A 72089-nucleotide genomic window follows, 5' to 3' on the forward strand; every position below is an offset into this window, starting at 1 on the left:
GAGGAGGGAAAAAAAAAAATCTCTTGCCAGCACATATGTCCTAAAAAGATGATGCTAAGTGCAGGACTTCTGAAGGTCCTCGTAATCTCCGATTACAGCTTAACAGGAAGATTTCTTTCAAAAGATAAGAGTTTTTTCATTTTTAATGTTTCTTCAAATTGAAATATTTTTGTCCATAAAACTCCTGGTTCTTTGTGGAACTAGAATGCCACCTGATGGATGATTATCAGTAAATATTTATTTGGATGCGATTAACACAAGATCCAGAGGCAACATCCATATATAATTACCTGTCTCTTGGTAACTTCACTTCCCAGTGTTTGGGAACTAAACAAACTGGCTGTCATCCAGGGCAGATTCAGGATGCATGGAAACTGCCTGAATCCCTGATTGTCAAGTTAGATGAAAGAGTGGACAAAATTTGCTATGGATCAGATAACACTTTTAAAGAGCCAAAGCCAACATTTTTAGAACAGCCAAATATTTTACACTGGTATCCTTACAGGGATGGAAAATAAATACATTAATTTACACACATTAAAATCACTGTTTTGTAGTTTACTGAATGTAATTACAAAATACCTGGATTACATTGATTTGCGAGGCAAATTCTGTATTGGTTTACACTCCTCCTTGCTTATGTTGGTCTTGGTTCCAAATGAAACACACAAACCAAACACAGTAGGAGTTTGGTTGCACCTTACTAAGTGCAATTGCAGCACATTGGCTGGAGAAGCCTATTGCTTCTGCATATGTCAGGGAGAGCTGGAAGGGATAGGGGATGATAGAAATTGGCCTGAGGTTGCATGAAATGAAATTGGCATGTAGTCTAAGCAGCTGCCTAGTTTTCCCAGGATCTGGATGGTGGGAAAGAATAGTGATTCATCATTTTCTCAGCACAGTAAGACCATGTATCTTAAATTTGTGTGTCTCAGGAAAAAGATGTGCATAACTAGGCAGAACTAGAGAATGTCTTCTTTTTGCTGAAGAAAAAGTAGCTCTGCATTAGCATTTAACAGGTTTGGGACGATTTTTGTCCATTGACCTGAATGGAGTTATTACTGATTCATTAGCAGTGTACCTTAGAAAGGAACAAAGTCTGTAAGCATCTGCATACAGCAATTGACTTTTCCTTTGCACCTGTGTCTGGTAGAGTCCAGCAAATGCCACTTCAGTGTCATGCCACCAAATGTACAATTAGCTGAAAAATCTGTTCTTGTCAGTTGGCGTTCCGGAAGTACCCCATGAGAATGCAAATGTGCAGAGGTTAAGGGGAAGAGGTTTTTTGGTTGGGAACATCATGGAAAGGCAAATACAAAATTGTCACAAAAAGATCAAACAGCTGTGAAAACAGGTTGCCTGTTGAACTCATTTGAATGTAGGGGGCAATGGTGCATTTCCCTCCTTAGGTCTGTAACAATAACTCATTAATTCCCTTCCCTTTTACCCCATGAAGTACCCTTGCATTATGTATTTTAGATACTATATGAAGAACTGGGTGGAAGAGTATTCTGCATTTTGTAAATAACTGAATACATGTTCAAATATTTCGTGTCTAAAGCACTCCAGAACTTACTCTGAAAAAGTGACCAGCATTTCTGTAGTCTGTGTTTGAGTCAGAATCCAAATAAATCACTCTGATACTTCCTGACAAATTTTGTTTGCTTCTATCATTATTCTCCCTACTATATATCATTGTTAAAAAATGAAGAATATCAGTCACTAAAAAAGTATGCATCTGCTTTCTGTAATCATAACAAAGCATGTAGGGTGTGATCTAGAGATTTGTAATTGTCTCACCCAGGCAGGGTGACTCACTGAGGTGGAGTTAGCTTTCATTTTGTTCAATGGACTGACAAAAGGTTCTTCAAAACTCCCATGTTGACTGGGGACCTTCCCAGAATTTAGGGTGCCCAGATGGAGGAGCATATGCAAGACAAGGATACACATAAATGTTCTGATACCTGTGTAGTGAACATGTCTTTCTATGTAATGGCTTGCTGGTGTAAAATTCATGGATCTTCTGAAAAGTAAGGGTCAGGAATACCGGTGTACCTCCATTTTGCCCCTTCTGGCCATGAAGCCATCACAGGTGGGGAAGTACTGCCAGTGGTAATTATGAAGTCGATATCAGAGGAACAGATCCTAACTCCTGTAAGTTGGAGTTACCTGGGTTAGAGAAAATTTAACCCAGGTCTGTCACTTATTAGTAAGCATCCTAGTTGACAGGCTATTCTGTTTGGTGGGACTAGTGCTGGTCTTTTGAAGGGTAGTGATGGGAGTACACTGGACTTAATGCTTCAACTACATGTTATTCAGGGTTAGCACAGGGCTTCCTCCAGCTACACTGAAGTTATCTCCTGGGTACCCGAGAGCATGTTAAGGACCTTTCGAGTTCTAAATGTGCTTGCGAGAACACCTCACTGCTTCTTGAACTAGGCGGTCATGTGTGGGTGACTTTTTTTCCACACTTAACTCACTTTTGGGGGGCTTGAGCAATATTTAGCATTTAAGCAGTATTTAGGCACAGCCATTTAGAGTACTAAAGTTAGTGCTGTCATTTGCATGGGTGAAGGTATTGCGGAATACCATGAAAGTGGGAATTGGATTACATTCTGTGTAAATGCTCTTTAATTTTAAGTTTTTTTCCACACTGACAGTGAATGTTTTAATTGGTTAATTATCTCTATCACAGTTAAATAACTAAACAGGTTATTAGACATATGAAAGAATTATTGTGCTTTTATGCTGCTGGGTGTTTGTGGTTAAAAAAAAAGACAAGAAATATCTTTCCTTGCTATTTTAATTTTCCCCTGAATCTTCTTACAAAAGGCTTTTTAAGGCATAAGTATGAACATTAAGTTAGCTATCCATGACCGACCGACCAATGTTGTCTATGGCACAAGTTCACAAGCTGTGTCTCAGCAAAGCAGCATGCAAACGCTGCCTGAGGAGCCAATATTCAGAGACTTTCCTACCCCAGCATTAGGAGAAGTGAAAAATAAATTTGTGAAGCCTGGCCCAGGGTGCATATTGTTCCACACTGTCAGCTAACCCTAATTGGATGATTTGCTCAAGAAACTGGGCTGAAAAATTCTGTGGCTAACATGATTTAAATGCAAGAAATCTTATAATGAAGAACCCATTCATCTGTGTAGTTACTATTTCTCCCTGTGCTTAATGGGTTTTTTTGCACTTTATTATTTGCCCTTTTTTATTGATTACTTCTCCCTACTTATGATTAGAATTGTTATCACTACAAACTAGGAAAAGTCCAGACTTTCCAATGTTTAGTTTATTTAGCAGTGTGGTATTCCCCTTGCTGCTTTTCACTGAAGGAATTAGCTGAACATTAACTAGCATGACTATCTTTGATAGCTACTGTGAAAAAGATGCTAAAGCACTCGTTCAGCAGCCTTTGTTAACACTCTAGGTCGTAAATGGAGAACATAAATTAAAAAGCTATTGATTTGCAACTGAAAGGATAGCCTTCAACACTTCAGATTTCTAGCTAAATCTCTAAAATGCTGTTAACTGAAATTATAGATTGTGGCTTATAAGCAGTAGTAAAAATCATTTGCGGAATGATCAAAAGTGTATACTTGAAATGTTTAATTTGAATTATCTTTTCCAGTCTAATAATTATTTTTTTCCCTTTCATAAAAACAGCTTAAGTATTCAGTGTTTAAGTGATTTCAGAATATAAACAATTGCATAAACTTTGAGCCAAAAATAGGAAGACGCCCTTCGGTATACAGGTCTGCCTTCTGTCTGCCATGTATCTTCAATTTAGTGCTAGTAGATGATGTGTGATTAAATCCTGTGGCCAGCTTTGAAAATCACATTTTAGCTTAGAAGTAATTATATATGGAAATCTGTTGTAAGTGCTGTGTGGTAACTTTCATTTATGCTTAGTAAAGTGTTAAAACTGGAATCTCTGTTTATAAAGCTCTTGTGTTAAGGCTCCCTTTTGTTCTGTCCTTGATTTAATTCAGTCTATTCAAGTTTTGCTCAAACAGCAGGTTTGGTCATTAGTACAGAACACAAAAATGGCTTAGCTCTTTGATCTATACAGTCCTTACATACAATGTGCCTGTAGGCATGTGTAATATAAATATTTTGTAAGTGCAAATAATTAAAAGATTTTGGATAATAAGCATGTTGAAACTAGCAGTATTTTGCAGATTTTCGGTTCCTGTTGGATGACACAGGGAACAAATAAGCAAAAAAACCCCTCAATCTCAAAATTTACAAAGCATTTGTTTTTAATAGCAGTTATAAAAATTACTGTGCTTTTAAATTATTTACATAAGAAAAAAAGTGTATTCTTATTGATCTGCATAATTATAAAATGTGTACTAATTTTAAGCTTCATGTATGAGTTGTTTTTAGATCCAGAAGTATGAAAACTGACAGGATGCATCAGAGTTCTGGTTTTATTTGAACTGTTGCTTTTAGTGAGAATATTCAGTTGATCAGGCAAAAAAAAGTATTTCTAGTTAAAGAGCTTTGTTACTTTTGTGATAATTAGACTCTTAGGTTAAACATTGTCCCATGACAGTGACACAAGTCAGTGATCAAATCCCATTTTCCTTTACATATTACTAGATATTGTGAAACCCAATAAAGAAACCAGCAATTTCTGACATGGACTCTCTCTCCAACAACACAGGAAATGTCCCTGAACCCCAGCGAGTGTAACTGCTAATGTACTGTTTAACTCTGAAGACAGAACTCCTTTTTTTAATTCTTGAAAGCAATATAGTTAATCCATTTTGGAGCTGGTTATCATTAACTTCTTGGGTTTTTATAAGAATTTTATTCCAAAAATGCCAGTGGGGGAGTAGTCTGTTAACTTGAGGTCCCTTTTCGTATCCTCTGTGATTCTGGAGCTTATGTGAGGGGAGAGAGATGTTTCTCTGACCACTTAAACCTAGTTCTTCAGCAACTTTGAGCTGCTATACACTGCAAGGAGCTCTTAAAGGTCCTTTCAGAGACTAGCAGCCTCTTCATTGCATCTCCCTAGAGCCTGAATTGTTCATATATGTATAACTACTAAGCTTTGTGTAGCATAAGATACAACAGTTTTGTAAGAAAGACTGTTAGGTACCTAACTTCAAGTTAAGTACTTATTCTCAATTCTTCACATAGGTAATTAATCTCAGTAATTATTTTTACAAATATTAAATAAATATTCTAAATGCTAGTTATGTTGAAACAAGAGGCATTCTCAAAAGACATGCTGCATATTGAATGTGTTCTTTGTTTAGAATATTTTTTTATTTCTTTGTGTGTAAGTCTACCCATCAACATGATCCTCTGTTGCTGAAGGTACAGTTTAGGGAAGGTCAAGTGCAGGCTCTACCGAAATGGGCAGTTCTGGCTTGTCCCATCTGTAACAGAGCATTTCTGCAATCTCAGTTACCTGGCTCAGAAAGCTGGTCTGCCTGAAATAGCACAGGAAAACAAAAATAGAAGTTGTCTGCTTGGTACAGCTGGCTAAACAATCTCACCAGCACCAGTGCAAGAGGTAGGCTGATCATTTCCAGCAGCGGCCCACACTGGTTTTACCTAAATGAGTCAGGAAGCCATATTCTAAGAAAGCAAATTACTAGTTTTACTTGAGATGTAAGATACATACAAAATTTAAGGGATATAAGATACAAGAGAGATTTACATGTCATTTAACAGCTCTAGGTAAAGTGCCTGGCACTGTTCCATCATGTTTATGTAGCTCCTGAGCGATCTTGATCATCACGCTTTCTTAGCTCCTCTAGTTTACTATAATGATGATTAATCTTTTAAATCTGTGATTTTCTCACTCTGCTTTCCTACAGAGCTTTGTCTATGTTGTTTGGCCTTAAATTGAAAGGTTGGATAGTGTTTGAAGGCAAATCTGGAGACAGGAGCTCTCTACCTGTCACAGGAAACAGACGGGGCTGAGATGCATCTTGGTTCATGCAAAAGCAAATTCTGGTCTCCATCCTGCCCTTGTGGAGGCTCAGGAGCCTGCACAGGCAAATTCTGTACTTGCAATAAATGTACACCGTCATCGGCTCTTGCTGACAGCTTCAGTCAGCTGGCACAAAAAGCTTCACAACCTGAGGCAAATTTTGATTATCCATAACTTAAATGCTTTAACATTCTGGAAATAAAGATCTCAGCTTAAACTTGGCACAGGGCTCTGAGCGAAACCAGGAAAGCACAAGGAACAACAGAAGGCGAGGAAGTTCAGGCAGTGTAGCCAAGGAGACACCCAGGTGCATCACAGCTAGTTATCTGGTGCTTTTCTGGCTGAGTCTCACAAGCCTGCGTGAGTACATTGCATTGCTGTTCCTAATAGGATTTAGGAGGGGAATGTAGTGCCAAAGCCAAGCTGCAACTCTGAGAGGCCAGGGCATGTCACTTGAGAAAATGTATTGCTGCTGGAGATCTCAGTATTTGGGCTGAGTCCAGTTGTGGTTTAGCTTGCAGTTTAAGTACTTGGTTGTAATGGCTGTGATTATGAGCTTTCTCCTTTAATCTTGCTGTGGTCTGGTATAATTTTCTTCCTTATCATCCATTATCACATATGAGGCACAGCTTTATCAAATACCTTATCAGGTGAATGACAAGTATTTAGTTAGCTTTATGTTGATGATGAAGAATATTGCAAAGTTTGTCTCTTTCTCTTCTTTGGTATATGTAAACTTTGCAGAAACTCACCGAAGCAGGATCCTGTGCAAGTAATCTGATGGCTCAACACTAGGTTTTCCATTATTAATCTAAATGCACTTCCTTCTAGAAAAAAATCAATTGAGTGCATTTCTGCAGATCCCTGCCATGAAGGTTATACTGTAGTGGTATGAGTATTTCCTCATGAAAGATGAAGAGTATTGTAGCATCTAGACTTCGTATATGAAAAACATTACTACAATCTCTTGTTACTTCATGTTTAGAGATTGCTCACTTGGGGTTTCTTGTTCCTTTTTTTTTTTTTACTAAATAGACTTGGATTATCGCTTGCTTTTGTCTTCAACTACTCCTACTTAATCCTCTTGTCAAAACCCAAAGTTCCTGCGGGAATCCAGTGACAGATGATGTGAATGACATTGCAAAATTGGTAAGTACCTTTTCTTTTACATTATTCTTTACGTTAAACATTGTCCAGTGGCTAATGGCACTTAGAGTTTTAAGGAAAGTTAGCAAATCTATATTCGAACCAGGGGAATACTTAAAAAAAAAAAAAAAATCCATCAATGTCTGTCACTTGAAGAGATGACCTTGACCAAGCTGAAGTGTGTGTACATATGTGTTTCCTCCCTCCAAAGTTCCATTAAATACTATCAAAAGTCTTGAATTCCTCAAATTTTGTCTGGGATCAAATTGCTTCCCATGCATGTGAAAGATTTTAGTCATTGTGTTACTGATTTGTGTAGAGCAGGCTGGCGGCAAACACAACTGAAACGAACCAGAAATCTTTATCTTCCAAGCCTATGGAAAACTTGTGCTATGTATGAAAAGAATATGCTATCAGACATCGTTGTTGCAATCAAGGCAGTAACGATTGAACAGCTCTTCCAGTCTTTAGATGTGAGTGGGCTACCTTCTTTATGAGTTTCTCTCTCTACTTGCTGTACCTAGAAGTTTAAGTCTGAAGGACTCACGGCTTTGTATAAGAACTGAGTCCATTTAAGTACATTTTACTTGTTCCTTAAATGAACACTGCATTAACCTGAAAAACTGCAACTTGTGTGAAGTCAGCGGTATTTAACTCCACTGCAGTCAGTGATTCTGCTAACTTGCAATAGTGCAGGATCTAACATAAAATATTTTAAGAAGTAATATATACTGAATACTTAATGAGCATACCTTCATTTACATATTGACTTCAGCTAAAAAGTATGGCTTCATTATGGAAAAAATGGTTGCAATACCAGCATTAATATAGTCAAACACTTAATTTGGAGTCCCTTGCATTTGATGCCAGTGCAGTGTTCTTAACTTCTTTTCTTTGGGCATTGTTATATATATTGGTGCATAGTATAAATCTCTGGGGGTGCTCCATAGTTCTACTCAAATGCTTAGTGCTTCACAGTAGTCCCTTTAGGCAGAATTCTGAAGTACTGGCATGTTTCTTCAAGATAATAGTTCATCTCTTGAAAGAGTATTAAGCTTTCATTTAAACCTGTTGAAAGCATGACAGAACAACAGAACTCCTGTGGAGGCTAGTGAAATTGTCTAGTAGAGGGTTAGCAATAACTTTTTGTCAATTATGTGTCCTCAGAACAAACACTAACTTCCCCTTTCCTATAATTTAAACTTCAAGAATGTATAAATAAAGGTTACAAAAATTTGTGTGCAGCTTGAGCAATCGCACTTTGCTTTTGAGATAAACTGTAAAAAAAGAAACATCATAAAATAAGGTTAGTCTTTAATTTGACTGTGACTTGCCATATCGTGTTTCTACATCTTCCTCCAGACTAGTCCAGGAACTGCAGTTCTTGCACATATTCCTGCAGCACTACGCTTCCATATGCCCACCCTCCTCCCCATCCCCCCTTAGTTCTCCACATGCAGTGTGGTTGCTAGTTCCCTCCTATGCCCTCTAGGCATGATGCCTACCTGAGCAATGTTTTGAGCTCTGGCCAGGTTCATATCTCCTTTTGCTTGGGCTGCTGCCTGGGCAGGAAGGACTTAATGTGATGACTGTTCCAGTGTATGTGCTGTTTGTCCTGAAAGAAAACCTCTGCCTACTGTCCAGTGTGCACTGTGCTTCTGCTGCTGCCAAGCCTGAGCAGAGTTGGGTAGGGCTGAGCTCCTCTGGCCACTCCTCAGTGAGGATGCTGTACGGTCCCTCCCCTGACTTACACTCATACCTTTCATGTATCTCTACCAGATGCAAAATTTGGATGAAGTTAACTAGCAAGTTCAAAGATATTTTAGGTTGGAGAAATTACAGAGATACAGAAAATACAAAGCCCAAACACACCTGGCTTGTGTTGTGCATCTGAGAATGTTTTGAGAAAAGTCTGTATCCCTGTTTTGTCTGTCTATGTTGATATTTGCATGGATTTTTCATGCAGAAATAATTTCTCTAAAGCCACAGAGAATTGGAAGGATAACATGGAAATAAGTTTAGTATCTTAAATTTAGCATAAGAACACTTAGTTTCAATTAAGCCAACTATATTGCAAGTTGGTCATTCTCTTTTGAAATGCTACACCATGACAACTTGATATTGAGAACAACATGAAAAAAAGTATAATAAGGTTTAAAGTACTTTTTTAAACAAAATATTGTTAGATGACAGTGCAAATACAAGAAGGGAGAAATTCACAGAGAATACTGTCTGATTACATCACTTGGCTAAAAAGTACAAGGTTTTTATACTGTGTGGAGTATATCCTTAGTACATATAATATGGATGAGGACATGATATTGCTTAAAAATATAGTTCAGGACACCCTACATCTCTTGTACAAAAACATTTATAGTAATTTACCACTTCCGCTTTTTGAAACAAAATACACTCATTGAATTAAGGAACTGCATTCTGATGACTCACATCTTCAAAATTAAACATAGTATCAAATAGGTCGTTGGGTTCTTTATTGGCCTTTAAAGGTCTTATCTCTCCACTTATCCAAAAAGCTTGTGCCAGTAGGGCATAGTGTCTTCAATAAATGTCCTCCCCTTTCACACTGAGGACAAATTGTAGCGCTGAGGATTTCACAGAAGCTAATGTTATGTGTACAGCTATTGCCCATAGTTGTTGTGATGTTATCCACAAGCTCTATCACAGTTGCAGAGAGTGGTATGATGTTGTTTCTAAAGGCTTTATTCTTGGCCACCCTGTCACATTCTTTAAACCCTTTTGTCTACAGTCCTGAGTATAGTCCTGTATGTCTGCCATAAACTAACTGTTCAGCAGTAGTACACAAGTCTTATCATTTAGCTTAAAGTATTGGTCTCTCTTCCTCTACTCTCATTGCAAATGCTCAGATATCAGCTTAGATTCAGTGTGGCCTGAATCCTTCTCTGAGGTGGTTTATGACCTCTTAATCTCCCCAAAGTGTTAGTTGTCCCTGGGCCTTTTCTCCTCACCTGGTAAAGGTATATTGCCATCTCTCCCCAGCCAGGTCTATAACAAGGTGTCCATTTGGCTCTTGCCACTTTACAGACCCTTGTATGTTCAATTTTAAACCTCCATTGTTTTTCTGTCATAACAGGGAAAAATCTTTTTGTAGCTCCCTGTCCGTACAAATTCCAAAATTCTTGGTAGATAAAAATCCAGTCTACTGAAAAGTCTTTTTCTGGCTTCAACTTCTATAATTTTGCCCTTCTGTCTGTTAATGTGCTGTGCTGACCCCGTATCTTCTATTTATTTCCTTCAAGCTGTTACTTTTTTTTATTATCAACGGCAAGCTTCTTGTTTTTGACTTAAAAGGCACTGACTATTAACACTGCCTGTGATGTCTTAACACATGCTGAGTTTGCCCTCTTGTCCTAGCTTCTTCTCATTATTTCCATGGTATCTGTTACACTGTTCATGGCTGCAGGAAGGGTGCTCCTTGATGAACTCCAGGCAGATTCTCATCCTCTTCCTATCTCATGCTAAAATTCTTTGCAGCGTGAATCCATTTCCCTCTTCTTTCTTTTTCCTACTTTGTTCTTCCCTATCTCTACTACACTTCACCTACACCTTGCAAAACAGTGCTGCAATACCCTACCAAACACTGTTGCCTGTAGCTTGATACTGCCTAGTCTTCATTTATTTGTTTCTGGGCTTTTTAATTCTGGGTACTGTAACCCCCCTATATCACTGGTAGAAAACCTGTGAGCATGGCTGTGACTGTGTTCTGTTCTAGCAATACAAGAACAACATGCCTCAGTCAACACTTTCTGTGAATATAAACTAAGGATGTCTACAAAGCCTAAACTATTGGAGAATAAATAAAGCACACTATTCAGTGTCTGAAAATATGGGTCATTTGCCTCACCAACTTTGTGTTGAGTAGTAAATTGAGGACAGATGTATGGTGTCACTTGTTTTTGGTGGTGTTAATCTGGATTTTCACTAGCATCATACTAGACTCATACCAGAAGCTAGAATTGGAAAGAAAGAGCAGATTCAATAACAGTAAGATTAAGTTTATTCACATCTTCACAATTTAATTTTGTCATATGAAGAATATGTCCTAAGTAAAGTTACTTTAAGAAGCAAAGAACAATTGAACAATCATTTTTTGTTTGTTTTTTTAATAGTGAGACCTTTAAGAGAGAATAATTTCATACCTATAGAAATGAAAGTATTTAAAGAGTATTCATTCTGTGTTACTGATCACTTGCACTCCTACTTCTTTTTTAATGAAGATGTCTGGAGGGAAACACATTACTTAATGAAAAAATGTTCTGTATTATTAAACTCTAATTGCAGCACCTGTCAATGAAGCAGGTCCCCATTGTTCTTTTCAGCACAGTAAGTCAGCAGAAAGCTGCATTGCTATAATTGTGATTTTGCATAAGAATTAGGAATCTGTTGTTTATATTTAACATATATACATCAAACATACATACAAGAATTTTCACTGAGCTGTACAGTATGTATAGAATGAACCTACATATTTTGATTTCATCCATTAACCAAATGTAAGATATTCACCTCTTCTTCCATGATCTACTTCTCTAAAGCAGGTTTTTTTTTTTTCATTTGAATGTTGGAAGCCCAAACAACAGTCAGCATTTACTGACCAGATTGCTTGTTTGAGACACTTTGCCTTCACATTATATCTTAGCTCTAAATGTGTATTTACACTCTCTGCAACATTTGATACATATTTTTAAATGGATCTAAATCTCCTGAGTGAAGGGGTTATAAAAAATGATCCAGTGTTGTTATCCTGCAAATAATCTGCCACTATGACTGTAAGAAGTGTGAATGGAAATTGTTAGCATGTTGTCTTAAGCCAAATGATGAGGATTTTATTAACTGCTTCATTAGCAGATGAGATAGATGGCATAGATTACAGAGATGATGGACAGAAAGTGGAAGCTCCTACAGGAAAAGAAAAGCCAAGGATGCAAAGAAGGGAGATGCAGAGGCCTTAAAGAATGGAAAGGAGAATGAGGAAGAGAGAAACAGGAGGTAGAAATGGCAGCCAAAACAAAAAGATGTTTTTCCCATCATATGCCTGAGAGTAAAAAAAAGAAATCGCTGACAATGGTAAATGGTAATTTTTACTTTAAAGACTTAGGTTATCTTTTATCTGTGCATAAAAAAAAAAAGTAATGATATCTATGCTAGTCTACTTGAAATTTTCAGAACAGTCACAATAAAGAGAATTTCCAAGAGCAGTAGCCCTCATTTCAAAGCACTTGACTGCAGAGATAGGTCAGCTCATTTCTGTTCTGCTGTTGCAATGAAAGAGTAGTTTATGGAACCCAAATTGCTTTTATAACGTCCCTTTTTCATCTCCCTGTCTATGTGACCATGAGCATATTTTAAAAGTATAGTTGAGTTATGCAATGTTAACAGTGATGTATTAAATATTCAGACCTCTGTATGTCAAAAGGAATCTTACATTCCCCAGTTTAAGATTTTGTTACAACTGGGAATATAGCACTTACTGTTGGTTTTATACAGATTTAAAGACATAAGTCTAGATTCCCTGTTCTTCACCTCTTCTCAGAGCCTGGTAGGATTTCTACAACCACACATACCCACTAAATCAGAAAAAAAAGTGATGTTTTAATTGCAGTGCAGGGTTATTTTAGTTCTATACGTTACTTTCCAAGATTGTCTGTTGACATTCTCTATAATAATCAAAACTCTTACTTCTGTCTAAAACAAGGTAAGTCATGCAGGCATGTATTTTTGTTGCCCCTAAATTTGTCACTGTACTTAAGGAGTTGAGTACAGGAACCAAAAAGGCCATTCCAGGACTCAGGGAGTTTCAAGGCATAGTCCTGCTCCATCCGCCTTTGCTCAGGCAGCTCAGAGCCTTCTTGTCCTCTGCTCCTTGTTGGGAGCTGCAGCAGTTGGGCACCCCACACAGAGTGAGTATGCAGAGTCCTTTCATTCCTTTCAGGATCATGCTAGCAGCTCAAAATCAAGTGGTGGGTTTTGGATCATAGTCTTGGTGGTTAGTGTTCAACAAAATTTCAAGATTAATTTCAGGAAAGCAAGAGAGTACAAGATGCACAGATTCAGTACAAATATATCCTTCACTCTTACATCAGGGGCTTTACCCTATTTTCTGTGTGTAAGTTGGGAAGTCCAACTGGGACACAAATATAACTCCCTCGCTTTGACTGAGCTTCCATCATTTACCATCAGCAGAGCATCTGACATGTGGTGTTTATTGATTAAACTTTAACAAGTTGTTTCGTCTTGAGGCAGGGCATATATTTTGTTTGACACCCTCCCCCCCAGTGATCTTTTTTTTTTTTAGTAGTAAATTCAAAAATATCTTTTCTGATTCACAGTCTGTCAAGGAGAGGAATATCTGAGGCTGAGCTCTGTTCTCTGGCTTTGAGAAGCTTTAAGAGCTCTTGGGCAGTTAGATTTTTTTTTTAACTGTGCATGAAAAGTGCTTGACAGGCTCTGATGCCAGTAAAGTAGATTGTATACATAATGCATATCACTTCTTGTAGTGTTCATTGATTTGGAAAAAATTTAATCTTCCAGTGACCTTTGTTAGAGCGGTGCTTTTGCTGACATCGCTGTCTTGAATCCCTCTAGAGTGAGTATGGGAAACTTTGCACATACGGTAGCATCTTCACTATCTTTGCTGCTTGAAGTGCTGCTAGTCCTACCTCTCTAGGCACGCAAAGGAAGCTGGAAAAGAGACTGGATTACTTATTAGTGTGTCATGACATCAGGATGGTTTTGGAGGAAGGAAAAATATACAAAAAATTATGTATGAGAATTTAGAACAAATCAGATGCTCTAAAGAAAGAGCAAACGTATTGCATTATTCTTCAGTATTTGTGGCATCTTGAATCAACTCCCCAAAATGCCAGGTAAATAGAAATTGATACAGAGAATTTTAATGGCACTTCTGCAATTGCTGCTTTGGCAATGTGTAAGTATGAAAATAAAAAATATAAAAGAAAATCAATCTATGGGAAGGAATTTACCAGGATCGTTTGTATTTAACTTGATTTTTAAAGCTGTAGGAGAAAGCTAGATGTCATTGAACTGAAAGATTGTGGCTCAGCCATGTTCTAAATAAAAAAAGTTTGGAATTCACTAGTGACTGACTGTCCTGGATCATTTCGAGACATTTTCTAGACAATACAGTCCTTGATCATTTCTAGAACCATAACATTTTGAATGTTTTAATTTTTAATTGAAACTAAATTTTAATTGGCAAATAAAACATTCTGTTGCATCAAACAAAATACTGCCTAAAAACTGCACAGGAAAAAAATAATCCCTGTGCTGGTTGCTATAGCAGCAGAATCAAAAGCAGCCATAGCAGAATGATCTTTAACCCGAAGAAACAGAAATGCTTTGCCAATCAAAGTGTAGATTCTGGTTCACCAAAGGAATTGTGTATGTGCTTATTGTTTTTTGACTAAATGGATTTCAAAGAAGGATGAGAAATATCAGTTGAATCTTTCACAGATATAAAATAAAATAGATTTGCTGTATCACTACTGTATTGGTAAACCTTTTGAAAAGAGTACTTCAAGAGATTGTGTATTGTGGCAGCATCTCCCTATTCATCTCCCCAGTCAGCAAACTGCCTAGGGGACCAACCGTGTCTCACAGTAGCGTTGGATCCTCTCTGTGGCAGATTGCATTGTATAATTCAGTGAGAACCCTTCTGCTCCTTGTCCTTGCTTCAGCACACCCTGTACTCACCCACATCTGCAAAGCCATGATCAGTTTACGTGTGCGGAAGCTCTCCTTTGCCCCAGGACATTGCTGTGATATATTGCTCATCATTAGCAAGAGGCACAGCTTCAAAGTTGTGCTCAAGTGTTTTTCTGACCTGGCACATAAATAAGCACAAAAGTACTCTTTCTGTTCAGATCCTTGCTGAAGTTCAAAGTTATTTGAAGGAAAAAGGGTTAGAGACTACTGGGTAATTTACTGTTTGGAGTGGTTGGGGTTACATAGAAATTGTCATGTAAACACTTCAAGACATGCCATTAAAAGATGAAAATACAGTGGAGTTTCTGCAGTAATGAATAACCTCAGGTCACTTCTCCTCACCACATTACTGAATTTAATTCTGCTGGGAAGTGGTAGCATTGAACATGATCAGATTGCATCTGGGAATGGTACAAAGGTGTGTAAAGATGCTTCACTTGTGAGCAAGCAAGAGTCAGTAGCAGTTTCACAGCAAACTGAGTATGTAAGCTTTTGTACCTGGTAGGTTACTGAAAATGTGTTGACTATTTGGTAGATTTTGTTGAATACAGTGATGGAAATAAAGGTTTACTTTGTGTAGTCAGTAATAACATTTTTATCTGTTTATTGTAGGTTGGAAATCTCCCAAATGACTATATGATAACCCTTAAATATGTCCCAAAGATGGATAGTCTGGTATGTACAACCGCTTTGGGTTATTTCTAATAAAATAGCCTAGTAATGGCTATAACATTTCATACCTAGTCCTATGGCTTAGTAGGTTACAGTTAAGTAACTGTTATTTCACTTTTCATATGCTTCATGAGTATGCATTTAAAATAAATGTAGAGATATTCCTGCAGCCACTTAAAACCTTTTCAATTACAGGAATCTTGGAGAACTGTTTTTTCATGTTAAATTTTTTAACCTTTTCTCTGGAAAAAGTCAAACTATGGTATTATTTCTTCATGTCATTTGAAAATTTTTACTTTCTTAAAGAAGTAGTTTCTTTCTAATATACTGTAGAATGTCCTCATTTCAGCCAGTGGAAATGCCATTAAAACACAACAAATGCTAAGTAGTCAATAGAGAGCCCTAAGTTCAGCAAATGGTAGTGTCAGTAACTAAACAAACCAGTAAAAAGTGAGGACATAATTTCATTCAGACATGCTTTGTATTACTCCTCCTATATAATCCCATAGTTAATACATAGTGATACTTTCAAATAAGCATCACCTACCTTCTTTAAAATTTTATAACGTTTTATATTAAAACCTTTTCCATATTATTTCTTTTCTTATTCTACTAATATTTTTGATGTTTTTCCTTAATTTTAAAAAACCATTTTTTAGAATTATGCATTGAATATACATCTTGATTGTTACATACACTGCAAGAAAGGAGAGAAGGAAACAAGGTGAAAGTAGAAATTATGCTGAATGCTCTACTGTACTACATTATTTTAAGGAAAGAAAAAAGTAAGAAAAGGACTAGTTTGCCAGTTAAACTGTACAATATTGTGCCTGTCTTAGTGAATCATTGTACACATACATCAGTACTTGTAGTAGAAATGATCTGCTAGATGTAAGAAGATGGTTTTGTACAGAGTTTTCATGAGGGAATTCTAATTTGTGTGCGATACACATATAGAAATACATCCTATCCTACAACACTGTAGCAAATCCAGCAATATTCTGTATTGATATTGGAGAATGATGCCAGAAACAGCATTATCTCAGTCCTGAATAACAAGAAGATGGATGGAGGATAAGGAGTCTGTGAGATAGTGAAGGGCCATGAGCTGTGAGGTTATGAGGTGTTATGGCAGATCTGTCAGTGTTCTTACGAGTTTTGTTGGAAGCTCGAGGCTTTTACTAAAACTTAGAGTCCTTTAGGAAACCCAGTTTAAACTTGATTCCTTAGACAGAAAAACTCTGCAGAACAAATGCTATGGAAGTCAGGTACTAGATCTTACATAATATAATTAAAACTAATGGGAAAGTTTCTATTTCTGATAATAGCCAATATCCAGAGAAAAAGGAAGTAAGTCTGGCTGCCACCATCCCCTGACTGCAGTGCTTTTTGAAAATTAATTATTATGGTGCCTGATGTGATAAGATTCCGGGGGGGGGGGGGGGGGGGGGGGGCAGGGGGCGGGTGGAGGATGGACAGCCATAGCTCGAGTGATGCTCCCAGCCTCAGGGATGAGCGCAGCAGATGATGGGCAAGAGCTGAGCTGGGGATGAAGGTGGCCAGGGAGCCTGCTTGAGCAATGAGTCCTGGTCGTTCTCACTGCTTAAGTCTTAACCTCGCTCCGTGGTTCAGTTTCAGCTGCCATTATACAGTTTCTTTTCTATAGTTTAGATGCCATGTCATCTCGCTGCATCATATTCAGAAACTTAGATCCAGTATACATTTATGATGAGCAGCCACGAAATAAATAGGAAAAAGAAGTTCACAGCTGGGATTTCCGTATTCTGTTTGCTTGTACACCACTTTCAGTCATGGTGATGGAAGGTGCGGCTCTTGGCCAAATGCCTTTGCAGGAGGAAGTATTCAGCGGTATTCACATCCCACTTTGCCAAATTCCTGTCTGGAGATTTCAGGTTGTGTTACACATACCACAGAAAAGCCTGGCTGAATAAATAGGTTTTGCTCTGGGTTCTGCAAGGTCCCTGCAAGCTGGGAAGCCCACAGCTTTGCATAAGGGGAATGCCCTTTGTTCAGCTCTAAGAGGTTTGAAACTGTGCTCTGCAATTTTTTCAATATATTTCAGTCTTCAGTGAGTGCATAAAGTGGGAAATGTACCCAAGGTATCAAGTCTTAAATGCAGATGACTAAAGGTAGAAAGGCAGGGTGAATGCAAAGCAGATGGGAAGCCAGTGTAGTGCATGTAACAGGAACAGACTGACCCAATCCATTAAACAGAAAGGTTGTTGCATTATGTACTAGCTCAAGGCGTCTGAGTGGCTTTAAAAGTAGTCTCACATAGAGTGAACTGTGTAGTCTAACCTGAAGGTTAAAAGGCAAAAATGACAGAAACAGGGGCTGAACTCAGAAGAGGAGACAAACTTCAAACTATTAGGTAGGTGTAGAAAGAAAAAGCTAATTGAGAACTATCTGGAAATACAAGGGAAGTCAGGTTTGCAGTTGCCCCAAAATGTAAATCTTGGTCAAAATGTCCACAAAAAAGCAGTTAAACCTCTATTTCTCCTTGCAAACAACATCCAGTTTCTCAATTTAGGCAGTTTCATCCCTGTATATGGTAGGTATTGAGCTAGCAAGTGATTGCACAGCTTGATACTACTGAAAAGAAAACTTAAAGCTCTTGTGAAATACAGCTTTGTAGGTCAGAACGGTTCAGTTAGAGGAGACTCACACACATGCTAAACCATGGCAGCAACAAAATAGATTCCCTGCTGGAATTGCCAAATGCTCACTAGAAGAAGTGGCAAGCTTTTGCTAATCCCTGCCAGAGGAGAATGCACCCCCACAAAACCTCAGAGCAAAAGGGTTTCCAGGTTTGCACTTCAGGGAAGCACAGAAGTTTTGTGTCCATGTTACTACACCAGAGCAGGGGAAAATGCACTGTCTGTCTTGTGAGGGCAATGGGACATGGCACTGTGAACTGAGTACGTTTCAACAAGCTTTCTCAGTTTTATTTGTTTCTGCCTCTCGCCTCCTGTTTTGGTGCTTGAAGGAAAAAAGGAAAGCGGAATCAAGCCAAACACCATTTCACATCCATTTCACATTTAGTTTCATTCTTTTAAGTCATTGTTAAGATAATTACAGAAGGTGATAACACTGACTTGCCACTTGTTATCAGTGTGTGAGTTGTACACACAAGTGAAAAGTCAGGTGGAGCTGAACAGTGTTCTGTAAGCCTGGAAGCCTAATAGTCTAGTTAGTCCTTGAAAGCATGAAGTGTGGGTTTGTGTTTTGTTTTTTTCCTCATCAAAAACAGTTACACATCAAGGCAGAACAACACCTATGCCACCGAGAAAGTAATTTGCTGCCAAGTGATGATATATTGATAGCAGTGGATAATTTTTTTAATAAAGAATCTGTATGCAGGTTTATTGTACGAATTGAGTAAAATGAGATTAAGTCTAGAAGTGGTACATCGCCAAACACTTACTGTGCATTGCAGAAAGGGGAGTGGATGGATTCAGTGGATGCTGCTCATCTACTGGGCAGCAATTGCAAACTGGTTTAGTGATATTGAGAGTACTTGAGGGTTGCTGGATCAAGATCTTCCTATCTGTCAGGCTTGAATATCCTGAGACATTTCCAATCATTGAAAAAATAGCCTTGCATAAGGAATAAATTCCCATAACATTTACCATTAAAAATTCCACATTTATTGGGAAGGGATTTCCAGGTACATGTTGTAGTGTGACTAATGCATTACCTGTATTTTTGCTGACCATATTGAGTTAAGGTTTTTCCTGGGCTGGGTGACTTTATTTAGTTAACTACTGTTATGTAAATCTAGGTGAAAGGAGATAATGACTCCCTGTAAGGCAGCAAGATGAATGACCAGGTTTCAATCGCATGAGCAGCTGTACAAACTTTATCTGCAAACTAATTACACAGGTGTCAGTGAAAGGATTTGAACTCTATTCCAGTGGCACAGATGTGGCAAATACTGCCACAGGCTGTGCAGAACCATTTTGTCAGCAAAAACTCAGTAAAAGACAGACTTTTAGATCTAGAAACTGTTCTAGGGAATAGCATTTAGTGAAAAAGCTGAAGAGGAGTTAACTAAGCTAGCTAGTTTAAAGGTGGATAAAAGCACACATGGATCTAATGCAAAACGATTATGGAAACCTTTCTTGGAAGAGATTTAAATCAAGGATCTTTGTGGTTAACAGTCATGTAGGGTAACAATAATAAAATGAAAAGTGAGATGGGTTTAAAGTCTGGAGAAAATTGTTAAAGCAATTTTCTTTTTAAAAGAAAAGGCTAATGAAAGCATGGACTAGGGTTCATAGTAGTATGTCCCAAGGCTCAAATTATCAACAGACTGATGCTTAGCATTCATTAAGAATTTAATGAAGGAATGGTGTTTAACAGACAACCATAAATATGTCAGTATCTGTGAGAGTAGAAATTTCACCAAAAGGACTGAGGAGAAAGTTGGCCACACTAAAGATGATAAATCTTAATTTAGACTTTCAAGATAATTTAAATTGGAAAGAACAGTCTAAGCTACTTTTGCACATTTGGCTGCTTAACCAGTTTTTGCAAAAAAGACTGATATTTAATCTACTTCTCTGTTTCTCTTTTTATCCCCTGACAGCCTAATCACTGTTGGTTACATTTGATGGTGCCTGAATTTTCAAGGAGTCTACATAATCTTCTCCAGAAATTTTCAGATATTTCGGATATGTCTGATGTTTTAAGCAACTATTCAATCATCAATAATCTCACAAGGATAATTAATGATCTTATGGCATGCTTAGCTTTTGATAAAAATAAGGTAATCGTATGCAGAGTTTCTACTTCTGTACTGGATATTTGTTTGAACTTTCTGTTGCACGGTACTCAGTAATAGTTAAAATGTCCAAAGCTTGATTAGATTTGTTCTCATTTCTATTCCTGTACATCTGAAATCCTGCTTTGTTTAGAAATGCACTGAGTAAACTGTGCTAATGTTGGCTAGTCATAATCTCCTGTTTCAAAGGAAAATGACTTAGAAGGAATTACAGTATATGCAATGACCTGTATACAGTTATCTAAGTAGTCAAAAATGTAACTGTCATCTTTAAGATAATTAATTCATTCTGGTCTGTTTGAAACAAGCAGAAATCTTCCTTGTGCATCCAGCTTAAATTATTCATTTTGCTAGTGATCCTAACGAGCAAAAGTTTAAAGATGATGTGGTTGAAGCTATTAATGTACTTTTAGCATGTATCACAGTGTGTGAAGCTCTGAAAGCTTCACCATGGTTTAATGAACCTTTTTATATAAATTCACAGCAAAGACTGGAGGATATCGGCCCATTTCCATGTGTTTCTGGATTCCAACAGCAGCTGGAACGATTCCAGGAGTCTCACTCAAGAGATGCCTGATTCTCTTGTGTGAAAATGATGGGGGAAAAATATTAACTTTCTAATCCCTTACCCAGCTCTAACCAGTCTATCAGTAATTAAAAATAAGTTCTGTAGTTGAAGGTTTTGTCACACTGAACAAAATGGGCAAAATCAATCATGTTCTTTAGGGCAAGGTTTTCATCTTCCATATATGTTTAGTTGTGTCAAGTAGGTCCTTAGCTGTGGTAATTGCACCTTTTTTAACATCCAGAATTAATTAAATGGGCTAAACCACTCAATCTCATTTAGAGTGGCATAACCTTGTAACCTGGTCATATATTTGCACTATATTGCTGAGACTATTTAGACATTCCCTACCTTTCCATTTCAAACTGAAATCTGTCCAATCTTCAATGTATTTTTTTGTCTTCTCTATTCTTGTCCTGATGATTCAAAGCGCTCAGCTGGGATGTGGTTGGGGAAGAGGAATTTTATTTCATAGAATGAAGTAAACATCCTGTAATTCAGAGAAACAACTAGCTATTGATTTCCTCAGAAAAGACTCATTCGAATCTAATACTTTCAGGATTAAGCATAAAATAATTTTGAAGCCAAAACTAGGAAGTTTTCCTTAGTACATGTTTAACCCGTGTTTTTACCACTGTCCTTCTTGGGAGTACAGAGTAACCCCAGGCCAAATTTGACCTGCTGGCATAAGAAACAGTTGTTATGAAGGCCAGTCAGGTAAAAAGAAGAAAAAGAACATATCAATCAATGATCTTAATATGGACCTCAATCTTCTTGTTTAGTTTGGCATAAACCACTTGTCTGTTAGACCTCAGAATGATTCCTTGTCTATAGTCCTGCTCTTATTTTTAGGTACTTTATCAGGGATCTCAGCCTGCTTCTGTGCAGTAGTGTATCCCAACTATTGTATTCTGTTCCCTATACTCTTATGACAATAGCTATGATTGTGTTGTTTTCCTGTGTTCAGATTAAAAGTATCGTGTGGAACATTGCAAAGTAATGTGAAATCAAGGTAATTTTTTGAATGAGAGAAATAAAAAAGACCCACCTCTCCATATTCTGCACAGGATGGGAGAATGCTTTTCATTCCTTGGCAGTTTTACAACACTGGATTAATAATTTATTTCTATTTACAAAGTTAATTTGAAATCCTCAGATCAGAGAGCTTGTATGTTTTATGAAGATTGTATACAGCAAATTTGGTCTTCTGCAAGTTAAAAATTTAAACTATTTTTGTGTCATCTTCAGATCATCTGTTGAGGTGCTGAAATGAGCATCTCTTGACCTTCTTTCAAGCTGAATTCTATATTTTACCCTAGGATTTTGTAAAAGAAAATGGTCACCTTTATGAAGAAGGTCGCTTCATTCCTGAGGACTTTTTTAGGCACTTTAATAGTACCATAGAGGTCTACAAGGAGTTTGCAGACATGTTGGATAAGAATGACTGCATTCTGCCTTCAACAGTAGAAACACCAGAGAATGGTAAGATGGCTCTCATTTTGAGGAACAGAATCGAAGTAGATATAAGTGGGTGATTTTCCTTTGATTTCAGAGATGCTAAGGATCTGATGCTGTACCTCCATGTCTCCTTTTAACTGCCAGTTAAAATTACTACCAACACTGAAGCTTGTGTTCTAAGTTGAGTTCTGTCTGGCAGTAAAACTAGTGCTATGGTTCCTAGTGACATCATTCCTTAATATAATCCAAATAACCTCACAATACTCTGCCCTGTTTCTTTTCATCCCAAATACATCCTGATTTGTCTTTTTATATGGTTCTTCTTATCTTCTATTAATGCTCTGTTTAATTTTTGAGGCAGTAAAGGAATCTAAGATTGGACTACTGAAAAGATAGGAAGTTCGGAGAAGTTGTAAATTGCAGCTGCCTCAAGTCACCTCCCTATTCATCCCACCTCTCCTGAAAAGGGACACACTTTATTTAAAAATTTTAACAAGCTCAGGTCAGGCTCCTGCAGTTCGTTCTCATCCTTCCAGTAAATGGAGGTTTCGTGTTCTCTTTTCTTTTACTCTCTCTAGTGACAGCTATTGGCTTTTTAATTAGGGCAATGTATCCAGTTGCATAGTTACACCAGTAGTAAATAGAAGATGATCTGTGCCATAACCTAAGAACTTGTTTAACATAATTGCTTTTCCAGAATAGCTATTCAGCAGCAGCTCAGTGTGTAGACACATCTGCCTCTTAATAAGACTGCCTTTTTTGGCTTAATCCACTTTATAAACAGCCCTGTAGCCAGATTTTTAAAACAGCCCGATAGCCACATCGGAGTAGCCCTGAAGCCCGTCATCTTACATAGAGGGAACTGTATTTTAAATTACATAATGCTGACACACTCATTTTCTATTTAGATTCCAGAGTCGCTGTCACAAAAACATTTTTGTTTCCTCCTGTTGCTGCCAGCTCCCTTAGGAATGACAGCATTGGCAGTAACACTAGCAGTAACAGTAAGTACAAGTGCTTGAATTAATATATGTGTCTCCATTTTGTTCTGGTAGCTGGTTGTTATGAGAGCTCAGAGGAAAAGAATGTCATTAATTGTGCAAATTAATGGGAAGTTACTTGTGCCTGATGGTGTACCATGTGTTTCTCAGCTGTCATACTGAAATGCAATGAACTTATCTAATCAAAATTTAGAAATGCTATCAAGTTACAATGATGTGACGGCTCTCTGCAACTTGGAGAGGGCAGGTCTCTGTTTTGACTGTCATGAGGTTTCCCTAGTCATATGGCAGCAGGAAACTTGGCTGTCTCAGGCACTTCATTTTAACTCTCAGAAAAGGAAGTTGCTCAAAACAGAGTAGCTATCCTAAATTTGGCCCAGGGTACTCACATGGACAAAGAGGTTACCTGTACATTGCACTCTGAGAGTGCTGTCAATCCCAAGCTTGACACCAAACATGAAGACAGTCTCCATGTTTGCTTGCTGCAGTTGCAGTAGGGCCAGCTCCACAGTGAGCATGCTTTCAGCTGAGGTCAAGGACAAAGTCACTACACTTGTGGTAGGTTGTGATCTCTCTGGCATGGCCACCCTTGTGTTTCTCATCTGTCTTGGTCACTGACGGATAAGAGTCCAGAGTCATTGCTGTAAGAGCTTCAGCGTTGGCCATTGTGAGATCAGAAGGGGTATAGGAATCCGAGGTGAAGAAAACCAGTGATGTTTCAGGGGCTTTTAGTAACATCATGTACAACAAGGTGCATATTCTCTGAAACTTTCTATGTGAACAAAAGGCGATTTTTCCTTAGAGGTCCTGAAACAGTGACTAAAGCTTAACCATGTTGTTGTTTCTTGTTCCTGTTTCCTGGACGCATCAGGATGACAATGTGTATCTCTTACAATTTCTTCTTTTCACTTCACAAGCATCTGTGTTATCTAAATGCATGATGAGAAACTGTGTGGCTGGTACTCCTTGTGCTTAAGAAAACATGGACAAGGAGGCAGCCTGATGTAGCCTGCTGGGCATGACGTAGCTCCTGACAGTGGGACATATACTACTAAAACTGAGTTTCTTCTAATGGTGCTTCTCTTGGAAATGTGTAATCTAGTTATTCTCTGGGTTTTTATCACCATGCATGCTACCTCTTAGTTGGCTCACAGCTGCTGTCAGATTTGAAGCCCTTCTTGATTGCTTTCTAATTAAGCAAGTGTCTTAGAGTCATCATTCCCCAGAACCCTCTGAGTAAAAGGCTGGAATAAAACCCACCTTCGACTCCTGGCTGCCAGCCTGCCTTTCTGGAAAAGAGAAGTCTCACTGCCAGAAATTCCTTGCCAAGAGGTCACAGAGCTGGCTGCAAATAACCTGATGAGCCCAAGGCTAATTTTGAGGCACCAGGAGGGGGCTAAATAGTGCATACCTGTCTCTCAGGCCTGAACATGTGATAATTTTTGCTGTTGCTGCTAGAGGAAGAATATTCAGCTGCAGCCTGAAGCAATGGGAATGGATTAAGGAGCCAAAAGAAAGAAGATAGATTACAGGGATAGTTCAGATGAAAGGAGTTTGACCCAGTACAGTAACAGGAGGGAGGCTGGACAGCACAGCAGAGTGTGGCACCTGTGTCTGTTCTGTGGAGGGGAGTACAGAAGCAGGTTTATTAATCTGTTTTATAACTGGAACTGATAATCAAGTAGGAAAAAATCCTAATTAAAATAATGCAGTAAGTCAAAGAAATGCTTGGCTGGCCATATGCTGTACAGGTGTGTTTTAACTGATTATAATTCTCTTAAGCAATTTATTGGAAAATTGGATATCAGTTAACAGCCTTATGTAGAAACGACATGAGGACTGCATGTCTGGGACTGGGGACAGTTTGAACTCATAATCAGATTAAATTACATTAATTTGGTCATTGGATGCTGACTGGTTCACTTTAGTTGTTTGGAGCTTTTTGCAGAGGGGGACCTGTGTCATCTTTATTGGCATCTCTATATTACTCCCTGAAGATGATCTTCAGTACTGATTTTAGTTTTGTCTTGGCTTCATTGCTGAGTAAGTTTTCTTTTTTTACTTAATCCCTACCATCTTGGAAGGAACAACAGTGAATAAACCTTACTACTTCCCATTTGAAGACTCCTCAGCACAGGGGACCCTGTCTACTGGCTTCAGTACTGTTCTCAGAACAGCATCACTAGATTCAAATTTTGGAAAGGAAAACTTTTGGAGAAGAGGGGAAAGCTGAATAAAGCATCTCCAGACACAAACAACAGCATTTTTTTTTTAAATGACCCTCTTTAATTTTAAACAGTTTTAAATTGAGCTATTTAAAATTAATGGATTTTGGACCATTTAGAATCGTTTGCTGTTTGCAAAAGAACCACTCCAGATTAATAACAAATTTTGGATGTGTTAATAAAGTCTGTGCAGTCAGATAACTTGAACTGTTCTCAATTCCAAAGTCAAATTAGACAAACCTGAGGTGCCTAATCTAATAAAATCATTTGTGAAATAATTATCATAGAAATTGTATATAATATAAATCAGCTAAATTATATTTTTTCATGTTGCTACATTTGTTGAGTCATATTTCATTACCTCATTGTTATTACACAACAATAAACTACTGTAGTAGAGTAGAATTTTGACTAAATCTTCACCATAAGTCTTACCCCAACTAAGTGTAAAATGGAACCAATTATTCTGTTCTAATTCTTTTGAATAGCAATAGTGCTGTTTTCATCCATGTACTATTGAATGTGGATCTGTGGCATGTTCCCACTCCATCTTTTTCCCCCATAAAATTCTCAGACATACATCCCCTCTCCTTTATTTAGGTTGGTTTGTTTTCTTCTCTTTGTATTACATGACTGTAGTCCAATTTAAAATCCAATTAATTAAATCACAGTTTCATTGTTATTTCTCTGGACCATTATACCAAGCATAGTCTAGAGAATTCAGATGAGATGGTTCCTATGTAAAGAATAAGTGTCAGGATAAGAAGTCTTGAGTCCTGATCTCTTCTTTCAGTGGTTGAACCAAACAATAAATGGTAGTCTCTTTTTTTTTTTTTCACGAGATGAATCTCGTATTGCTATGATTAAAGCGTAAACTTAGCTGTTTCTAACGCTTCTCACTCAATTTATTGCCATAGTATTGTTTATACTTTCATGGAAAGTTAAGTGTTTTCTTCCATTTTTTGCCTATAATTTCCTCACAATAATTTAGCTTTATTCAGTACTGAGCAGCTCAAAGAACATGTAAACACAGAGATATCTATAATTGTTTTTAGGAAGAAGGTCTACTTTTGTAATTAAGCAAAGAATACCATAGTTTAATTCAGTAATTGCACAATTTCAAAATGTTCACCCATGGCTTAATGCAATTGGTGTTGCCTTCTGTGCCTTTGTTCCAACTTTATGGTTAATGGAAAACCCTAATGAACAGGTGAGAGCTGCTCTGCATTTTTATAGATAAGATCTTGTGGTAATTGCGTTGGAGCTGAGCAGAGGTAAACTGAAAATTCGTTTGAGTCATATGGCAAAAAAATCAAGCCGGTGCTTTGAATCACAATTGGTTGCTAAACCTGCACACATGGCTCAAGGTGGAGAGCAACTCAATAACTTCATTGTGTAGCCGAGTGGCTTTTAATATAAGTGTATTTTGTTCACAGCTTAATATTCCAGTGACCACGAAGACCATAAATCTACATCAGATAAGCTCACTTCCTAAGGGTTTCTTCTGTAAGGTGCAGAGTGAGAACTCTGAGATGTCCTGGCCTGTTCCCACTCCCCTTTTGCACCTTGCTGGATAGTCTGTTTTAAGTGAATAATACACTAGCCGCAAAGCCAGCAGTTCCTCTGGCATTATCCAAGGAGTTCACAAAGTTACCAATACACCTGGTTCCTCCTATACACCTGGTTCCTCCTATTCCTTCTCTTACTCTGCCTTTACAGCTGCTGGAAGTGGGAATCTTTCTGTGTAGAAACTTTAGAGCTCTAACAGAGGAAAAGGTCCCTCGGGAAGGAATAAAAACCTATTGGCAGCCAGCTTGCTTTCCTTATCTCACTCTTCTGCATTAGGGCACAGGTCCCTGGGAGGTTCTCCAGGCTGAAAATTCTCCAACCTGTTCTGTTTTAGATGTTACTATAAATAAAAGGCACATGAAGAAAAACCATGCCTCATTTCATTCTCTCTAGATCTTTCAAGAGACTCTTCTCTGGACTTGAAAGTGAAATTAAATAATCTGTTGTTGTTTGCTTTTTAAGGTACTTATGGGTTACTTAACTTTCAAATTATTTCATACACTATCAAGTTATGAAAAAGAAATCTGTTGTTTTAAAAGGTTACGTGGGGAGGGTGACACAATTTTGACTGTGTTTAGGCTCTGTCCCTGGTTGCAGGTCCCCACATGGAAAGATAATTAGTAATTCCTTTCAGTTTTTTGTAGATGCTGAAGAAAGCATCTGCATTGGAGATACCTTCTCATAAATCAAATTTTTCAACTTTTGGATACCTCATTGTAAAAGAAGCTCCTCTGTTGCCTAAGACTCTCTAAAGTTTGTGGGAAAAATAATGATACAAATGAGGGTTCTAGGCTGTCATTGGTCACTCTGCATACAGAATGCTTCTCTAGAAGTTCATGTGAAAATCAGCATGTTTACCATGACAGGCTGCCCAGCATGGCAGAGTAGACGGAAGATTTTTGAGATTATACACTCTACCATAATGTGTTACCAAATAAATTATGCTCTATATGAACTGAAGAGTTTTTTCTTTGATTTTTATTTCACTTTTCCATTTTTTCTGAAGTTTGCAAGGCAGAATACAGAAAATGGGACCATCCCCATAGAATTTACATAATTTAGTTGTATCACTCAGCAGTCTGTCACCGGGAAGAATGGCTAAGGGTATTAGGCAAATCAGTGTTGCATTTTTCATGACTAAAGCACAAGAGCGATATGGGAATTTACTTCTGAAAATACGCTGAGAATACAATTCAGATAAAGTAATGACGGGATTTTGAGATGTTCGGGCTGGCTCTACCCCACTTGAGTTTGTCCAGATTTCTTGAAGGTCAGATCTGCAAGCAAAAGTCCTTTATGCCTAATCTGGGATGGACAGTTTGAAGAAAGATATGCCCCTCGGGTTAATTTCTGCACTTGGTTTTAATGTCTGAGCAGACAGAGGCAGACTAATCAATAGCCTCTCTTTTTCAGCTGATGTTCACCTTAGTAGAGCTTTGTCTGCTATCTTTACTTTCTGCTCTGTAGTCAGATTTCTTTCACAGTAAGCTAGCATAGGCTCTACTTGACCAATTTCCTTTTAGTGTGCTGAGTCTACCAGATGTAATTAAAATTCAAGCCCCTATAATCAGAACCCACAGTTTGTAAAAAGTATATTGAGATAGAGATACGTGTAGTATATGAGCATATAAAATACAGACTTTGTTTTCCTACTTTTTAGTTCTGTCTACTGTGACTCTAGGAAACACAGCTGAATTTCAGAGATAAAAAGAACATTTGTGTAAGAACTTGCAAAATGTCAACCAGAAAACCTCAGAGAGTTGAAAATCGGTTGCTAGTTAATTATGAGACTGCTCCTTTCTAAACGAAAGGGTTTTCTAACAGTCTGTTTTATAATGTACTAAATGCACATTGCTTAACCCAGTATATAATACTGTACGTGCTTAAACATTTGCTGTTTGCATGAGTCACAAATTTCTAGTGCTACCAGTCCATCTTAATTTCTGTATCTAATCCCCTATACTTTTTGTGCTTACAGTTCGGTTCTTTTCCTGTAATCTGACAATACATCCACCATTCGAGTTGCAGACACTAAATCTTGAAATGAACTAAAACTGGGTGGATGGTGTCTAAACTAGCAGTCCCCTGTGGCTCACTTTGCATTTCAGAAGGTGGATCCCAGGGTGACTCTGTAGGACTTCTCACATCCTGCCCTTGATTAAATAACTGGAGGGCCACATTTGAGTGTCAGCGTGCATACAGCTCCCTGTGAGGGGAATGGAATTGCTTGAGTACATAAAAGACTAGGATTGGGGCTCTCTGTCTAAATCTTAAAAAGCTATCAAGAAATGGTTACAACAGAATAACACACTTCAAGGTACAAGAGTTTGATCTTACTGAAGTCAGCGGGACCTTTCCAGACAGACATTAGAAGTGAAGCCAGGCTTATTTTGTTAAATTAACATCCCTCAAGAGGCCTCATGTTGGTCGTTCATTAGTGGCAAGGCAAAGTGTCTGTCTGCAGTCAGTGGGATGTGTCTTACGGAACTTAAGCAAATGCATGAAGTGACAGATATATTCTCTTCCAAAGAATTAATTTGTGTAACAAAATAAGACCTTTAAAAATTGATAAACCCAAAACTCTGAAGTGCAGGAAAGATAAAATTCTCTACATATGACAAAAATAGAGTTAGTGTTGGGACTATTCAACACAGCTGTTTCAGGAATGGGAGGAGCATCATTGTGGTCAAAACCTTCCTGTGAGATTTTTGTATGAAGTGCAGTCGTGTACACAGCACTTTGAAGTATCTGTTCTGCTATTTAAGATGCTGTTATGTAGGTGGTTGCAGAAAAGCGCTCTCGCTAATAGTGTTGCTCTGAAGATAGTTTTCTGCTATAGATCGGTCTTCACTAATGAGAACATCTGTAATTACAGAAGAGGCACTTGGCTTCATTAGCAGCTCCAGCCTGCAAGGGATCAGCATAGCACTGACATCATTGCTGTCTCTTCTTATTGGCTTTATTTTGGGAGCTGTATACTGGCAGGTAAGAAATATTACATTTAATTGTTTACATAGCGATACTACATTTTATAGCTATGGGGAGGTGGGAAGAACAGAACCAGTCTGCATTTGAAAGCAAGAGACATCTCTTTTGATCTTCACTGAACTGTGTGACATGCAAATGCAAATCTATGTTGTCAAATTCTTGAATTCCACTACCATGTTTTACGTGTATGCTAGCTGTCTAATTGGAAGATAAAAACATGGGATTCCCCCAGTTTCCCAGTTCTCCTATTGTATCTCGAGAAGGGGATTCTTTTGCTTTTGACCCTTGTGCCCCTGCCTACAATACAAATTTTACTTTGACAGTTAAATTATACCAGCAGCAGACAGGTTGGAGGACAAGATTTGGCCTACATTTTGCGAGACAACTTTAATACTGAAAATCTGGAGCAAACTAAAACATACAACAATTGTTTAGGGAGTTATTAAAAAAGCTTTAGAATATTTAATGCATTTTCTTTCTAGAAAGCACATCCCAAATCCAGACCAGAAATTGATGAAACTACACAGTGTCATGACTGTCAAGAGGAAAATGAGATAAGGTATTTTGTTTTATTTTATATACATCTATAGAAATACAAGTTTATCTTTGAGAGCTACTTCTTGAAGGTTTCTTTCTAGCTCTAAGGCAAACACAAAAAAAAAACCCCAACACAAGGTCTTGCTACAGAGGCAAAATATATGCTCAGGGTATGGCCTTTGAAGGAGCTTCTAGTTTAAACATAAAAATTGATAGGGAGATTTCTGCATACAAAATTTTAGTAAGGGGACATTACCTTTACTTTACCTGTCCTTACTTCTGCTGTGAGAAAGGATTGCTGAGACCTATAGGGGAAGCAACAAAAAAATGTGAATTTTTTTATCTGCTGTGTGGTGTAAAATTGATATTATGTAAATAAACAGAAAACAATATCTTCCTGGCTGTGCTCCTAAATCCTTCTACATATTTTTTACGTTAACATTTTATATGTTCTTCGCTTTTTTACATTCCCCAGGGTATGTGTATATAAGCATCTATATTTTCCGGAGTTTTTTTTAGTGTTCATAGAAAGTTAATGAGAACTCATTCGAATCCTACTAAATTCCTAAGGTTGTCCTAAAAAGATTCATGACTCTATTCACACTTAAACACTGCTTTATCTGATTTTTTTAAGCAGAAAAAATTCTGTGTAACTCAATTCTTTGTTATTCAAATTCTATGTAACTGTAATCAAATATACTTTAGAAATAACAGTTAAAGACATTCAAAGTTGCTTGAGCGTGACTTGAGTAAAGAAGTCTGAAAATTAGAAAAGGACTTAGGGATATTTTAAGTTAGAATAGTTCATGCTAAAGCATCTTCAGAGTTTTATTTAACTTCATATTTTCAGGGTGTTTGGTGAAATTTTAACTATGAGGGATTAAGGGAAAAATCTGATGCAGATGGCAGAAGAACACAGCTTATCCTGTAGGATTCTCATATTGTGTGAAATTCCTGATGCTCCCCACTGTTGAAGGCAGAAGTAGGCAAAGTTCTGATCTAACAGTTTGGTCACAGGAGCTGAAATTTTCAGTGTATAAACTTTCTAGAATAATCCATTCTTAAAACAAATTTTCTTCATGTTCAATATATGGAATGGAAGACCATATATATTCACCAAGTATATTAGTTTCTGCATATTACTTATCCTGCATCTCATCCTCACAGATATTAAAACTTGTGAAATGGAACCTGCATCTTCCTTTTAACTTCACAGGAAATATAAAACATTGCTTTGTAGGAAGAAAAGAGGAAACAATTAAATGCAGGAGATGGCCTTAACAGGAAATTTAAACAGGTTACATTCTCCATCAGATTTCTTAAATATATGGCATGTGGGTTTTTTCCTCCCTTCTCCCTGAGAAATTTGTAATGTTAATCTATAACTAGGAAGGCCTAATAGCAAACATAAATGCAGATACTTTGGGTTCTTTTTTATTGTAACTAATAAGCCCTTCCATTCGATTTCCTATTATTGTAGTAATAAAGTACCTTTATTTCTTTCAGTATGTTGCAGCAAAAAGAAAAGGAACATCTACAAGTGTAGCGATTGCTTTTTCTCCCTCAACACTGTTACTGTTTCATGTACTGGTAAGTTGTTATGGTTGAGAGTCATATCATAGGCTTAATAACTTTCGACTGCTGGAATATAAAGTGATTCAGACTCCATTTTGGGGAAGATAAAGCCCTGCCTTGATACCAGTAGGCTTTGATTATACCTAAGATCTTTAGCAGCTGATGTAATTAATCCTGTATCATTAATCTAGGCATTTGACTTTTAACCTGAATGTTACATGATGAAATATACCAGAATTCCAAAATGAGGGACAGCTACTGCTTCTCCTTTTTTGGCATGAGAGCCAATATGGAGGAGTCTTCAGCTGTTGTCCTACATCTATTTCAAAGCAGTGTGACCTAAAGCCCACAATCCTTAACCTAGCAGGTGAGTGTAGGAGAACTGGCCAAGTAGAGCTGAGCTTCTATTAATTGTTGCTTACTCAGAACAGTTTGAGCATCATTGAATTTATCTATTTCCAAAATTATAAGAAAAAATGTCTGTTATATGTCTGTGAAAAGCTCTACTGTTTAGTAATACAGAGAAAAACTAATTAGCAAAATTATAATTTCTTGTTTTCTCTTCAGGCAGGTAACAGTTCCATGTTCGCTTCATAAATGAAGCAGCTTTAAGCACATTGGTATTCCTTCTGGAGTGACAGACTGAGTCTGCATCTGTTGTTGCTGCCCAAGACTCCATAGACATGATATAGAAATGAGGACAATTTGTGTTTGTTACTGTGAAACCAACACTGAATTGAACAACAAGAAGAGTGTGCACTTAGCAGGACTGTATCTTATGTGAATATCTACCTTGTGTGGCATTTGGGGATTTTTAATTACATTAATACTTGCAGCTGACTGGCGAACAAAGTACATGACCTGAACAAAAAGCGTCTTTCAAATGCCTCCAATTATGTGTAATCATTGACAGTCATAAATACCTTTGCATCCTTAATTTAAATTCTATGTCCTCTACCTTACCTTGATGTCTTCAGATGGAGTTCTCTGAACAGACAGAAAATGCAGAGATGGATACAGATAATATACTTTTCAATATTGTATATAAAACTTGAAAGCAAAGTCATGCCATGGACCAGTGTTCCAGCCTTTTACTTATAAGGACCTGTGTTTATGCCTGGCAAAGGTCGTGTGTGCAGCAACATGTGGTCTCTGTTGGGTGCTGGGTGGCTGGTTGCCCGCCCCAGAAAGCCTGAAGAATTCATCAGCGTTAGTGATCTTTGTTCAGGAGAAGCAATTATTGGATGAAGATAAAGTAAACAGGAGATGACTGTACCTCATGGAGATTTGAAGCATTAAGAATAACTGCTGGGTATGTGAACACTGGTGGATTTTCCAGCCATGCCAAGGGATGGGAGAGTAAAGAGTCTGAGTTGCGTTCAAACATCAGAATAAAGACAAACCCATGAAATGCATTTTAAATGCTGAAGATGCATGCCATTGATACCTTGTCTTTAAATGTATAGCATAGAAAATCTGAAAGATCCTGAGAGTGTATTTAGCTTTTACTTACATCAGCTGTAATTAATGTTTGCATTGTGTTTTAAGTGATTAGTAAGATTTAATATCCTGGCATTCTCCACTCTTAAAGTTAATTTTCTCGAAACAAAAGAGAAAGGCTTTGTTTCCCACTTGTCTTTGCATCTATTGCTGTTATAACATCCATGGAATCTGTACAGGACTGATTTACAGACATGCCTTTTCAAGTAAATCTTAAAAATACCATGGTAAAACTTACAAATGTAGTTGTGCATCTTTTCATCTTGACTCTTTCCAGACAATGGGTATGAGTTATTTATCTGTATTAGGGGTTTGTACTTCAGAAGGTGAAGGTGGCTCACTTCAGATGACAAACTGTCATCTGTCATTAAACTCACCAGGTCAGCAAGAGTTTTAGTTTAAGTAACTTGAAACCTTAAAAAAACCCACCAAAAACCCCACACCTTCTTAATGCTTTGCATAGTTGCAGTTCTCTTTAAAGTATGTAGTTACTTAACTTTTTTTGAGAATTCTTGTGGAAATTTTAATCATCTGCTGAATTTTCTGGGAGTCATGCACTAAAAGAGTATGACATACCTATAATATATATGCACATACATGTATGTGTGTACTATTGGTAAAACTGATTTTCATACATACTTAACAAAAAGAAAAAAAATCAAAACCTTACTATGTTTGATGACAGAGCTTGTGTGTGCATGTGGCCGCTCTACATGGAACTTTGAATGTGAGATCAGTGTTGAAACTTCTCGTGAATTCACTGATACAAGGACATGATCATGTGTATTTTTTTTTTATTTCTACTGAGGGCTTTTTCCCCTTCCTCGGTGTCAGAAAAGGGTCCTCAAGTCCTGCTATAAATGAACATAGTTCCATTAATGGTAACAGAGCTTTGGGGTTTGCATCATCTGAGGAACTTCTCTTCAACTAGATCAAAAAAAGCTTAGTGTGAGAATTAGGCCTTCATTTTTATTCAGAAGATGATGGAGCACTCACCACTTAAGGTTGCTTATCACTTCTAAAAAGCAAGTGCATTCAGAATTTTAGCTCTGCAAAAATCAAACTACAGAATTCCTCATCTGCAGCCTAGCCTCATTTGACATTGTGTAGTTCTTTAGTCACAAGGCCCTCAGACTTTGTGTTTCAAATTTAGAGTCACTCTGAAAGAAATGTCAGCATGACCTAATTGATGGGAAATTTGCACCTTATTGGTAATATGGAGAATAACTGCATATTGGTTTTGATAGAGTAGAAAAATATCTACAGTAAATGGAAGCAATTATCCTTACACATTTTACAAAAACCTTAAATACTTCATGTTGCTATATAATACATTCTCAAAGCAAACTTATGCATTTTAAGTTTTACAGTATTTTTCTTAGATTCAGTTAACCAAAAATCTTGTATTTATGAATGTTCTTTGTTCATAAGAATGATAGTTTTCCTGAATGCATTTTTTTTCCAGAAAAACCAAATATACAGTAATGTTGCACATTGGTGTGCCCCAAATTATACTTTGTTCTTCAAAATGCACAATGTTTTAGGCATCTTGGTCTACTGTTCAATACTGTAGAAAATATCAGTTGTAAATTGAAACATACATTGAACCCAGATAGTCTACTGCGAAATGTTCACCTTCCAAGAGTAACATCTTAAAATAGTACCAAGTCACTTTCAAATAATGTCAGATACTTTAGTATCTTCCATGGAGCAAGGCAAATTTAAGGCTACATGAGAACAGAAAGAAAATTCATGTGTAAACTGTCCAACTTCACATCACAAACATTGTTCTTTGAATGTGCACTGAAGTAGCATGAGACATGGAGTAGCAGAACTGTTGTTGGAGCTCATGGTTTTCCTGTTCTCTGCACCCCCTTTTGAGAGATCTGGACAAAACAGTCGGTGTTCTCAATCATATTGCAAAGCAGAAGGACACTTCTAGACATTCATGGTTACAGTGGATGACATGGCACTTGGAAAAGTGATTGCAAAATTATTGGAAAGTTTCTGTGCCCAATTTGTCTACTCACTGAGGAGGCCCTTACTTGAGACATAGTGAAATTTTGAGAGACTACTGACTTGTGAGACATCTTTGAAATCAATTGAAATAGAATAAATTACTGTTCGATGACTGTAGGAATGGCAGAAACAGTCCTTTGATCGCTTCTTCATCCGGTTCTAAGCTATTTAATTTACAAAGAGTGATCAGTTTTTCAGTCTTCTTTTTAGGTAGACAGAGCCCATACATTAACACAGTTCGAAAATGAATGCCCTTGCTTCTCAAATGAAATTGGGGAAAAGTAAGTGTCTTTTGTATAAAAAAGTCAACCAAATTTGTTTTTCAGCTGTCTGTGGTTTTGTGAGAAATTAACATTTTTAGGTTTCCTTTGGAGTAGTTGAACTTTGCATGCACTTAATAGTGGCCTTGTGAGAATAAAAAGCAGGTAGTGATATACTGAGTAACTCAATGTGCTACTTTAGATGTGTGTTTACTTGAATAAATTAATGGTACTTATTTCATCACAAGGTCATTTTATAAGTAAGCTTATAAAATGTGCTATACTATGGAGTATATGTACAACCTGCACATTTTTAGATTCTCATCTTTATCAGCCCTGTTTTCTCTGTTTCTCTCTCTTTGTAATATGCTGAAACTGTTCAGTGCACACAACTGTTACATTGAAAAGCTAACTGTATATATAAAATACAGATATTTTGAGTTAGATTCACATTTAAGAATTATGCAACATTCTTCAATTCAGGAATCTGGTTCAACTGTCTGTTAAAAGCAGATGTACAGTAAAGGTGGCATGCTGCTGTTATGTTATCAAATTGATGGAACGCGAAAACTTCAGACTCTTTAGAGACAGACATTTGCTGGTTGTATCGTGGGCAGATTCATTTATTTCAATGTAAATGTCAGCACAGACTTGCATAGTTACATTTTGACTGAAGGTAATCAACAAAGTTTATAAAATGTGATGTGTATGTATATATGTGTCCTCTTAAAGACAGATACTTTCCCAGATCCTTTTTTATACCAGTTCAAATTTGGAATTTACATTCTATACATATACTTTATTGTTCTAAATAAAGATATTATGCACTGCCAAATAATTAGTATATTGCCTTGTGTAAGTCCCGTTTAAGGCCTTTTTTTAAGTCCTGTCATCTCCTGGAAGAATTTTCTGCTAGAATGTATGCTACTGATGCAGACTCCTTCACAATACATTTCATTTCTTAATCATGCATTTTGAAGTCTTGTGCCACAAAAGTATATGTCCTCATTATCAGGCTTCAGTGCTGATCCAGAGTGTATCTGTGATTATAGAAATTATTCCAACTTAGGAATTAAAAATTTCTTGTAGCTCTTTAGTGACGTTAAATTCACTTGCACCCTTCCTTAGGCAGTTTTTCATATCCTGTTCTTGCTATTAGCCACATATTGGGATTTTTATTTAATTTACCACTAGAAGCCTGAATGTTGTCAATGCACTTCTTTTGCAGTAAGTGACATTTACCAACTCAAAATTTATTACAGTTTTTCAGCTGAGAGAGCGCTTATCCCATAAAGGCATCCTTCCTTTCAGGTTTCAACAGTTTATTGTGGCTTTTCAGTAAGAAGCCCAGGAGAGGAGATGAGGTTGAGAGGGAAAACTGAGCTGCTCGGAGAGCTCTGGCACCTCTCTGCTGCTGAGAGAGTGAAAGAAGGCCTGCCTAAGAGGAAAAGAGAAATCCTACTTCAGAGAGAGGTAAGGAGCCTTGGAAGAAAGAGAGTCAAAGCTGCAATAGACAGATACAGGAGGTTTACATATAGGAGTGAGGTACAGGCAGGACTGATGAGAAAGAACAAAGAGCAGGGTTTATGGGCTGGGAGACAGGGGAACAGAATTTGGGGATGGAAGAATTTAGGGCATAGACAAGAATGAGAGCTGTGGCTGTTGGTCTGGACACAGAGCCCCACTGCACCAACGGTGTAGCTGAAGTTATGCACTGTGAGCAGCACTGGTGGCTCAGGTGGGTCAGAGGTATGATGGGCAAACAGTTCATCTAGGGCTAGGTGAGCACCACATAGCTGCAGAGGTTGGAAATGAGCATATTTCGTGTGGAAAGCAGCGTTAATGTAATAAAAAGGAGGCAGACTTGACCTGGAAGTTCAGGAAGGCAGAATTAACAGCAGGGTACCTGGAAATGAGATGTGAGAGCTCTTAGCTAACAAAACTGTCACTGAAGTCAGGAGCTGGTAATTTGTAATCTGGTTCAATGTCCAGATGGAGATTGGTGACGAGTTGTGTCCCTCAGGGGTCTGTATTGGGACCAGTACTGTTTGATGTGTTCGTCAATGACATAGACAGTGGGGTTGAGTGCACCCTAAGCAAGTTTGCAGATGACATCAAACTGAGTGGTGTAGCTCACATACCTGAGGGATGGGATGCCATCCAGAGGGGCCTGGACAAGCTCAAAAAAAGGCCCATGCAAACCTCATGGAGTTCGACAAGGCTAAGTGCAAGGTCCTGCACCTGGATCAGGTCAACCCCTGGTATCAATACAGGCTGGGGAATGAAGGGATTGAGAGCAGCCCAGCTGAGAAGGATTTGGGGGGCCCTTGATTCTATGAATTGTAACATACTTAGGTGGAGTAAAGAGTAAGAGTGAAAGTCTAGGAAAACAAATGTAACTCTTCAGCCAAAGAGACACCACCATAATGTTTTTGGTAGTCTGACAATTTTTGGTGCCTGTGTAATGTTGACTAACTACTCACCACCACCACTTAATCTGAACCCTGGAAACTTAAACGTGCTAAAGGATTGAGAGGAGTATTTACCTTCAGTTTTCCAATTTCAGTGTCTCCAAAACAATGAATATAAACATCTCACTCAGTGGATGAAAGCAAAACAATCTTTGTCCAAGGCATGGAGAGCATTAATGATGGCATTTTGCTACTTTTGCAGAAAAACAGTGCTTATTATAATCATAGAATGATAGAATGTTTTGGGTTGGAAGCGACCTTAAAGATCATCTAGTTCCAACCCTCCTGCCACGGGCAGGGACACCTTCCACTAGACCAGGTTGCTCAAAGCCCCATCCAGCCTGGCCTTGAACACTGCCAGGGAGGGGGCAGCCGCAGCTTCTCTGGGCAACCTGGTCCAGTGCCTCACCACTAGACATTAGGTACTTCTTCCTAATGTCTAATCTAAGTCCCCTCTCTTTCAGTTTGAAACTGTTACCTCTCGTCCTATCACTACACTCCCTGATCAAGAGTCCCTGCCCACCTTTCCTGTAGGCCCCCTTTAAGCACTAGAAGGCCGTTAGAAGGTCTCTTCAGAGCCTTCTCTTCTCCAGGCTGAACAATCCCCACTCTCTCAGCCTGTCCTCACAGGGGAGGTGCACCAGCCCCCTGATCATCTTTGTGGCTCTCCTCTGGACCTGCTCAAGCAGGTCCATGGCTGTCTCCTGCTGGGGGCCCCAGAGCTGAACGCAGTACTGCAGGTGGGGTCTCACCAGAATGGAGTAGAGGGGCAGAATCGCCTCCCTTGAACTGCTGGACATGCTTCCTTTGATGCAGATGAGGATGCAATTGACTTTCTGGATTGCGAGCGCACATTGCTGACTCATGTTCAGTTTTTCATCCACCATAATAAACTACTGTTTCCTGATAGCAATACATTTGAACAGCTTAACACTTCCATGAAATGACAGTATTTTACATCATTTGGATATATGCCCACCCAACATACACTCCGGATTACACTCTAGTGTCAACAAATGTGCGTTACTAAGCGTATTTTTGCCCAAAGATTCTGAAAGGCAATACATAAGATGTTTTTAGTTTTAATGAGAAGGGTTGTTTCAGGATTTCAGACTATATTAACAACTGAGTGAACCAGTTCCTTACTACTCTTCATGTAGCCATTGATGATAAATTTTCTTCCAAAGTTCCAATGTTTCTAAAATGGATTAAGTTTCCCAATAACTACACGGAAGCATATGCTAACACAATCAAGATTTTTGTTGTTTTATGCTTAAAGTAAATTATTATGTGCTGGCATGTAGTAGAAAATAAGCCTGAATTATATCAAACTTGACAAAATTGTGAACAGTGAGGGAATGGAAGTTTAGGCCTCTTTTTCCTCCGCCATATCCTGAGGAAAGTTATTTCAACACGTAAAAGGGAAAATCCCTAATGCGATTATAGTTCCCCTGACTTGTGGCCCTTTCTGCAAGATCCCACGATAAGCAAGCAGGAACTAAAAATATAGATTAGACTTTTTCCAGACAGACGTGAGTCTTGGGCTTCTGGCCAGTCACAAAATACAGGGACAATTTTCATTCTTTTTTGGCAAAGAAGATATTTTCATGAGCTCATGGAAAAATATTCGACTGAGATCACAAAAGCTTCTTTGTTTGTCACCAGTTCTGCTATGCGGGATAATAGCATGATAGTAAAATTGACCCAATTAGAGTAAAGAAGCTGCAGAGCAGAATGTATAGCTTTTGTCAGTTTGACTACCCCAAGTGACAAAATGTCATCTTAGAAATTTCACCTTGTCATCTCTTACATTGTGATTGATGATTATTAGGACCCCACAGGTTATTTAATCTGTCATGTTCTTGAAGTTAAATATTTTAGACCTTCCTTTTTCTCAGCAATGCTGTCAGCATTAACAAAACACAGAACAGCCTTCACCTTTAGAAATGACAAAATGGGGATGTGTCTCAAAACCAATTAATGGCATCGTGAAGGCAGAGACATAGCATCTAAATCTTTTGAATCACAACCCCAAGAACAATGCAATGAATTCTTTGGGGCAATTAGTCCTTTGCCAGAAGTTGAGAAGAAAGTATCCCATTGACATGATAGTACTGCTTGGCAGTTTGTTGTTCTGTTTCATACTGTTCCAGAAGAATCTCATTGCCTCATCCAGTAACCACTGTGTTTTCTTGATTTTTGTTTTAAATGTTTTAACCTTTGGATAAAACAAAGAGTTGTGCAAATGAACGATGCTGTTACGTGCTATAATTGGTTACTCACTACATTTGGAATAGAATCACTAATACACAGCAACATTTTAAGCACACGTACTAATGTACCTGTAATCCAGTGTGTGCATGTGTGTGGGATGGAGGGTCGGGTGGGGAGGTGGGTGGAGAAGTAGGCAGTGTTTGGATTTAGCAGACTTTACAGGTAACTACCATGAACTTCAATCATACATCCTGAAGGAATGGTTGCACGTTACAGAATCACAAATCCAACCGCTGGCAAGAATGAGCCTCGGGGATTGCCAAGTCCCATGCACTGATCAAAAGGCTTGCTGGGCGCCCCACCCTGTACTGCACTCCCCAGACTTTGGCAACTCAGCACCACCACCCTTCCTGCTCCATGGGCCTCAGGTTTCCTCTCTTGCACACATAAACCTTTGTGTCATGTCAGTAGCCTGTCCTTCCTTCAGCCCCTATCCCCACTCCCTGTGCTCTCCTGTTGAGTCATACTCTGCAATTAAAGCCTCATGTATCCCAGCTGTGTTTAGCAGTCCTACCATTAGCAGTTTTTATGTAGGCAGCAAACATTTGTCTTAGTAGTTAGGAAGAAAACACTTCAAATTGTTTAGCAAAATATTGGACTTCTGAAATTGTCCCAGATGGCTTAATCTCAAAAGTTGCTGTATTTGTAACTTGGATGAAGGGTGAGGTCAGCACAAGCACCAGATGTGGACATGGCACAGCTATAACTTGGGTACTGCTAGTTTGACTGCAAAGTGTACTGCACAGCTGTATGCATGCAGGCTGCAAGCACTGAAACTCCCTGCAAGAGTTTCCTCAGAGAAAAAAAAAAAAGGTTATGCTGCCTATATATGTTAACCCTGTTTTCCCCTAAAAATACCTGCCTGTCAGAATTCAGATAGCAATAGCTGCTCAAGTCAATCGCTGCTTGTTTGTGCGATCAGTCCTCATAGGGTTCCTGTTGGTAAAACTGCCTGACCAGAATGACTGAAGTCTAACCTCTCCTGGCGAACCCCTAATTAGTCTTGCTCAGACCGAGCTCATTTTGCTGGGTTTCTTCTTGCTGCATCCCCACCACATCCTGTGACTCTCACCTCTCCAACCATGAGTGGACTCAGCCCCCACACTCTTCCTGCCCCTTACTCTGTGTTCATTACAAAACCTTGCTGTGGTGACCAAGGCTGAGGAGCAGCATGTCTTTCCTGACCAGAGACATGCAGTGTACCCAGCCCAGCACTGCCTGCACCTTCTGATGGCCATCCAGTAGCCAGGTTTGCATGCTCTGACCAGTTAGACACCAAGAGGGAAGCAAGAGAAGCGTACACCTCTGAGGGCACACAGGATCCACTGCTTCTTCACGCTGAACCAGCAGCACTTCTCCATACGCTGTGGGAAGCCATGTGGTGCCTGTCTTTAACTTTCCTCTGCCCTGGTCACAGAAGGCTTGCACTGTGTTTTGCACAGCAAACCTTATTCAAAGGGAGAGAGAGGCACAGCCTTGCTCCCAGCCTGTCAAGCAAGAGGTTGAGAAGCCCGTTGATTTAATTTTCCCACCTTCCCGGGCAAACCCTTTAACAATTAAGTTGTTTAGTAACAGGAGGAATATCCATCATTCTCCTTGTGTGCAGTGATGGGGAGGTGGCTGCCTGATCCCTGATATTAAAAAAGAAAGAAGCAAAAAAAAGGGACATATCTAAAGAAAATATGAAGATATGCAACAATGCAGGAAGTCAGTAATTTTACAGAATGCTTTAAAATTTCCTGATGATATTGTAAATTCCATGTCTAAATATCATGACAGTGCCTTAAAAATAAACTGCAAAATTTGACTTTTCTACATTTTTAAGATTAGAAAAATGTAATAACTCTGAGAAACGGTAACACAGCAAAAAAGTTAAATAACCTTCACAAAAATGGTAATGTTTTAAATTCTACTAAATCTGCCTAGCTCTGTATGTGATAACAGCAAGCATCCAAAAAAATTAAGCAAGCAATCAACATCAAATAAACCAGTCACGTTGTACAGCAGCTCTGCACTCAAAAGATCAGGTTTTGGAGGTTTGCAGGTCATTTACTTTTCAGATGCATGCAGTATTGTGAATGATGTAATTGAGAAATGCTTATTTGCAGGTCCTGGAATTCTGTCATTTCTGTAAAGGATGGGAAAAGTATAAAAGAAGAAGAGAAGGTAGCGAATTATTAATTTATATTAGCTGGTTAATTATATGAAACTCCTGCATATAAACCATAGAATTTCACAAAGGGATTCCTGAATTTAATCTGCCCATTTATAAAGGACCTTGTACATTACAAATATCATTTAATCTGAACTAAAGGAGATGTGAAAGCAAATTTACAATGCAGAGAACTATTAACTGTCATTATGTAAAAAATTAATTGCATTTCCACTTCAAACTTTCTGTGTGGTTCTCTAAAGTTGTAACGTTTCTTTAGTGAGGTCAGAGTTCAACTGCAGGAAACAGAGGCAGCCATCATATGATTTGGCAATTAAATAAAGCATCTGAAGTATCAGAACATGCCATCTACTTGATAAGATGTTACTCCTCTTGGAAATATAAAAATCTGTTCAAGGAGGAGGCAGCAAAACAAGAAAACACAAGTTTTTTTCTTTGAAGAATGTAAGATATCCTTTCCCTTCACAACCATTTTTCTGACCTTGAATACTTCTCTGCTGTATCAATAAGATATTTGACTTGCTTTCAAAGCAACCAAATACATTTCTGAACTGAGTTTAATTTGTGACTGATTCTTCATTAATCGTTTCCAGTCTCATTACAAGTTTGTTTCTGTTTCAACACACATTTTGAAGTTTAGCACTTCTGGAAATCAACCAAAGCTACAGCTCTAGTAAAAAAATTATCTGCAGAGAAGTCTCTAGAGTCTGTGTGCGTTACAGTTTCCCACCATTTATCACAGCTGCTCTGCCTGAGGTTACTGCTTTCAAAGCAAAGCTGGCAGCTTTGCAGGTAACAGCTCAGGTAAGCATTTCTTGCCAGTTCTGATACAAAATCCACCAGGCCAACTTGAAATATTTTAAAAACCACTGGTATTTAATGAATGAAACTGAGGTAGGTGATATAGCATTGCAACGGTTGAAGACCTCTCTCATCATACATTCTGCCAGCTCTGGAGGGAGAGACAATGTCCAGCTAATGGACACCTGAATATGTGAAAAATCACATCATAGCCTGTGGCAATCATCTGACTGCAGTCTGCTAGTAAGAATAAACAAGGAAACATGCCAACAGAGAGAACTGGCAAAGCACTCATCCAGAGAACAAGCTTGTTGACTGAGCATAGCAACACAAGAGCTGAGACTTGGTCATACCATTTGATCTTCAGAAGCAACAAAGCACAACCCCTAGTTTTGAAGTTATTCCCTAGAAACTAGGTTTACGATAATCAGGAAGATGAAACACTCCCTTCTTGCCTAATTTCCAGTTATATGAGGCACACTTCGTTCATTCCAGGCAATGTTTCTCAATGACAACCAGGACCTTCGAACACAAGTGGGCAAAAATAACCAAATCCACTGTCTGTTGCAGCTGGAAACAGATACGGAAGAGACAGGAGTCTTAAAGTGCCTTTTCTAAAACTTTACCTCTCTGGGTTCAAAAAAAGCTTTGAGTTAGTTGATTTGTTTGCTGCAAGTACTGACGTGCAGAATTTGCTTCCCGTTGTAACCTTGAGGACAAAGCTACAAGTTTTTGCCCTGGAGAAATAACACCAGTTACATCTTATCCATCTATTGGGAATATTTACTTTACCATGTACAAAATTTAATGTGTACAAAAATTTTCCATCTAAAGTTCAGCCAAGTGTAGTATCTGCACTGTTTATTCCAAGGACTATTGTACTTTTCCTTTTTCTTTCTTCTTCACAATCTTTTGCAATCTTTTTCTCCTAAAGTTAAGCCAGTTCTGGTTGTTTCTTTCTTCAACTCGTTTGACCTTTTCTGCCTACATCTAAGAATAGTAAACTAGAACATTTTTAAATGGAAGCTTTACAAAAATACTAAAGCAACTTCAGCAAAAAACCCCTGTTAACCAATTCTTTGAAAGACCTAGTATTTAATCTCATGTAGACCTAACTCAGGTTTAGCATATGAAGGTGGGTCTAGACAAACCTCATTACACTAAGTACATAGCATAACAAAGATACAAAAGGTGAATAAGCCCTATAGTAATAAAAGGCATTTCAGCTTGTGAGAGATCACCTGTTTTCTTCCCTCTACTTACAACTATCTGTAAGTTCTCCTCTCCCATGTGTTTTGAAATATGATCTGAAATGTTTTATCAGAAGTTCCTACTAGGTTGTAAAGCTTTAAAATTGATCAGTTTCTTACTTTGATATTTTGGGAAAACAAGCTAGAATAATAGCCCATGCTGCTGTCCAGTACAGAGTCAGTGGTGTCTTTGTCAGTCCTGAAGCAAGTCATTTTTACCTGCCAGTGATAAAGAGCCCGTGGTCTCCCTGGGTCTACTCAACTGAACATCAATCTTTACTCCTAAAATAATATGTCCTTTAATGTCTCGCTTATAGCTCCCTTGCTGCTCTGTGTCACTTCCTCAAAAGACTGGAGAACAGACTATTCCCCTTCTCTCTTCAGAAGACTTCCATACATTTGAAGTCTATTAACTTGTGTCTTTTCAGCCTTTTCCAGTTTAAAAACCCCCACTCGCTTCAGTCCTTCTTCACAGGCCATGTTACCAGCAAGCTCCAATTGCTGCTGTCCTCTCCAATTTATTCAAGTATATCCAAAAGGTGTTGTCTATAAATCAGCAGTACATTTGTGGTGGTTTGACCCTGGCAAGATGCCAGGTGCCCACCAAAGCCACTCTATCACTCCCCCTCCTCAACTAGACAGGGGAGAGAAAAAAAAATAATAATTAAAAAAATATAACAACAGGCTTGTGGGGTCAAGATAAGGACGGGGAGATCACTCAAAATTTACTGTCACAGGCAAAACAGACTCGACTTCAAGAAGACATAATTTATTGCCAATTAACTGAGAGAGGAGCAATGAGAAATAAAACCAAATCTTAAAACACCTTCCCCCCACCCTTCCCTTCTTTCCTAGGCTTAACTTTGTTCCCGATTTCTCTCCCTCCTCCCCCCGAGTGGCACGAGGGTATGGGGGTTGGAGTCAGTTCATCACACTGTTGTTCCTGCCGGTCCTTCCTCCTCAGGGGGAGGACTCCTCACAAACTTCACCTGCTCCAATGTGGGGTCCCTCTCATGGGAGATAGTCTTCCATGACTTCTCCAGCGTCAGTCCTTCCCACGGGCTACAGTTCTTCACAAACTGCTCCAGCGTGGATCTCCTTCATGGGGTGCAGTCCTTCAGGAATCGACTGCTCCAGTGTGGGCCCCCTGCCATGGGGTCACTAGCAGCAGACCTGCTCCAGTGTGGGCTTCTCTCTCTCCACAGGCCACAGGTCCCACCAGGAGCCTACTCTGATGGAGGCTTCCCACGGGGTCACAGCTTCCTTCAGGTATCCACCTACTCCGGCGTGGGGTCCTCCACAGGGTGTAGGCAGGTATCTGCTCCACTGCCCATGGGCTGCAGGGGACAGCCTGCCTCACCATGGTCTTCACCACAGGGGAATCTCTGCTCCAGTGCCTGAAGCACCTCCTCCCTCTCCTTCACTGACCTTGGTGTCTGCTGAATGTTTCTCTCACATATTCTCACTTCCCTCACTCGCTGCAATTACTGCTGTGCAATAACTTTTTTTTGTTCCTCTCTTAAATACGTTATCACAGAGGTGCAACCACTGATTGGCTCGGCTTTGGCCAGGGGCAGGTCTGTCTTAAAGCCAACTGTCATTGGCTATATCTGACATAGGGGAAACTTCTAGCAGCTTCTCACAGAAGTCACCCCTGTAACCCCTTCGCTACCAAAACCATGCCACGCAAATCTATTACAACATTCTTGAAGTGAAACAGGGTGAAAGTATTTACTTACTTCTCTGGACTTGATCAGCAGATGCCAAAACACTAGAACAGAAACCCTCAAAGATTTTACTTTTCTCTGACACAACACAGATATGAGTTAGGTCCTGTTGCTTTTATATTTTCTGGGTCAGAGTACTTTCTCTGAATTCTATAGCCTTTTGAAGAACACAGCAGGAGGTGTGCCTGAGGGGTTTTTTTTTATTATTTAAAGTAGTATTATCCAAAATATTGAAACACTTTTGTCTTAGAACTAGCAGTGGTACAGAACAAACCAAGCTGGGATCTTTGCAAATGAGAAAATGCTGAAACTAAATCGACAGTCAACAAGTGAGTTCAAACACAGAATGTCTTTGATAAACAAAATTACGTTGTATATTGAGAAAGTCTCTTTTTTGAGTGTGTTATTATGAAATCAGACATAGATATTTCAGATTTGTTTTTCAGCTAGGAAGTCACCGGTAGCCTCAGCAGCCATACTGCAACTTCTCCAAATATTGAATAGTTGATGTGCTGCTGAAGTTTTCAGTTAAGAACCCATCATATGCATTAAATAAAAATGTTCACAAGATGTTTTCCTTAGACTTTCTGAAAAATTGTAATTGTTTGTGACTTTAAAACATAAACATTTTTCAGATAGTGAAAAGATAGCACTTTCTTAATGAAGAAAAACTCAACTCTGTCTCTGAAGGAAGATAAAAGTTTGCCTACATGGGAGTTGTTCCAGAATAACTACTTCTGATTAAACACAGGAATAGGCCATCTAAATCTGAGCTAATACTGTCTGCTTCCAAATAAGTTAACCCATTTTGAAAAGTGATTGAGCTCATTTGATATAAACAGTGTCGCTTTCAGTAAGGATGTCAAACACCATGTACAAATTAACTGCATAATGTAGATAAAGATGAAAAGGGTTTTTTTTTTTGCTTTAATTTAAACCTTGCTTTAACAGAAACTAATTTTGATGATAAACAAGTCACCAGCCCAAACACATTTCTGGTGCAATGTTAATGCCAGAAATGGAAAAGCATCAAAAGTTGTTAAACAAATGGGTTGTAAAAAACTGGAAAACATTCATTATCTGAATATTAATTATTCATCCAGCTCTTTAATATATTTGATTATTACAGGACTCCCTCAAAATATTAGTGTAAATTATTCCACTGGCTTCAGTAAATACATATTATATAAGTTAATTAAAATTTATGTCTCTAAATATCTATTCATTTAAGTAAAAATGCTATTAACTTTTGGGCTCCAGTCACTGCAGCCATTCTAAGTCATCAAGTTTTATACTTCAGGGAAAAAAAATCAAAACAATAAAGAGCTCTCTGAGTCAGATTGGAATGAGATCAGTAAGCACTGGCATTTCAACAGCAGTAAACTGCAGTGAAACGTATGTTTTTAGACATAGACTTTACGCTAGGTTTCTCTCTTGCTTAGATGAAGAGCCACTCACTATCAATAACATCAGAGTCTTTGGAGCAGTAGCCTATTTAAAGTTTTTAGAACTGTCTGTAAAAACATGGCTTGTATTACCAACGGACTTGAATAAGATAAGGTTTACTTTTCAGATAAAAACTCTCTAGCCAATTCTGTGCCACAGGCCGAAAGTACCAAAGAAACTCTTTTGAGCAGTTTAAATCACACCTAAGTATCATTACGTATTTGAATGGTCTTCTTTTCTCCGGGAATCCACTTAAATCCAAGGGGGGGTGCAATGTTTCAGACTGACTATTTTGTATTTGCTTATCTGCCCCCAGGCACCTGAAGCTGATTCGAGACAGGGTAGGAGCAGTGTGGCCACAGCAGACTTGGCAGACAGGCAGGTGACCGGACTCTAGTTGTATGAAGTTCTTCTCTGCCAATTACAAGGGCCAGACACCACAATTCTCCCTCAGAGGGTATGGAAAGTGCTACCTAACTCAGACACTGAGCAGGTCTGCAATTTCCTCTTTCCTATGATTTCTCCTCAAGAATCTGGATCTCCTTTTATTTTTTTTTTCTCCACAGACCCATGTTTGCCAGGAAAGGCTGGGAAACAAGTAAACACATCAAATTATGAGACCTAATGAAGCACAGACTACCTTAGCACAGATCCGCACCTTCACTGTGAAGACCTGCCTGTGAGGGTCTCGTGTAAGGGCATCCCCAGTGGTGATGTATTTAGTCTTGTGCATGGTGGGGACATTATGGCAGGAATACTTCAACCTTCCCACAACTGAGCCAAACCCAGCTTTCTCTAAATTCATTTGCAACCTGCTCTACCTGTTTTTTTTTCACCTCACCTAGCAAGGAGCTACTATCTGTAGAAGTGACATGAGAACAATACTTTATGTAAATAACTTCCAAGTGGAGGTAGTCATTAATGCAGACAGTTCTGAAGGCAAGTGAAACAGTGTTTGGCAGCAAGCACTGTTAATAAGACTGTCCCTTAGGATTGTAGTCTGATTCAGAACATACCTTTCTAACCTCTTATTTTTCACTTTTTTCCACTAATACAATCCCCCAAACTATGGAGCTTTATTCTATTGCAGCAGAGATTATTCAGGAAGCTGTTGTTACCTCCAGTGCAGAGGGAAGACATGGAGCAAGTACGGGTTGAATGACAACACAGGAAGGAGGGAGGTGTTCAGTATCCATCATTAATCTGTAGTCTGTAGGTTGCCAGTCTATATAAAGTCAAACTCAAGCTTAAAACTGTATCCACACCCATATGTGCATACCTCCCAGCATTCAAAATTCAGATAGTGTTTGGTAAGTGCCAGCTTGCCCTTTTTGAGTAGCCTGCTCCTCTCCTTCTGTCCCGGCACACCCTCACCCAGTCACACAAGCACAACAGAGTACACTAGAGCTTATTTCATCTCAACATGCACAGCCCCATAAAACATTCTTGTGCAGATGCCAGCTTGCCATGGCTGGACACAACAGACTGGTCTCAACTGAAGGCGAGAAAAAGCAGAGCTAAGTGTCTCATGTAAAGGGTTTCAGGGAAGGATGAAAGAACAAGCTCTCCATTGTTGGCAGAGACACTGCAGAGTGCTTGCAGGATGTAGATTATTTTGCTTTTGATTTTTTTCCTACAGCACATTAGCAAAGCTGAAAGATTAGAAGGGAAGCAAATGAACGTCTATTTTCTTAGTCATGTGTTACCACGCATAAACCCAGAGCCAGTAGCTAATCCGTAAAAGGTGCAGTTCAGTCCCTGAAGTGGGACAATTGTCAGGTAAATGCTCACTTGTCCATGCTTGAACCACAGAAGCAAATCAAAACCATAGGATAGGAATGCAGGTTGTAAGGGGGGCCTGGAGATTGTCTATCTCTCACCAAAGTGATAGAAGGAATTCTAACCTTTCAGAGAAGGTTAGAATACTTTTTGGCATGGGAAGTGGGAGTTTTATGTGTAGCACCTGACTTATATAGACAGGATAATTATAAGGAGAATGCATACCTAAATGATGTGAAGAAGAACAAGTGAAAAAGACAGTGGAGAAAGTAAATTGGAAATGGAATGAGATGTAGGAAAAAACCACAGAAAAATACTCACACTTTCTGAAGGCTACCATACGCACACGACGTCTTTTCTTTAGGACTTGTTTCTCTCTCCCTCATATTTGTGGCCCTGTGCCCTTCATTAAATGTAAGGTAATGAAATATGCTCTGTAATTACATTCCTCCAGATTAACAGGAAATTTGTTGGAATATAATACACTAAATAAATACCTTTGTTTCAGCCTTCAGAAGAACGTCTGGAAAGCTCAGAGCTGATGCACAACTTGTTTTACCCTGAAGTCAATTTTCTGTGGGGTTTGGGGTTTTGCTTTTGCATAGGCACCGAGACGTAAATAATTTTCTGTAATTTACTAGGAAGATTGAGAAAAGAAGGGCTCTCAATCTTTTAAGAGAGTGAATTAATGTGGCACTGTGGCAAAGCATTATTCTGTGTGTATGACCAGTGAGTGGACACACAATGAATCAGAAACCTGAGCCTCCATAGCCTGTATTTTTTTCCAGATATTAACTTAAATTTTCCAAGGACCACACATTCCTTTCTGACCCATCACAATGTATAAAGCATAGAAAAGTTTAATACTGTATCCTTACAACAAAAATGTGTGTTCTGCCTTACTCCAAACTACTCATGTACTATGCTTTCAATGTTTGAGTTTAATCTGTGAAACTTCGTTTCCACTCCTTATTAGGTACTGGGCAGTGAAAAAAAACCCACAAGAACACACGAAAATTGAAACCAAATACTGTGATAGATAATGTGGAAGGAAAAGGAGGAGCTAAGTGAAATTTTTTACTGGTTTCCAAGTAGCACGAAAGACTAAAATTGCCTGGGCTGAGTGATCCCTAATGAAGAAAAAATGTATAGTTTATGTGATGCAAAATTTTCCTAGAATAATCACTGGAAAATTATCTTTTATATACCAGCAATTCTATATATTCCATATGAAAGTGAATGACATGCCTCCTCAGTAGAAAGAATATTTGAAGATATATAGAAAGCCACTTTAGGACAGCCACCTTGGAAGTGCTCATACCAAAGTTTATATTCTGATTAATTTTCTGAAGTTACACAAGATTCAGAGTAGTATTTCTAGGTCTCTGTTTATTTACAACATCTTGTTTTGCAGAAGGGAGCAAATGGCTGCAAGATGACAAGAGTCTTGAACCAAAAGGAACAACTCATACAGCCAGTGAGTTTCCCAACTACACATCATCAGGCTCAACAAAAGACCAACTAAGCTCTTTTGGATATTAAAACAACAACTAGTTGGGAAGGAAATGCCAGAGTACTGAGATGTTAGACACTAACATTCAGATAAGGATTTTCATAAGTCTCCATTTAGTTTGGTATTCCATCATGACTGCACAACAAGCCCAGAATAAAATAAGCCGCAGATAAAAAGGGCTACTGTTCAAGCATCTAATCACGAGCTTTCTCCAAATCTAATCTAGGACCCAGTGTAGGGGTGACGGTACCAGCACTAGCTGTGGGTTTCTGACAGGACAAAGTGGCAAATAGAGTTAAAACATGACACTAGGAAGAAGGAAAGAAGACAAAGCTTTTTCAGCAAGAAGCTTACTCAGGTGGCATACCTGAGTACTTCCGAGCAAGAAAAATACTTGCTTGCTGGTTTTTTATTTCTCTGGTTAGTCAAGCAAGACACTGTGTTTGTATTGTGAATAAAGATTTTAATAAAACCACAGCTGTTTCATGTAATAACATTTTCATACTAATTGAAAAAGTAGCAAGGCCCTGTTTTAGGCTTTAATAATGTAAATATACTTTAAAAACGTTAACTTGTTATTAGGATCAAAGCTTCAGCAAAATTTTCAGGTGCAGTGTTATTTCACAAAAGATTTCTTTAACCTATTTTATTTTGTACTGAAGTGAACTAGAAGCATATTTATAGATACAGTTGATCTATAGACGCAGACATAGGAAATTACAATATCTGGGTTAAAAGGTGATTAAACTTGCCACATCCTAACTGCCAAACTTAATCGCAAGACACATCCTTTAGATACTTGAAACTCACTAAGCATCAAAAACACCCACTGAAGACTATAGATAGCATTCTTCTCCATAACTTCTGAAAAGCAGACCATGACACAAAGCAGAGGTTAGAGATTTTGAGCTGTGTACCTTAATTCCTTCTATTCACGTTTCAACGATTTGTAAGCGTGTAAGTTATCTGTCACTTAAAATTTGAAACTTTGCAGGCAAGAAATCTATTTTGATTGAAATAAAAATATATGTGCAAATCACCTATTGCTAGAAGCTACAACAAGCATTGAAGTAGGGCAAACTCTGAAATGGCATTACGCTTATAGGTGAGATATAGGTTATAGACTAGGGAACCTAGAAATTGACAATCTACTTAGTGAGGTAACACTAAGTATCAAGAGAAAATCAAGGCTTTTCTGTAATCCTGTCCTATCTCCTGCCTTCACTAAGCTTACAGGATCAAAAGTACATTTCAGGGCAGCTTAACAGTTAGCAGACTTCAAACAGAGAGAGAGAAATATCCATGTTCAGGCTGTCATTGATCTCAGTGAAAGCTAGGAGAAAATTAACCTTTCTGTGGAAAAAGGTCATAGCAGCAGGCAGAAGAGACCCAGCACAGGGAGCATCATGGTGTGCCCCAGGTTCCCAGCATTGTTCCTTCAACAAGCCATGCTCAAAGAGTGTCCACAAGCAATACTGAAAGAGTCTTAGAAAGTTTCTGGCAGACTTTCAGTGACCATCCTCTGTCCCATCCTTGATGGTGGTACGCCCAGCCCTCAGCCCTCAACCCTATCTCCTACTGTCCTGAACCAAACAGTCCTGCACATCTCCACTCCTCCTCTTGCCCGCCACTTCTTTGCTCATCCTCACCAATTTGTTCAAAGTTTCAATGCCTCCATTATATCCTTCCACTTAACTCTTTCTAGCCCTCAGAAAGATTCTTCTCTCCACAGTGGAGGAGCAGCCAGGTCAGTAAATGGAAGGGTGTTAGGAGGACTCAGTAAGCCCCAGAGGCACCAGCATAAGGGCCCTTCCCAGGCAGCACTGGGTGCAAGACGCTGGGAAGGAGGAGGGTTGGGTGAAGCAGGACCTGACCTGCATCTGCTCTGGCAGGCTGCTGGGTTCACTCAGCTGCTTGCAAACCTAGAGCTTCGTCCTAGGAGGATGCAGATATAAGGTCTGAGTGTAGGTGTTTATAGACTGCAAGAGATTTGTGACATCAACAGGTCAAGCAGGGGGAAAAATAGAGAAAAAGAGCCATAATGAGCTAGGTGGAAGAGGAATAACAGGGTCCATTAACAGCCTTCAGTTCAAAATCAAAACCAAACTTTTTTGCAATGGAATTGAAATTGGATTAAGATACGGTATTAATGCCAATGATGACAACTATTTGTAGGAGACCATTCACATATGGAATTACTCATTTATAAACTCAGTATATAAATGTCAAATCTCTATCCTTCCAGTGGAGAAATACTACAAAATAAATTTTTAAAAAATACGATAAAGGCAAATAAAAAACCACAATTGTATTTATTCTTCAAAAATCCTAGTATCAAAGACTGATTTCCATTTTTTATTATTCTGACAACCTTTTCTCATATCTGATACTGATAGCATTACTATCATCTCTATTTTCTCCCTGCTGTCCCTCCCTAGGAAACTTATTCTTTTTCTCTTGGCAAACTTTAATTCTCAGACATGAGGGACCAAACGCTTCTAATTATGACAGAAGATTCTCCGTCTATTTTCGTCCTCCTACTTTTTGGTTCCCTCTTGAAAAAACGTATCAGAACTGCTTCCTTCCATATGGAACATTTCTGGAATACTGTGAGAAAAAACCACCAGTATCCATTTCAGATATCTTTAGATTGTTAACTCTTTTTTCCGTTGCTCAACTCAAGGATTAGGTATGTCAGCACAACAAAAAGTTACAAATAAAAGTTTTTATACGTAAAACTGCAATTTTGCCAGTTTTCACAATAAATTATTTTTAAATGAACAAAATTGTTCTATGAATCCATCGTCTTAAACTGACAACTGTAGAGAGAGTGTATAAATATCTTACTCAGTAGGAAAGGAAGCCCTCAAATGACTAAGGAATTACTACTACCCTGTTCCCACCTTCCTGTTCCCATCCCCCTCAGAAAAACCTTTAAGAACTTCTTTTAAGTGAATGAAGCTCTGTAAACTTAGACTAGAGTACAGGCAGACTAAAAATAACTAGATCTCAAATAGAAGTACCTTTTTTTCATTCAAGCATTACTTGCTAACAAGCTAGATCAGATAATTTTCGTCAGAAGGAGTATAAGGCTTCTGTTGAAGCTATTAACTTTCACAGGGTCTTATCTGATTAAAAAAAGTCTCCACATCATACTAATAAAAAATGACACCCTCTTTCACTAAATGAAACTCAGCATTAAAACATACAGAAGTACCATTTGATTTGAAGTTAGCAGTGTTTCACTCATTGCTTGAGTAATTCTGCATTTGAGATGCAAAGAGTACTTCCTGTTAAAATATATTGGCTATTATTTTAATGATGTCAGATGGAAATAATTCCTTCATAATCTCAGGAAAACTCAGAACTCCCATCAGATATTCATGTACACATTGAGTTAAATCTAAGAAACAGACATCATAGAAGTTTTATAAGATTAAATTTCACATCAGTGGTACTGAAAATGAGAGAGAAAGAGAGAGAGAACAGGCTGTCCCAAATCCATTTCATTAATGCCTAGAGAAGGGAGTATTAAATGCAATTATTCACCTTAGCCTACAGGATATGTTTCACTGAACAAAAATTGTCTTCTCATGCCCTTATTTAGTTCAATCAGAATTAACTTTTGCTCCTCTTTTTGTCTGTCTGTCTGTCTCTCTTTCCTTTGTGTGAGAGCAAGAGATTAATCAAATTTGTAGAAAAATATGGTCTTTTTTGGGAGAATTTTCTGCTTTGCATCCATTAATCCAGCCATACTTAATACGGGATTTGCGCTTACTGGAGGTTAGGTGGTCATAAAAATTATCCATCCTAGGATCAGACTTCAAAGATCTATGTTTGTGCTTCATGCATAGGGGTTGTTCTCTATTGCAGCAACTGGATTCTGAAACCTGTGACTGACATTTTGAGCTGTGCTATAGTGTGCTTGCAGCCCTGACCCGTATCAACCAAAACTCTGAAGTTGCCCGTGAAACAGCACCCAACTTTTTAAGAAGTAGTTTTCACTGAGACCATGCATTACTCTACTAGACTGTAATTATGTCTACGCTGCCAGTGACATTGTCCCCTGGGAGCATTCCCTGAAGTCCAGGCCAAGTTGTGCAATGTGGGTCACGTTCTTGCTGCAGATGGCGATGCTTTTTGAAGCACATAAGCCATGTGCACACTGAATAACACTTGGCTCAAAGCCCTCCTCTGAATGTCCTCTGAATCTCATGTGGTACCCATCTGAATCATGAAAGACATACCGTTTTGTTATGATTTTTTTGTTGAAAGTACCTAAAATAACAGACAAAATGCTGCAGAGCCCAGGGTGGCAGGATGTTGATGGCAGACGCTGCTTACATTGAGGTATGGAGTAAAGGCGAGGAGAGTTAGTTGAGGACTCCAAACCTGCTGAGGCAGGGTTAAAGGCAGTGAAGGGCACAGAGACTCAGATCTTGTCCAGAGTGAGTCTGAGGAAACATTACTGGAGCAAAGCACTTCCTGAGGACATCACAGAGGGAGAACTGACTAGTTCGTTCAAACAAGAATTTAGGAGAGAATTAACATCTTTATTATGTGCTGAAGAAGATGGGACCTGAGGAGAAACCAGAGAGTGAAGTTATTTTCAGCTTGTCTTCCCTGATGGCTGTCTGGTTGTTCTGAGCTGGAAGTAACATGTCCAGTCTCTCACCTTGCCAAAACATCGGAATTGTGTAACACAGTCTGTATCATCTGTCACAGTTCCTGTTTATGTTTCCACTTTTAACATATTTATATATAAAACCCAAACTTTAAAGAAAGGCTTCTGTTGTCTACTGTTTCACTTGCTTGAGGGACCTTTTCATAAAGAGTAGTCCTCTGAGATTGCCCAAAGAGAATGTGAAAAACAATTTTCCCTTTAAATAGGAAAACTGTTTTTAATGAATAATTATTGGGCAGACTTGGATAATGAGAAAAGTGTTTTTTTCAACTCAGTTTAGTCTTATCTATCTATGTTTTTTAGTCCCTAGTAAAGGAGTAAAAAATATACATGAGGATTTGGGAAAAAAGAAGATGAAAAAAGCCACCACCACCCATACCACAGCCTGGCTTGCTAACTTCAGGAGGCTTCTGTGGGTGAGCTAAAGGCTCCCAAGCCAGCTGGCTTTCAGGAGAACACTGTCCTTGTTTATGGCTTGTGTCCCTAAATCATATTCCTTGACTAGATTTGTTATCTCAGTTCTAGCGTGAAGCAGGGGTGATGCTATGACTAGGCCCCTGAAATCCTTTAAATATCCTTTGATCTCAGCTTAGTCCTTCTTGTAAATGCTTAGATTGTCAGCGTTTGAGGATGGGCAGAATCTTTCCTATTTGCATGAGCCCTTAGTCTATGTGGTAAAAGGCACACAACACTAGTTCCTGCTTAGTCTCCAGAGCTCTTGGCCGGGTAAATCATGTCCTTCTGACCCACGCCCCACCTCTGCCAAGGTCTATGCCTGCTCCACAGGAATGAACTTGCATTTGCGCCTAGGGGATCAGCCTTGCCTCACTTTGAGCCATATTTTCTGTCATTGTTTTGCCCAACATAAACTGTGGTTTTGATGCCTTTTTAATAAGCTGGCACTTTCATTAGTGCATACAATCCTTTTCAAGAAGCAGCTTTAAGTCTTTCTAGGTTTCACAGCTGCATGGGCTTGGTGGTGGTGGTTTATGCATTTATTTTAAAAAGTGAATAAAGAAAAAGAGCATAAATAATGTGCTCTATGAAAAAAACACAATTTTTTTTGGTCTTTCTTCTTCTGCATGATTTTTTAGTAAATAAGACAGTCTGAATTTTGAAAGACCTTGTGATTTGAAATAATCTAAAATCTTTAGAAAACAAATTTCTTCTCAGCAGCCCAAATAATCACAACCAGAAGTTAGGGAAAGACATCAGGTGGAGGATCTCTTTCAAAGTTCCTTTCTCTTCCATCTGCATCTATTTAATATACAATCTCTCAGTCTGCTTTAGCAAGTATTTGTAAGCTGTTTCAAAATGCTGACGTGAAAATACAAAATGTCATTAGTTTTGCATGATGCCTTATTAGGTTGGCATCTTGAAATAGATCTGCTTTATTAAAGAAGACTGATACCAAAAGTATCAGAAGGCCACTCAAAAACGTTTTTAAAGGGAATAAGGTTGTTGGCCTCTTCACAATGAATTGGGACAGTGTAGTGTCATTTCTCTTTGGAGAAAGCAGTCTCCTTTTTGGCCATGCTGCAGCTGCCTGTGATAAGATTTGGATTTTTTTAATACATGTACGTTACTCATAATTCTTAGAGATTAAACAACAGAATTTCAATGATACGTGTTTCTTTAAAAACAAAGGAAGGGACTTATTTGTTTGCTTTTTTTTGGTCTGCTGGACAATACAATGGTGGGAGCCAGTTTATTACAACTTTTCCCACAGGCCTGCCCTTGGGAATAGCTTTCTATAAAATCCAGTTCTTGTGGCCCTACAGAAATAGAATATAGTGCCTTTTTTAACTTGAAAATTATTACACCAGGCACCCTACTGCAAATGAGCTAGAACAAAGCTGTGTCCTGAATGCGATACTAATTTATCTGAATGCATCCATATGCTTTCATAATGGAATATTTAGGGAAAGTTGCACAGCCATAAAGTGTATAAACAAAGAATAAGTAGATGTGGCATTCTTAGCATTTTTTTAGTGTCTTAAATGGAAGTGAGTTTTAAAATATAAGCAGTTGTTTTAACTTGGCCTTTCTGATAAGGTCTGTCAAAATCACCCTAGCTGAGAAATGGAATACCTATTCTTCACCTGTAACGTTTAATATAATATAAAAAGTAAGAAAACATTTATATAGCATGACAAAACATCCATCAACACACTGGCATGAAGTGTATACAATCCCCAGAGCCGTCTGCAAAGAACACAAAACCTAGCCAAACCCCGGAGATGCTAGTGCAGATTCCTTGGGATTCTGTAGATTGTCTCGTGAAGCTGCAGAAATGTTAGTGGCTTTAGATAAAATAAAGAGCTTGCCAGAATTTAGCAGGGGGATGGGAGAGAAAAACATCTTTTCACACAGCAAGGTTAGATTCAAAGTGACTTTTATCAGGGTAAGGTTTTTACAGCCTCCTAAGACATTCTGAGTAATCCCTGCAGATCGGAGATTTTCTCAGCATTTAACGAAGAGAAATAATTGAATTGCGGCTCTCTCTCTCCAATGTCATTCTGTTTGCACTTGCATATGCAAATTGTTTTCTGCCTGAAGTTCTGCAGAATCTGCTAGGACCTTGTAAGGAAGGAAAAAGATATAAAATAGAAGAAAAGCAGATGGAAAAGTAGACGCAAGTTTTGCATAGGATGCCACTTCTCATTTCTATGCAACATATTTATGCATAAGCTGCTAAGACCAGGGTTGTAGCCAAGTATTCAGGCACACTGCGAAGGATGTGGAGAACAATTGTTTGTGAAGGCAGAAAGGGTTCAAACCCAAGCTGATACTTTTTAGTTAAACAAATTATGTCACCTTTTTTGCATAACCAAAATGTTTACAAATATTACCTGTTTATATGTTATGGTTCTTTCTTTTTCAGAGAGGCATAGTCTAAGCTAGGCTATAGATGTTTGCTTTTTTATTTGCTATGAACACCCAGTGCTGTAATCCACATACTTTATTGACATGTCTTTCAAAAATTCACTGATAATGTTGCAGAAAGTGTCTCCCATAGACTGCAAGGACAATTGAGACATAACTTTAAAAAGTTCTATATAGATTTCCACATAGATAACCAGAAATTAAGAATGAGGCACAGATTATTTATCATTAGAAACTCACTTATTAACATAATATGTCACCGTGTGTAGTTTATTATGGTGCTACACTATTGCTCAAAGAAACACATCTGAAATCCACAGCCATCCAAGGTGATCCATTAATGTCCTGTCCGTCAAAACTGCCTTTCAATCGAAAGTCGAAAAAACCTGTAGTATTTGTACAATGTATACGTCAGTATAATGTGTGATTGTCCAGTTATATGTTCCTAGAAAATATCAATGTCAATGTGAAGAGATCCCATTCATTGACTTGGGAAGAAGTAGGAAATGCTTTTGCCCTACAGTGAATGACTTAACTACTCACTCAGCCCACCTTGAAAATAATCCTTCATTTGATGTATGGAAAAATAAGGTTAGCCCTGGATCATACCCAAGAGACATTAACTTTTCCAGGTTAGATAAAGCAGACACCTTTCTGGTGGCAGGAAAATTGAAACTTTGCCCAAAATCCTGAGTCTTGCAAGGGCAACTTTCATTCTGTTAAACCTCAACAGGAGAATATATTTGTGAAGTAGGAACAACAAATCCAGGATCTACTTGCATGAATACAGTTGACAAAGTCAGGTTTCTTACAAAACAGACTTCAGATGGGAAGGCTTTGAAGCAACTGTCAGCTTCCTAGCTGACCTCTGCAGGGCAGAATGGACCTTGAAAGCTAAAATGCTAAGTAGATGTATGTTACTCCATTTTATTTCTGAATGTTTGCAAACACTGTCATATATTTATATTTGGTAAATAAATACTCTTCTGTTTGTTCTTGTGTAGCCTGGTTTGAGATAAAGCTCATTTAAGAGTGTTGCTTGACCTCACAGCATTCCAGGCTTACTGACACCAAAAGCTTAAAAGCAGGTCCTGGTCCAGGCCGACAATGCCCATTAAAGGATCCAAAAGTGGTAAGAGCGTGCTCCCATTTAAGATGAACAAGCTGATTTTAAAGATGCTAATGCAGATGTCTGAGAAATAAAAAAAGACTTTTCTGGTGAGGTGCCAATATAATTTGATTTCTACCAAAATATAATTTCCTTCATGGATTACACCTCAGCTCTGCTGTGATGAACACAAACATTATTGAGTGCATTGTTAGTCCATCAATGTAGGTTAATTTGCCAAGGAAATATAGTAAAAGTGCCGTCAATGGTACTTGCATCATATTTAATTTTATTGTTCCTTTATCACTTGCATGCTTTATTATCCCATATATTTGTCACTGTAAATAGAATTAATAAAAACCATTTTACTTCCATTATACATGGCTGAAGAAAGCTCCAGTAGGTATTACTGGATTTGTCATAATTAGAAACAATCTATAATTTTTCATTTTGTAGATATATGGTCAAGGTAATACGGTAAGTTTAGGAAGATGTTTTCTGAATTTATATACTTTAGAATCACAGAATCATAGAACGGTTTGGGTTGGAAGGGACCTTAAAGATCACCTATCTCCAACCCCTCTGCCATGAGCAGGGATACTTTCCACTAGACCAGGTTGCTCAAAGCCCCATCCAACCTGGACTTGAACATTCCCAGAGAGGGGGCAGCCACAGCTTCTCTGGGCAACCTGGTCCAGTGCCTCACCACCCTCACAGTAAAGAATTTGTTCCTAATAGCTAATCTAAATCTCCCCTATTTCAGTTTGAAACCGTTACCTCTCGTACTATCACTACATCTCCTGATCAAGAGTCCCTGCCCACCTTTCCTGTAGGCCCCCTTGAAGTACTGGAAGGCTGCTAGAAGGTCTCACTGGAGCCTTCTCTTCTCCAGGCTGAACAGCCCCAACTCTCTCAGCTTGTCCTCACAGGGGAGGTGCTCCAGCCCCCTGATCATCTTTGTGGCCCTCCTCTGGACCCACTCGAGCAGGTCCATGTCATTCTTATGCTGGGGTCTCCAGAGCTGGACACATCACTGCAGATGGCCTCTCAGTAGAGCGAAGTAGAGGGGCAAAATCACCTCCCTTGACCTGCTGGCCACACTTCTCTTGATGCAGCCTAGGATGCGATTGGCTTTCTGGGCTGTGAGCGCACATTTCTGACTCATATTCAGTTTTTCATCTACCAGCAGCCCCAAGTACTTCTCCCCAGGACTGCTCTCAATCCACTCATCGCCCAGCCTGTATCTGTGCTTGGGATTGCCCTGACCCAGGTGCAGGACCTTGAACTTGGCCTTGAACATCATGAGGTTTGCCCACCTCTCCAGCCTGTCAAGGTCCCTCCAGCCTGTCGACTTCACCACACAGCTTGGTGTCATTGGCAGACTTGCTGAGGATGCACTCAGTTGCACTCTGGCAATGCTCTTCAGTGACAATGGTCCTATGGAAGGGACTCTAGTTATCATCCTGCTGCCCAACACAGTGTTCTTTGATACTGAGATAAAAGCAGTGCTTTAGAGATTTGTTTAAAGAGCTCGTAAAAATAGGACACACATGACACCTGTATGTATGGGTTGTTTTTTTTTAAAAAAAAACCCTAATTTTGGTTTTGATGAAACAGGAAAGACAAGCAAAGACTAGCACAGAATACCTGTCCAACAATGAAATAATCACACACCAAATACCTCCATCCCTAACCTGAAGAATTTTTCACAAACATAACTTTTTAAAAAAAACTTACAAAGTATTGAGGCTGAAAAAGCAGATGTCACAAATATCACGAAAATAAACTACTTATTTTAAGTGCCAGTGTAAAAAATACTTTTAAATAAATATGTCCAAAAATAACATCTTCAAGTTTAAAACTTTGTTAAAAACATTTAATGTAAATTTTTTATATCATCCTTGCTAAAAATTCTAGACATTGTAAAAGGATCCTAGATACAGACAACTAGATAGCTCTGAAGCAAATGTCCGCCCTCCTTCACACTAAAATTCTTCCAATGTTAACAGAAGACAGTGTTTATAATAATGAAATAACATAGCTACACGTGATGTATTTAGTTACTTCCTCAGGTGAGCGACCAAAAGCATACCAGAAAAAGTAATCTGAAATAAGATTTTACACTTTACTCAATGTGCAGAATTACATATGCCCCTCCCCCAGCTTGTCCACACCTCAGCTGCTCTGTTTGACCACTACCACATGCTGCTGCTCCCTCCCTGCAATCCAGCAGACCTGCAAGCTCCCTCCAGCCTGCTATGGCCTGGCTTACCCCATGGTCTCCTTGGGCTTCTATGAGTATAGTAGCAACCAGCACTCATCCCGGGCCCTCCCGCATGCATGTGCCCCATGCACACCGTGTAATCCTCCGCATCCCTCCCAAACAACTCTGCTTGCTCAGTCTCACACAGTTTTTCCTTTCCCTTCTCTGCCTCCTTTGCCTGTGGAGGCTTTCCTCTGTTGCCATCAAAACTTTTTAAGACTACTCAGCCCACGCAGGTCTTCCCTGTTCTCTTTTATCAAAAAACATCTCCTGTTTGTAAGTGACTAAAATATAGCATCCCACCTACTTTCTTCTGATTTTTTAAAAATATTTAGTTGTCATGGTACCGAAGACTTGTGGGGGCTGGCTAGCCTTCTGTCCCTTGGTGCTCACCACCTAGACTCACATATTTCTGCACAGTCCTTATTCTCTTTTGTATTGATTTTAGTGTAATACGTAACGTTTCCCAGACGGAGCAGAGCTCCTCCTTGACCAGATCAAGGTACAGGTCAGTGGCTCTTACACTCCACCAAGACTGGGAAGGAGAGCTAGAAGGTAAGGAGCGAAAAGCTCTCTAAAGTCAACAGAATGGATAGGATGTTTTAAAGTGCAGAAATATTTTCTTATTGTCAAACATGAAAATATTTTTCTTTTGGCAAGTACAAAATGTGTTGGCCTTGAAAACCAGTCCATACTTAACAGAACTTCAAGGGCTGACTGCCCTCTTGGAAAACTAACAGAAAACAACAGAGAGAATATTTACATCTAGGCCAGGCCTTCATACGGGCCAGAACACATTAGTCAAAACACAATGAGAATACATCAAGAAAAGCCACCCTTTCCTACCGAGGCCATCTGGACTCCCTCAAAGCCTTTGAGATTGATGTGCTCAGAGGCCCTTTTCAGGCTGTGGTCTGGGGAGATTGCTCAGAGGAAGTCATGACATAGATATAGAGGCAACGCTCCTGCTTGGCCTTTAAAGGCAGCTAAGGAATAAAGTTTTACCTACAACAGTAACCTGTGACTAAAGAGCAGTTAATAAAAATAAGGGTTGTTTCTCCTCTGCCTTCATAATAATGAATTAAAATTATGAGTTTTCATAAGTGGAAAGTGGGGCCACTATGAAAGCCATGAAGAAAAATTGTCAATTGGGAGAGGACAGAAAAAATGGACCTTTACTATCCTGTGGACCCATCCTGCCAGTCACCATTCCCAAACACTCCCTTGTCTCTTCCTGCCTGTTACAACAGTCATTTCTTTAGGTCAGGAAGCCTCTGCCAACATCATTGCCATTATGACTGCTGGCCAAGGCCCACACAGGCATGGGCTTCCATTTAGTGGATCTCTGAGAATGTCTCCTGTATGTTAAAAGCAGGGAGAAAGACTGCTCTGGTCTGGCTGGATTGTCAGTGTTCTCCTCTTGCCTCTTCCTTTCTTTTTTGCAATGGGATGAACTTCCCAAAAGTCTGAAGAGCGTAAATACATTGCCACGACCTCCCTTTTATGGACCTTTTACCCTCGGGACTTCTGCTATAGGTCTACTTGACCCTGTCCTTTTTGAGACAGCTTCTTCTGTGTTCTTCCCCTGTCTCTGTTCTCTCACATGTTCAAGCAGTTGTTCCCATCTTTGATCTTACTGCAGAAGTACTTTGACCTTCATCCACTGCTGTTCTCCTACCCTCATATAACACACTTCACCATCTGACCAAGATGTAAATAGCTGTAAAAAGCCATTCAGTCATTTATATCCTTCCTTGTCCATGGGGAGGAACATATGTGCCTCCTTGAAGATTCAGAACACACAACATGTCCGTTTGAGACAAATGCTATTAGATTTAAGTGGGGTCATTCAAAACTGTGTATCCATCACCCAAACTGTTCCTAAAAATACTGTGGAGGATACAATAGCTAAGTGGTCCTAATATTTTACCCTTAGTGATACTTTAGCCCTCAACTTATCATGAAAGGCATTCCAAAAGCTAGGAAGTGTGAATAGTCAAGGAGTGTAGCCCTTAGGATGATCATTGTGAAGCGTAGTATATAAAAATGATGCTAATGTCAGGTGTTTAGAAGTCTGAGTCCTTCCCATTTGCACTACTTATTAATCTGACAACATTCAAGCTGTGACACCATTCTCAGTTTGGTAGTATGTACCTCTCTGTGTCTCACTTTCGCACCTACTCTGTCACTTCCATGAGCCAGACAGTTTGATCTGCAGGGCTATGACACACAGGAGAAATCAGGGCCTTGCATTTCAGCTGAGTGAATTTCTGAGCTTATAACAGCCCTGCTAGAAGAGACATGAACAAAATTAGGTGACAGATCCTTCCTTCATTACATAAACTGATCCAGCACACACTCCTGATCACAGAGTGGAGTAGTGGCAGTTCTCTATTTATGTTGCAATGGCAGCTGGTACTGCAATATATACTGTAGCTAATGGCAGACTTCTTGAATAATACATTACAAAAAGCTGCATATAGATTCTGTATGCAATCCAGTACTTTACGTCTAACTATTGAAATCAAGGAAGGTAAATAAGATGACCGTGTTGTTTTAATTTGAAGATTAAAGAATTATTTATAGGTAAGGTCAATTTGTATGTTTTTAGCAGGGTAAGACATTGAGAAGAGAAGCTGAAAGACCTACAATGTATCAGTATGTCTATACAGGAGCACTATTTGTACTGAAGAGCTATGTCTATGTTGTTATCAGATGCATAGAAGCCAGGATTGTCTTAGTAATGAGCTTAGCTCCAAATGAATACGGCTAATCTTCTAAAACACCATTAAAGTATGTTCCTTTCCAGAATGTCTTAGAGAAAAAAATCATCTACTTTGTTTCTATATAGAGCAGCTGAGTGATTAGAATATCGCATAACATTTTATTGCCCAATAGACTGGGAATGCAAATAATCTTATGGATAACTGACAGCTTGAGTGTGTCATGTTATATCCAGAACGATACATCATACAACTATCAGATGTCCTGTCGAGGAAGACTGGTTATAATGGGAAGTCACAGTTATGTAGTTAATATTTACAAAAGCTATCAAAAAAAAATAAAACACCTACTTACAGTATACAGCAAAATGTCATCTAACTGTATTTCAAAACTTTCCAGTACCTGATTAGCTGGTCCAGAAAACAAAAGATTTGCTTAAGTTTCCAATGATGTTAGGTACCAACCAAAAATTTGTCAATAGTAATTATGGAGAAGATATCAGTCTACTTGTGGAATTCACAGTAGTTAGACTGATAGAAGAGTTAGAAAGAATTTCCAGTGACTTAAACTGAAACTGAAGATAAAAGTGAGGGAAATTTTGGGTCAAAGGTGTTTAACTAAGAATGATAATGATGGTAATTCATTTTTCAAATGGGCTTCTTAGAGTAAAGAAGATAATAGCAGGGCTTTTAATCTGATTAGAGTAAGTATCTTGTTAATAATCTTGTCTGATTACTCTGTAGTTAGTTAGAAATGTAAGAGCTAAAACTTTGACTAGAAATGTTAATAAGATTGTGTCTTTGGCATGCATGTAATTCACCTAGAAAGAAAACTCTTTGTGGAAAACCAGAAATGTTCTCCTGAATTCCCTGGCAAACATGTGCTCTGTTTTCAAACACAGACCTAAGTGACTAGATCTAACAATGAACTTATGCTTGGAGAGTGGAGGAAGATGCTTCTCCTGGAAATTGAGAGAACTGACCTCCCTCAAGTGGAAGAGAGAATTAAACTTTGACTTCTCACTTCCTCTGAAAGTATTTTAATCACATCAGAAACAAACTCTTTCCTACCATTGTATTTTTACAGGGGAAAAAAAAAAGAAAAAAGAAATAAATCAATAAACTCATTTTAAGAACAATCCAAGATTAACAAATTTGGCACAATATCGACACACACCTACTAGGTTGGCCCGTCACTGTATTGCTTCTAACCAGTTTTTGGAAACCCATTCCAGGAGGCATCTGCTCAGTTGTGCTTGTAAAGACAATACAGTATGTCCACAACACAATTCTGTTAAATATGCCTAGGAAATTGTCAGTTCAAAATGAGAGAGAGAGAGAGCAACTATCTAGCTACTTTCATGGTTGGGCTGTTGCTGAGCATTTCAGATGATAATGTGGGATTTGGTCACCTATGGCCTTTAGTTGAGCTGTCTCATAATTTTGCTACTTCCTGAAATGCTACAGTCCTGAAATGGTGTGTCAATACACTGGGTAATTTTAAAATATAATAGTAAAGGTACACATATTACAAAATGGGTAATAAACTTGATGGGATAGGGGTGAATGTCCTATCCATTTGAGAAGAAGCAGGAGTGAGAAACACACCTTTAACTGTGAGAGAAAAGCCAAATGGCCTTTATGTTTGGGGATTCCTTTGGCACACTCTCTAAACTGGACTGTGAACCAGATTAATGCCAGACAAGCAGGGAATTCTCAGAATCCTAAGGAGCCTTGTTTTTAAACAAATGAGTTTTGTAAATGTATTTACAAAGTAAAGGGCCTGTTTCTTTATTGCTATGATTTGTCACAGTTCCACTGATTTCAAAAATGTATAGATGATTTACATCAGATGAGAGTGTGGACCAATGAATCACACCACAAATATGAAACGATCTTAAACAAAACAGGTTGAGTCCACAACTAGGAAAGCTATTGTCCCCATTATTTCTTCGAAATGCCTGCACTCAGGGCTTCCATAATATTTTGAAAGCCTTCAGAGTGCCTGAAGTCTTCCTGCTATTTTGAGTCCTGAGAAGGATAGTTCCCAGGAGCTTACAAAGAAGATTACTGAAGCCAAGACTGTTGAAATTGAGAAAGCCTTTATTTTAGGCTTCACCTAACACTGGAGGTTAGCGCAGATGAGTGGAGGCTGTGTCAACGGTCCAATTGATGTTACAGGTCGATCAGTCTCAAGCCATAGCATCATACTTATGGCTGAGACTACCTAGATATTGTATTTGTAGAAGAGATGTGCTGCTGTGCTTCAGTCTCAAGCAACTGGATGAAATTTGTCTACTGCGTTGTGTTCTGCAGGAATACAACTTTGCCTTCTCAGATGCTGCTACCAAGACATTCCAGGCTTCCAAATAAGTATTCTTCCTAAGTTAAGAGGAGGAAAAAATAGCAGCACATCAATGATAACCCCATGCATCCCCATAATGAGACAAAGAATAGATGTTATGTTGTGTTATGTTACCAGGGATGCTATATTTCCATGAGAACTTATTTGATAAAGTTTGCTTTTGCTGGCTAAACAAGTGAAAACATTAAACCAAAGAACCCGTTCCTTCACTTCAGCAGCCATGAGCCAACCCCAGACGGAAGAGTATTGCCAGAGGGAAACATTTACCTGTCAGCTTCCTATGTCAGCTTTTGGTCAGTTTACCCTACAGAGCTCGAACAGAAAGGCTGCAATTTGTGCATGTTTCCCACATGAGATCCTATAGCAGGCTGAGACTGCACTTGTAATTCTGGTAGTCTGTAAGCAACTTTGGTCATATTTTGGAAGGGAAGGATTGTTTGAAGGAGAGCCTGAATATTTCTGTAGAATAAATTTTTCTCCTGATCTTTTTGGCCTAGAGAGTGAATATAAAGCAAATTCCAGCTTCTTCCTATAAAAACTTGGACCATTTTGAATGTGTGATGGGTTCCAGAAGTCAGAGAGGCGGTGTACAAATGTATGTATTACTGCACTATATGCAGAGTTTAGTTTCAGGCAAGTCTCGCTGCATTCTTTCTCTAGTTAATGGAAAGAGATGAACTACTCCAGGGGGCAGTTCAGAACATCCTAGAGTTTCTGTTATCCTCTTTCTATTCCTCTTTCTAAGAACCTCCTATTTACTGTAGGGAGAATCCACAAAAATATCATTAGTCTTTGGGCCTGTTACATTTCTGCCTTGAAAAAAAAAAACACCATGCATAGTGAAAACAAGTTCTTCCCTAGTCACCCCTCTCAGGAAATGAATTCTTATCTTTACCCACCAATCTGTACTTTCTGATGCCAGTGATACAAACTTTTGCATCATATTTCTCTCTCATCCTTTCTTTTTTTCTTTTCTTTTCTTTTTTCTTTCTTTCCCTCTTCCTTCATTTTCTTTTCCTTCCTTCCTCTCTTTCTCTTTCTTTCTTTCTCTTTCTTTCTTTCTTTCTTTCTTTCTTTCTTTCTTTCTTTCTTTCTTTCTTTCTTTCTTTCTTTCTTTCTTTCTTTCTTTCTTTCTTTCTTTCTTTCTTTCTTTCTTTCTTTCTTTCTTTCTCTTTCTTTCTTTCTTTCTTTCTTTCTTTCTTTCTTTCTTTCTTTCTTTCTTTCTTTCTCTCTTTCTTTCTTTCTTTCTTTCTCTCTTTCTCTCTTTCTCTCTTTCTTTTTTTCTTTCTTTCTTTCTTTCTTTCTTTCTTTCTTTTCTTTCTTTTCTTTCTTTCTTTCTTTCTTTCTTTCTTTCTTTCTTTCTTTCTTTCTTTCTTTCTTTCTTTCTTTTCTTTCTTTTCTTTCTTTTCTTTCTTTTCTTTCTTTTCTTTCTTTTCTTTCTTTTCTTTCTTTTTCTCTTTCTTTTTCTCTTCCTTCTGCCCTTCCTTCCTTCTGCCCTTCCGCCCTTCCTTCCACCCTTCCGCCCTTCCTTCCCTCCTTCCCTCCCTCCCTCCCTTCTTCCCTCCTTTCGTCCCTCCCTTCTTCCCTTCCTTCTTTGTCTTGGACTCTCATGTAACTTTGCCCAAACTTGCATAAACATCCTGTAGCTTATTATCCTACAGATAATCAAGGGCAGAATTTGAAACTCTACCAAACATACTGACTTGTTTCCCTTAGTCAACCAAACAAGTACCACATCTTAGCAGACTTATCTGTCATAGTTAAAGTTGGTACAGGAATTTTCCTGTGAAATAATTTTTGTTGAAAGATGTTGATTGACTGAAGCCAACATTTTTATGAACTTACTCAGTTCTGGGATGAGGTAGCTGAAGAAAACTAGTCCAACTAAAACGGATCAGGCCTGTAGCAGCCCTATAGGGCCTATAGCAACTCAGCATATAGCTATGAAAGTGTATGGACTCTAGAAGTTCCTACATTTAGTCATTTGTTCTAATGCATTTTCTGCAAATTGAAACTCATGATCGGATTTGCTCCATTTTCATGACTGGTTGTTTCATGTACACAAAATAAAAAAGTTTCTTTAACTAGTGGCAAGGCTCCTTAAGTCTGTGGGAGACCCAGCTTCAAGTTCTACTGCTAAATTAGACGGAGATGGGAATTAAACTTGATCATAACAAAGTTTATACAAATGGTTTGGCTACTCAATGGTTTCCCTTCTTGTGGGGGTGTGAGAAATTTCAGAAACATCAGTTTCAGCTATACAAAGTACAACAGAATTCCCTTAAGCTACATTTAAACATGACACAGCCTGACTTTAACCAAGCAACTTAAAATTGTAGGTTCTGATGCTTCAAAACTTCTACTGCATTTTCTTTTAAGCAAAACAAGGATCAGATGTGGTTCCAGTCCTTCCTGGCCATTTTCCCAACGTAGGTGATGAGACGCAGCCCTAGAAATAAAGAGAGATCTGGGCAAATTATTTCACATTACTCCTATTTCTAAATTGTTATAAGTCAAAATTGTTGCCAACTGGCCCTTAAGCTAATAAGGAACTTTTGTATCTTTTTTTTTTTTCCTTGTACCTTCACTAACAGAAGTGTCTGGGAGAAGAAAAAGTTTCTTTATAAAGTAATGGTGTCTGTCTTATCAAAGCTATCAAAATGTTATGGTTGCTAACGATATTTAGTATGATCAGCCCATGTCAGAACACAACTGTATCAAAGCAAATGATGTGTCCCTTTTTGGTATAACAAGAATGTTTTTTGAAAGACTTTCAAGTTTCTGAATTTTATATCCTATAAATAATTATATAACAAGCCAGATACATTTCTTGTTTTCATAGTCCTTTTGTCTTACAAATGGTTTAATTAAATGCCATTTAATAAATATCCTCATGAGCAGGGTGTTTCAAAGCAGCTCACATCTGCCACTCCTCTGGAAAATGTATTACATGCATACAGACAGAGCTATTTTTTTATTCTCATGAGCTGGAGCAAAAGAAAACACACTTACAGCATAGCCGCAGGATTATATCCACAAAGATGTAAATGGCAAAAGTTGGAAGTACACACCCAAGTCAAAACCCTCTAAATCACTTTTTAGTTATTGCCCAATTCTCAAGGTATTATATAACAGAGGACACTTAGTTTTTGCAAAGAAACCTGAAGTTCATCCCCTGGATATGTCCAGGGGTGATATATCTCACATTCTGCTAGACATCTCTCTCATGTTTAAGCCTAGTCAGAATTCGGAGTCTGGACATTTATCTTCTCACTTGTGCATCCTATAGGCAGTCTCACTACACCCCAATAGATTCAGTGGGAGAAAGTACACTCAGTATCTTCAGTATTGCTTGGTGTGCAAGAGGTTAAAGGTCTTCTCCTTTCTCTGTTACATGTCAGTCACTGTCTCCTGGAGTGATCACCAAACAAGTCTCAAGCCTTTTGTAGCCAAGCATCACATGAGAAAACTAGTGCTGCCTTATGCTCCATCTATTATCGTTCCAGAGTGGCTATCTCTGCTTCCTTACTTTCCTGTACCCTGTCCAGGGCTGTTTCCTACTCCTTTCCCTCAATGCTCTGTAGATTTAACTATTATAATTTTCATTTTCATCTTCTGCACTTTCAGAACACCCATTTCTGAGAAAACACATTTGCTCGGATTGTGTCAACCATCTTGGGTGAAAATCGTGATTGTTATATGTTCAGGAATTTTAGGTTTCTTATTATTACCCCTTTAAGCTGCTCCATTTGACATCGTAGAATAAAATATTCATGAGACAAGAGAATGTAAGAAAGAGTGAGGTCCTGAGGGCATTCACCTGGGAAGGAGAAGAACTGGAGTCCAACATCTGCTCCAATTAATATTTTAATTTTTTTTTTCTTATTTTTTCCCTGGTTCAATGAATATTTCCCTGCAAAGTTGAACAGCTCTCTCAGATGTGTTTGAGAAAATCACAGCCAAGAGTACTTCCTAGCAAAGATGAGAAACCATTTAGCCAAGGTGTGCCATGTCACTTCTTATGTAGGAAACGGACAGTTGTTTCTGTTGCCCTACCCCTGTTCCCTTCTGTGACTGTGAGCGCACGTGCCACAAGGCCACATAACAGTAAAAGAGACTATACAGATCTCCAGGTGCTAAGGAAGTGGACAGTAAGTCAGAAGAATTTGTCTCTCACTTTTGGTTTCCGAGATATCCTGATTACAGTATATCCTGAATTTTGACAATACTGTCAAATAAAATCCCCATCTCTTTTTATTTTGGAGAAACAGAACACAGAAACTGATCAAAACCACTAGTATGAAAAACAAGATGAAGAGAGAGATCAGAACAGAGAAGTAAGGTATGAGATGTTATAAAGCTGTTTGTGTTAGTGATTTTGACTGCTCTCAGTGAAGCAGGTCAGGAAGCCTTTGCTTCCCAATCTGTGACTGCAGTGTCATGCCAAAGCCACACATACTTTTCCTAACTTCTGCTGCAAACTGAACTGTTCCAATATTGTATCAAACATGGGAACATAACTAAGGCATAAGACTCATCTCCACAAAGAATAATTTTCTTTCTGCTGGAAATAAATGGGTAGTTTTCTCT

General features: G+C 38.6%; 1 protein-coding gene across 2 annotated transcripts; it reads left to right on the forward strand.

Annotated features, from left to right (window-relative positions):
* The first annotated feature begins 2077 nt into the window (after positions 1–2077).
* KITLG (KIT ligand) lies at positions 2078–32228 on the forward strand. Of its 2 annotated transcripts, none has more exons than XM_086471254.1 (9): positions 2078–2092; positions 6989–7102; positions 15476–15538; positions 20145–20324; positions 22224–22386; positions 23271–23366; positions 30033–30142; positions 30628–30704; positions 32189–32228. In XM_086471254.1, the coding sequence occupies exons 1-9, from the start codon at positions 2078–2080 to the stop codon at positions 32226–32228; spliced, it is 858 nt and encodes a 285-aa protein (XP_086327380.1). The 2 variants fall into 2 exon arrangements, with proteins under 2 accessions (XP_086327380.1, XP_086327388.1); XM_086471262.1 differs by having other exon boundaries at positions 30036–30142.
* Positions 32229–72089: the final 39861 nt, after the last annotated feature.

The sequence above is a fragment of the Leptosomus discolor genome, chromosome 1 (assembly GCF_034619465.1).
Source record: "Leptosomus discolor isolate bLepDis1 chromosome 1, bLepDis1.hap2, whole genome shotgun sequence".
Classification (NCBI taxonomy): Eukaryota; Metazoa; Chordata; class Aves; order Leptosomiformes; family Leptosomidae; genus Leptosomus; species Leptosomus discolor.

What these genes read in the sequence shown, in the direction of transcription:
- KITLG (XM_086471254.1), top strand. An exon ending in TGAATGACATTGCAAAATTG is followed by an intron (nt 7,103 to 15,475) that starts GTAAGTACCTTT and finishes TGTTTATTGTAG; the next exon opens with GTTGGAAATCTCCCAAATGA. An exon ending in TAGCTTTTGATAAAAATAAG is followed by an intron (nt 20,325 to 22,223) that starts GTAATCGTATGC and finishes ATTTTACCCTAG; the next exon opens with GATTTTGTAAAAGAAAATGG.